The 72,089-nt window shown below is 46.1% G+C and overlaps 2 protein-coding genes across 7 annotated transcripts in view; one reads left to right on the forward strand and one right to left on the reverse strand.

The window, feature by feature from the left end:
• Positions 1 to 3,461: 3,461 nt before the first annotated feature.
• On the forward strand, positions 3,462 to 39,992 carry LOC139757114 (cuticle protein 19-like). 3 transcript variants are annotated; one of them, XM_071677208.1, is made up of 3 exons: positions 3,462 to 3,562; positions 35,190 to 35,273; positions 37,298 to 39,992. In XM_071677208.1, exons 1-3 carry the CDS (start codon positions 3,539 to 3,541, stop codon positions 37,535 to 37,537), a joined length of 348 nt encoding a protein of 115 aa, XP_071533309.1. In that variant the 5' UTR covers positions 3,462 to 3,538; the 3' UTR covers positions 37,538 to 39,992. The 3 variants fall into 3 exon arrangements, with proteins under 3 accessions (XP_071533309.1, XP_071533310.1, XP_071533308.1); XM_071677209.1 differs by having other exon boundaries at positions 3,462 to 3,553; XM_071677207.1 differs by lacking the exon at positions 3,462 to 3,562 and having other exon boundaries at positions 35,048 to 35,273.
• A 12,457-nt stretch (positions 39,993 to 52,449) lies between these two features.
• LOC139757115 (inactive pancreatic lipase-related protein 1-like) overlaps positions 52,450 to 72,089 on the reverse strand; it is a 43,963-nt gene continuing 24,323 nt past the window's right edge. For 3 of the 4 annotated variants that reach the window (XM_071677213.1, XM_071677211.1, XM_071677214.1), the window contains one exon: positions 70,699 to 72,089. This exon is cut by the window's right edge and continues 505 nt beyond it. Coding sequence is in view for 1 of the 4 variants with exons in the window: in XM_071677212.1 (XP_071533313.1) it covers positions 69,203 to 69,272 (70 nt within the window). In the remaining 3 variants the exon portion in view is untranslated. Of the gene's footprint in view, positions 52,772 to 69,159; positions 69,273 to 70,698 lie in introns of those variants that run through there. The other variant, XM_071677212.1, reaches the window with a different exon arrangement.

Raw genomic sequence — 72,089 nt, forward strand, 5'->3', positions numbered from 1 at the left:
TGTTAAAAGGCGAGACTGCGAAATGATTCAAAGAGAATTTACCTTACCAGCAGAGTGGTCAGACAGATGGCAAATGAAGTCTAATGTCGATAAGTGCAAAGTTGTGCACTTTGGAGACAAGAATATACGTTGCGACTTCAAACTAGTCGGAAACTCTCTAAGTAAAGGAATAAAAGGACTCTGGACTTGTCATTAACATCAATTTGAAATACACTAAACAGTCTCAAGCAGCAAGTAAAAAAGGCAGCCAAATGTTAGGTATCATAACAAGGAACATACATTACAAATGTTAGGTTTCATAACCAGGAACATACATTACAAAATGTTAGGTTTCATAACCAGGAACATACATTACAAATGTTAGGTTTCATAACCAGGAACATACATTACAAATGTTAGGTTTCATAACCAAGAACATACATTACAAGACACCAGAAACAATTCTCACACTTTGTAATTTCCTAGTAAGACCACACCTTGAATATGCGGTCCAGTTTTGGTCGCCAAACTATGAAGACGAGGAAAAATTAGATCAAGTACAAGGACGAGAGACAAAATTGATCCTATCCCTTAGAAATCTGGCATACGAAGAGAGGCTAAAACGATTGGATCTCTTCTCCCTTTAAAAAATGCAGACTTCGCGGCGATTTTATCCGTGTTCAAAATTCTGAATAAGTTCGATAAAGTAAATCACGAACATCTTTTCGAAACACTAGAGAATATGATTAGCAGGATTAATGGAATAAAACTTAAAGCTAAGTGATGTAGTAGAGACGTGGGAAAAGCTTCTTTTCCTATAGGTGTGTTGAGCACAGGAATAAGTTACCGTCAGATGTAGTGAATGCTAAGTAAAAAGTCGTTTAGACAAATATTTCATAAATTCAAGTATACTCTGCGATAAATGCCAGAAATAACTGTATAAATGACAGCGGTAATGGGGACACTAGAAGGCTCATATGCAGAAGCGGGGAGTCCGTGATAGCTTAAAAAAGGTGTTGAGCGGAACTATATTTTTTTGTCAAGTTAAACTCTCTTCTTTTTTTTTTTAACCAGACAAGCCAGTCGAGGGCCAATCAGGCCTCCTGGTGTCTGTTTTTCCATGTAACAGTGACCAGGTGGTCTTGTTGTTTTCAGTGACCAGCTGGAGGTATCTGTGGTTATGTAGTGAATAAGTGGAGTGCGGATGTCATTAATATATATATATATATATATATGATTACAATTTGTGTATCACGGGGAGAGAGTTTTACACACGTATGAACACACACACACACACACACACACACATACACAAACACACACACACACACACACACACACACACACACACACACACACACGCGCGCGCGCGCGTGCAACACCCAAAGCCAAGAACCCATTCAACCACCAGCCCCGGGAGAAGGATGAGCACCTGGGTTTAGTGTGGGCCGACTGCCGGCGCCTAGGATTCAAACGCGCGCTGATCTGACCCCGGGCAGGTCCGTGCATGACCCACGGTCAGTAGTGACCAGCTTGGGTTGGTGTGGCAGTGTAATGACCAGGTGGTCGTGTGTTGTGGCTATGTGGTAAATCATTGGTTATGTAGCGACCAGGTGTTGTAGCTGTGCTTGTGGAGTGACCAGGTGGTGTCGCTGTGGTTAGGTTGTGACCAGCTGTTCTTGTTCTTGCTATGATTATGTTATGATTATGTTGTTATTTGGGTTATGTAGTGATTAGATACAAAAGAATTCAATAAAATTCAAGCAGCAACAGACCGCTGAGTCCTAATGAGGTTATATGCGACAATGGAAGAGAAGAGAATCTCATGAAATACTGTGGTAAGGGTAGAGTATAACAGATCTTTCACAGAGAAACGTCTGTAAGCATTTCATGTAGCTAAGGAGACGCAAGTATGATCACTCGTGGATTTGAAGCCAAGTATTTATCACGCCATTGGTTCAACATCTGGATCATACTACTTTTGACTACCCTAATTGGCTACTCATTCCAAACTGTTTATAGTCCAGTGGAAGATAAAGGACTGCCTCATTCGAGGTAAATCGTTTGCCCACAAATAAGCACCTACGCACTCGTTACTCAGAGTGAAATCGAACGATTCTATTCTTAAAAGTAACTTGTTAGATGAAAATGATCGAAACCAATGATGATTTTCAGTACCTGCAACAGACCACCTCTCAACCTTCTCGAAGTTGAATAACTTCACGTCGCGTACTCGGCTACCACAGCATTTTATCTCTCAGTCCGAAAAATCATCCTGAGAGCTTGCGTCTCTGCCTCTGTACTCTCTCCAATCAGACGTATGTCTCTCCTCACGAAGGAAGACCAAAGCTAAACACAGTATAACTTTCTTCTCCCATCTCTTCCCATATTCGTAGCAAAAATCCTTGTCCATGTATGTACTTACCTAACCCGGTCTTTTGGCTGTATAATGACCAGGTAGTGGTGTTTTGGTGACCACATGGTGTGTTATGTTGTGACCAGGTGGCAGTGATGTAGTTATGTAGTGACCAGGTGGCAGTGATGTGGTTATGTAGTGACCAGGTGGTAGTGATGTGGTTATGTAGTGACCAGGTGCTGGCTTTGTGGCTATACAGTGACCACAACTTGGTGGTCTTGTGGTTGTGGTTAGATAAGGAACTGCTCGTGGTTACATGGTTATGTAGTGACAAGATGGTGGGTTATAGTAATTACTGACTTGCTAATTATATTCGATCGGTCGCCAACGGCGGGCATTATATATGGTCTCTGATCATCGCTAATCACCTCGTTAAATCTTACTAATCATCATCATTGTGTCGCTGTTCAACGCCAACCATCGCTAATGTTGTCCTACTTCTAATCATCATTTGCTGGTGTTGACCTTCCTCGTTTGCCTTCCTTAATGACCAGAAAAGTTGTTAATTAGTCGTTACGTCAGTCATTCATCAATGTACAATTATGTAATGCGATCAATCGCTTGTAATGATCATCAGACGTCATTAATCGTAGTTTGTCATTATTTGATAATCGTTCCCAGTCGTTGACTTTCCTGGTCAATGTTAATCGTCTCGAGTAACTGATAATCAACGCTCAGCGTAGATAATCATGGATGACCATCGGTAATTAGGACTAAAATCACTAATCATCAATGACGAATTACGATGATCAGATCTCGCCATCAATTCCTCAATCACCGATCATCACCGTCAACCAGGAGCACCTCCCCTCCCACACACACACACACACATACCAGCAACCTACCATCACCAACCAACCACTGGACATCGCTGGACACCCACACCCAAACCTCCTGCTTGAAGTCAGTAGTCCTCCAAGCCCCAGGACGACTCTCCACGCCATCCCCGTCACTGGTAACTGAAGGAGACAAGGCAGCGACAATAACTTCCTGGATGGCCGTCGCCAGTGAAAGTGAAGGCATATAAACCTAGCCTCGGGAAGCCTGAAGCTAGTAGCGGCCCCGACAACCCACTGGAGCACCGTGGTCCGCGGTCTCCCTAGTTCACTTTCTCTGCCTCAGATCGCAGACGCGAGGAAAGCCATGGCTCTCAGTAAGGTAAGGCAGGTAAGACATGGGTGGCACACGGGAGGTAAGGAGGAGGAGGAGGAGGTAAGACATGTGGAGGAAGAGGAGGTAAGACGTGTGGAGGAGGAGGAGGAGTTAAGACATCTGGAGGAAGAGGAGGTAAGACATGTAGAGGGTGGGGGGTTAAAATGGCAAGTCTCTCGACTGATGGATGAGGGGAAAAGACATAATACTCTACTAAATGCGACTTGAAGATTCCTATCTTGTGTTTGCAAGTTCTGAGATGGACGCGACCAAACACTTTAACGTTCTCAAATGTAAATCAATATTCTTCAGAGAATATACGCTCTACTTATCGTAAGTGGCTGATTGCAACAACATACTAGCGAATACAGAGTGAAGACTAGTTCACAAGACCAGGCAACAGAGAAACACAGACAATGGAGAAGAGAACCGTGATCCTTAAAGCTACATATGTGGTGTACTGATGTCTGTAGGAGTGCGGTACTGGCTCGCTCTCCCCTGTGGCTTCCACGATCGAATTCATGACTGGACATAATGTGACTGATGGTTGTTCGCCCTGTGCTCATCTTGTCAGCGGTAGCGCAAAAGGTAGCTAAAGATGAGACCATGTGACAAAGAAATCCTAAAGATGAGACCATGTGACATAGAAATCCTAAAGATGAGACCATGTACCACAGACAGTGTAAAGATAAGACCATATGGTGCACAAACATTAAAGAGGAGACCATGTGCTATGGACAGTCTAAAGATAAGACCATGTGATACAGACAGTCTAAAGATAAGACGATGTACGACAGAATTTCTCAAATCACGACTGCACACGACAGACATTTTAAAGGTGAGATAGTGAGCTACAGACAGTTTGATGGCTGACTCCAGCATGGCAATTTACATCATCACTTCTAGTGGCAGCTTTCTGCATGTAATGTCACTTATGTTCTAAGGATGAACTCTTCGTCTTGAAGAAGAAGAAGAAGAAGAAGAAGAAGAAGAAGAAGAAGAAGAAGAAGAAGAAAAGATAGAGAAAAGAAGTTCGTGGTGTGAGAAATTCCCAAAAGACATGCCCTAAACGAACTTCTTGCGCGGCCCGAGAGTCGAACCCAAGCTTTTGTAACAGACGTTCAGGGAAACACTAGCGAGACGCAGCTAAGGTCAAAAACAAAGAATGGTTTGCGTATTCAAGAAACTGACGGTTCGAGAGGGAAGTAGAAAGGCAGATATGGACAGCAACTCTGGTGATGCAAAGATTCCATCCTCTAGTAACATGGTCCAAAACCAGAGTCCAAAACCATTTGTCTTCCCCTGATGTTATAGTCCAAAGCCAGTTTCCTCTTCCTGGGATGATAGCCCAAAACCAGTTTCCTTCCCCTGATGTTATGGTAGTCCAAAACCACTTTCCCCTCTCTTGATGTTATAGTCCTAAGCTAGCATTCTTTCTCTGTTGCTGTGCCGCAAAACCAGGTTTCTCCTTCTGATGTTTTATTCGAACAATATCCAACCCCTGATATTATTGTCCAAAACCATCATCCATCCCATGAAATTACCATCCAAAACCTTCTTCTATCCCCTGCTATTACAGCCCAAAACCAGCATTCTTCCCAAAGTATCTTATTTCCCTTAATACTGGAGAGAGAGAGAGAGAGAGAGAGAGAGAGAGAGAGAGAGAGAGAGAGAGAGAGAGAGAGAGAGAGAGAGAGAGAGAGAGAGAGAGAGAGAGAGAGAGAGAGAGAGCTCATCTTCGAATATCATGATCCAAAACCAACATCTTTCTATAAGTACTATAGTCCAAAACCACCATCCATTCCTAGATATTAGAGGTTCAGAACCATTGTCCATACCTGATGTAACAGTTCAAAACCAGTTCCTTATACCAAGACATATGATGTAGTTTATAACTATCGTCATTCTCCTGTTGCTGCTATTTGACTATATCAGTTTCCTTTTCCTGATATCTGATACATGGAAGACCGTCCATCCCCTGTTATCATACTCTAAACCCATCTTCCTTCGCGTCATATCATAGCCCAAATATCATCATTTTTCTCCAACATAATGATCCTAACGTAGCTTATTTCCCCTAATGTTAATGTAGAAAACCACCATCCTTACCCTTATATTATACTCAAAACCTACCTCTCCTACCATCATTTTGTGGTCTAAAAACAGTTTCATTCCATTCATTCCTAAACCAGCTTTCTTCCCCTCATACTATAAACCAAAAACCAGTGTTCTTCCCCTAATACTACAGCCTTAAACCAGCGTGCTTCCCCGTCATATCATAATCCAAAACCAGCGTCTTTCTCTTCACCCATAGCGTCAGCACCAACTGTTCTGCCCTGTATGCTACAGACCAAAACCAGTTTTCCTCTCCTAATAGCATAATGAAAAATCTGCGCTCCTCCTTCAATATAGCACAACACCATATACTTCCCACCAGTAAAACCCATCTGCCTTCTAATATTACTAACAAAGACCAGTTTCCCTCCCCTGATGTTGTAGTCCAAAACTAGCTTCCTTCCCTGTTATCTTAGTTCAAGAACCACCTTCCCTCTCATATCACTATAGTCCAAAGTCAGTTTCCTTAATATCAAATAAATTTCAAAACCATCTTCCTTCCCCTATTGTTATAGTCCTCAACCGGATTCCATCCCTGAGTATCATAAAACCATCTTTCTTCGCCTTAAAGCTTCACTTCCCTGATATCTTACTTAAAAACCAGAATACTTCCCCTGATATTTTACTTAAAAACCAGAATACTTCCCCTGATATTTTACTTAAAAACCAGAATACTTCCCCTGATATTATAGCACAATGAATATCCTTCTTATCCCTGATATTCTAGTCCAAAATCAGAGTCCTTCCCTGATGTTATAGTCCAAAATCAACGTCCTCCTTTGTTACTGTATTCCAAAACCAGATCCCTTCTCCGTTATGCTACAGGCCAAAACTAGCTTCCTTCTCTGGGACTAAAGTCAAAACCCACAGGGGTCTACCCCAGAGTTAAAGTCCAAAACCCACAGGGGTCTGCCCCCGAGTTAAAGTTCAAAACCCACAGGGGTCTGCCCCAGAGTTAAAGTTCAAAACCCACAGGGGTCTTCCCCAGAGTTAAAGTTCAAAACCCACAGGGGTCTGCCCCAGAGTTAAAGTCCAAAACCCACAGGGGTCTTCCCCAGAGTTAAAGTTCAAAACCCACAGGGGTCTTCCCCAGAGTTAAAGTTCAAAACCCACAGGGGTCTGCCCCAGAGTTAAAGTCCAAAACCCACAGGGGTCTTCCCCAGAGTTAAAGTTCAAAACCCACAGGGGTCTTCCCCAGAGTTAAAGTTCAGAATCATGTTCCTTTCCCTGTTGGGATTTTCCAAAGTCAGCATCCTTCACCATGATATCGTAGCTCCAATCTAACATCTTTCTCCTGATAACGTTAAAAACCAGCGACCTCCTCCTGATATGATAGTCTATATCCAGCTTTATACCCGTAATGTGAGAGCTCTAAACCTTCCCGATATTCATGACCGAAACCACCTTCCTTGCCCTAATGTTAAAGTTCAAAATAAATCCATCAGATATTACAGTGCAGACCGAGATTTCTTTTCCTATTATTATGGTTCACAACCCAACATTCCTGTCATGATGTTATATTCCATAATCATGGCACTTGCCTTCATGATATATGTATATCATTCAGAACCAGCGTTCTTTCCCTAACGTTATGGTCTATAAACCAACTTTCTTTGCCCTGATATGATAGTCTTCAACCATCGTTCTCTTCCCGATGTTACAGCCTAAAAACCAACTTCCATTCCATGATAGTATTGTCCAAAACCAGAACCCCTCCACCCTGATGTCATTATCCAAAACCAGAGTCCTCCCCTTGATGCCATTGTCCAAAACCAGAGTCCTCCCCCCTGATGTCATTATCCAAAACCAGAGTCCTCCCCTTGATGCCATTGTCCAAAACCAGAGTCCTCCCCCCTGATGTCATTATCCAAAACCAGAGTCCTCCCCTTGATGCCATTGTCCAAAACCAGAGTCCTCCCCCCTGATGTCATTATCCAAAACCAGAGTCCTCCCCTTGATGCCATTGTCCAAAACCAGAGTCCTCCCCCCTGATGTCATTTTCCAAAACCAGAGTCCTCCCCCCTGATGTCACTGTCCAAAACCAGAGTTCTCCTCCGGTGTCACTGTCCAAAATGAACATCCTTCCCTTGGTGTTATAGTCCAAAAACCAGCTCTCGTCTCATGGTATAATAAAAAACGCAGTTACCTTCCCCTGATTTTATTATCCAAAAAACTGGCTTCCTTCGCCTGATATTACAATCCAAAATCTGCTTCCATCCCATAATGTTACTGTCCAAAACGAACCTCCTTCTCTTGATGTCTTAGTACAAAGCCAACGTCCTTCCCTATTATCTTTGTCTAAAACCTGTGTCTTCTCTTTGACGTAATAATTCAAACCCAGCCTCCTTCCTCTGCTGTGGTCCAAACCCAGCCTCCTTCCTCTGCTGTGGTCCAAACCCAGCCTCCTTCCTCTGCTGTGGTCCAAACCCAGCCTCCTTCCTCTGTTGTGGTCCAAACCCAGCCTCCTTCCTCTGTTGTGGTCCAAACCCAGCCTCCTTCCTCTGCTGTGGTACAAACCCAGCCTCCTTCCTCTGTTGTGGTCCAAACCCAGCCTCCTTCCTCTGCTGTGGTACAAACCCAGCCTCCTTCCTCTGTTGTGGTCCAAACCCAGCCTCCTTCCTCTGCTGTGGTCCAAACCCAGCCTCCTTCCTCTGTTGTGGTCCAAACCCAGCCTCCTTCCTCTGCTGTGGTACAAACCCAGCCTCCTTCCTCTGTTGTGGTCCAAACCCAGCCTCCTTCCTCTGCTGTGGTACAAACCCAGCCTCCTTCCTCTGTTGTGGTCCAAACCCAGCCTCCTTCCTCTGTTGTGGTCCAAACCCAGCCTCCTTCCTCTGCTGTGGTCCAAACCCAGCCTCCTTCCTCTGTTGTGGTCCAAACCCAGCCTCCTTCCTCTGCTGTGGTACAAACCCAGCCTCCTTCCTCTGCTGTGGTACAAACCCAGCCTCCTTCCTCTGCTGTGGTCCAAACCCAGCCTCCTACCTCTATTGTGGTCCAAACTTGGCTTCCTTCCATGATGTTGTAGTTTGAATCCAATACCTTTCCCCTGACGTCATAATCACAAACCAGCTTCTTTCCCCTGACGTCGTAGACCAAAACTAGCTTCCTTTCCCTCACGTCAGAGTTCAAAACCTTCGTCTTTCTCCTGATATTAGAGTCCAAAGCCGGTGTCCATCCCCTGATGTTATTTTCCAAAACCAACGTCCTCCTAGAGTTAGAGTTCAAAACCAGCTTTTTTCCTCTGTCATTGCAGTCCAAAACCAGTTTTCATCCCCTTATGTTACAGTCAGAAGCCAGCGACCTTTTTTGATGTACCTGTCGGAAACATGTGACCTTCCCCTGATCCTTCCCCTGCTGCTGTCATAGCGCAAACGAAGGATCCCTCCCCTGGTGTTACATTACCAAGCCGTTTTCTTTCCTTTAGTGTCATAGTCCAACATTTAGGTTCATTTCCGTAAAGCACTATTGTTATGTTTCAAAACCATTATTCTTTTGAAGACGTTATATACCAAAACAGCTCACTTGCCCTGATATTATAGCTCAGGCCAGAATCTTTCTCTTGGGTGTATAATCTAAAACAAACTTCCTTCCCCTGATACTATAGTCCAAAACCATCTTCCTCCCCTGATATTATAGTCCAAAACCAGCTTCCTTCCCTTGATGTTATAGTCCAAGACCAGGTTAATTAATTGCCTTGATGTTATAGTATAAAGCCAGCATAATTCCCCTGGGGTCAAAGTATAAGACCGGTAACCTTTCCCTAATGTTACAGTCCAAAACCAAGTTCCTTCCTCTGATGTTATAGTCCAAAACCAGCTTCCTTCCCTTCATGTTAGTCTAAATCTAGTTCCCTTTCCCCGACATTACAGTGCAAAACAGGTTCCTTTCCTTAAGGTATACTTGCCCAGAACAAGCATCCTCTTCCTAATATTATAACCTAAATCCAACTTATAAACCGACTTATAAACTGTCCCGGGCTAACTTTTCAAACTTGACCTCCTTGTCCTACTCAGCAATGTTGATTCACTTACCCTCTTCTGTAGGTATTACTTTGGTTTCTGCTCCCGAAAGCTGGCTACTTGTGTGCTCACACCGCTAGTTAGACCACGCAATACTCGGCAAGCTGTTGCGTCACATGATTATTGTGTGTCCATCAGCAACACCTACAGTGGGCCGTTTTGATACCTACTTCCTTCCCTACACGTCGAAGCTTTGGAACTCTCTATCTCCTCATGTCTTTGCCAATAACTATGACCTAGCACATTTCAAAAGACAGGGTTTTCACTCACTCTAAAATTCGTAAATACTTTCCCTTATCTTTTCTTTTTCCGTTTCATAAATCTCTCTATATTTCAATTTAAGCTCGGCCTCGACGTGGACCTTTATCAGTGACTGGAGCCTTCAACATAAAAAAAAAAAATCCCTCCCCTGATATCATAGTCCAAAACCAGCTCTCTCCCCCGTATGTTATAATGTAAAATCATCATCCTTCCCTTACTGTTCTAGTTGAAAAAAAAGATCAGCTTTCTCCCCTTCATGTTATAATCTAAAGTCACCTACCTTTCCCCTGGCGTTATAGTCCAAGACCGGCTTTCTCTTCCTGATCCCAACGACTTAAACTGACGTCTATCCCCTGATGTTAACATTAAGACCAACTTCCTTCCTGAAATATTCTATGTTTACATGTCCAGAATCAACTCAGTTCTTCTCCCGTTTACCTAAGAATATCCAAATAAACCATCCCACAGAAGCAAACATTTACCTTCCTACCTACACTTCCTTTCCGGCCCACGTATTCATCCCCTTCCACAGTTTTTTTTTTTTTTTTTTCTATCCACACTCCTCTTCTCAACCACAAGTCTTTTCCTCCCCACATTAACCTCCCCACATACAGTGCCCTCCCCGTTTACACTCTCCCTATCACATACAGTTTCCTCCTCACCCAAACTTCCCTTCCCACACACAGTTCATTTCCACCCACACTCTCTTTCCCACCAGCATCCCTTTCCCACTCACTCTTATTTCTCCATCCATATTATCCTCCTCACCTACATCCCCTCCCACCTACAGTTCCCTCTCCACCCACAATCCCTTCCCCGCCCACAGTTTCTTCCCATCAACATTCCACGTTCTCACCCACGGTTCTTCCCCCACAGAGGACTCTTCTCACCCACACCTCCCTTCCCACCCGAACTCCTCTTTACACTCACATTCTTCTCCCAATCCACACCCTCCATCTACACACAGTTCTCACCCCTACTACACTCCCTTCCTCACCCTCAGGTCATCCTCGCTAACACTTCTCCCCCCATGCAAAGTTTCCTCCCCTTCCATAATTCCCTTCCACCTACACTCACCTCCCATCTAGAGTTCTCTCTCCAACCACACCTTACTCCAAACCCATAGTTCCCTCGCCATCCACACTCTTCTTCTCATTCCACTATTCCTCCCCCATCCACAATCCCATTCCCACCCACAATATCCGTTCCACACACAGTTCCCTCCCCACCATACTTGGCAACCATACTCACCTACCTTCCCACCATTCCCACATCATGCACATTACCCTTCCCAACTACTGTTCACTCGCCACCTACGCTTCCCATACAGCAAAGAGCTCATTCCCCAGTCATACTCCCCATCCCACACACACACACACACACACACACACACACACACACACACACACACACACACACACACACACACACACACACACACACTCCTCTCTCTATAACAACACACTCTTCTCCCCACCCGCACTCCCTTTGCCACCCTCAGTTCCTCTCCCATCAGTAGTTCCCTCCCCAACAACACTCTCCTTCCCACCTCAAGTTCGTTCGCCACTCAAACTACCTGTTCCACCCAGTTTCCTCTCCACCCACAAGTGCCCTCCCTACAGACATAAAACACCCCACCAAGTATTCTCCCATACACAGTTGCATACTCACCGGCACTATCCTCCCCACCCACAGACTCCTCCTCATTTACATTTTCTCTCCCAACGACAACTCCCTAAAAAGAGTTCATTTCCCATCCATTTCTCCTCCCTACTCGTTCCTCTCTTCCCACTCAAACTCCTCTCTCCACCCACACTCTCCTGCCCGTCCACACTCTCCTACCCGTCCACACTCACCTGCCCGTCCACACTCTCCTACCCGTCCACAATCTCCTGCCCGTCCACACTCTCCTACCCGTTCACACTCTCCTGCCCGTCCACACTCTCCTACCCGTCCACACTCACCTGCCCGTCCACACTCCTACCCGTCCACACTCTCCTACCCGTCCACACTCACCTACCCGTCCACACTCTCCTACCCGTCCACACTCTCCTACCCGTCCACAGCTTCCTCGCCGACCATATTCCCTTCCACATCCTCAGGTCTTCCACATCAACGCTTCCTTCTCCATCCACCGACAGTTCTCTCCCCATCCACACTCCCATCAATATTCACACTTTCCTATCCACCCACATGTCCCTCCCATCCACTCCCTTTTCAACACACTACCCTCCCAACCAAAGTTTTCTACCCGCTGCTCTCTCCTCCCCATGCACGATTCCCTCTCCAAACATACCTACTGTCCTCTTTTCCACCCAAATACCTCTCTCCAGCCAGAGTTCCCTCCCCACCAGCAGCACCCTTCTCACCCACATTCCTCCCCGCACCCACAACCCTTTCCTCAACCACAGTTTCATTCCCACTCACCCTTCCCTCCTCATCCACTCTCCCCTCCCCATCAACAGTCTCTTCCAATCACCTCTCCTCCCTCCCTTCCCCCATCCCATCATCAGCGTATTCCCATCAACATTCTCTTCACCCTCCGTCACTCACCGCCGAACCCACATCTCCCTCTCCCTTCACCCATACTTTCCTCCCCACCCAAAATTCGCCTCTTACCTGAGTTTCCTCCCCTTCCACAATTCTCCCCTCACCACACTCCTCTCCCATTTACAGCAACCTCCCTTGCTCGTACCCTCTTCCGCTCAAACTGCTCTCCCCGTCCAAAGTTCCCTCCCCTTCCTTACAGTCTTCCCATACATAGTTTCTTTCCCATCCACACTCCCTCTCGACTCACAGTTCCCTCCTCACATAAACTCCCTTCTCATCCAAGGGTCCCTCCCCACCTGCTCTCTGCTCCCCACCCACATTTGTCTCCCTAACCACAATCCTTCCCATGCACACTTACCTCAACCTCCGACACTTTCCTTCGACCCACAGTTCCCTCCCGTCCCACCTACAGTTCTGTCCTCACTCACACTCCCCTCCTACCCACACTTCTCTCCCAACCCACAATTTCTTACCCACTCACAAACCCCTCGTACCTACAGTTCTCCCCCTCATGACACACCCATTTTTCTCTACCTACCTACATTCCCTCCCCTCTACTCACCCACACTCCCCTCTCCACCCACGGCTCCCCCCCCCCCAACCATCCACACTCCCCAAACCCAATACACAACAAGCTGTTGAAGAACCGTGATGGAAGGAACATAGATAAATACCGTGCAGTGTGAGGGAGGCGTGTGGCTGGGACACACTCAGTGTTGACACTGTGGAGACTCACAATGCAACAATGTTGAGAACGTTGCATGATTGTGAGACAGTGCAATAGATGAGGCTCCACCAGTGTCGAACTCACTCCCTGTGCACTACAAATACGTAATGACACTCAGTCTCCTCCCTAACTAGATTCCTCTCCCTAACTAGATTCCTCTCCCTGACTAGATTCCTCTTCCTGACTAGATTCCTCTCCCTAACTAGATTCCTCTCCCTGACTAGATTCCTCTCCCTAACTAGATTCCTCTCCCTAACTAGATTCCTCTTCCTGACTAGATTCCTCTCCCTAACTAGATTCCTCTCCCTGACTAGATTCCTCTCCCTAACTAGATTCCTCTCCCTAACTAGATTCCTCTTCCTGACTAGATTCCTCTCCCTAACTAGATTCCTCTCCCTAACTAGATTCCTCTCCCTAACTAGATTCCTCTCCCTAACTAGATTCCTCTTCCTGACTAGATTCCTCTCCCTAACTAGATTCCTCTCCCTGACTAGATTCCTCTCCCTAACTAGATTCCTCTCCCTAACTAGATTCCTCTCCCTGGCTAGATTCCTCTCCCTAACTAGATTCCTCTCCCTAACTAGATTCCTCTCCCTGACTAGATTCCTCTTCCTGACTAGATTCCTCTCCCTAACTAGATTCCTCTCCCTGACTAGATCCCTCTCCCTAACTAGATTCCTCTCCCTGGCTAGATTCCTCTCCCTAACTAGATTCCTCTCCCTAACTAGATTCCTCTCCCTGACTAGATTCCTCTCCCTGACTAGATTCCTCTCCCTAACTAGATTCCTCTCCCTGACTAGATTCCTCTCTCTAACTAGATTCCTCTTCCTGACTAGATTCCTCTCCCTAACTAGATTCCTCTCCCTGGCTAGATTCCTCTCCCTGACTAGATTCCTCTCCCTGGCTAGATTCCTCTCCCTAACTAGATTCCTCTCCCTAACTAGATTCCTCTCCCTGGCTAGATTCCTCTCCCTAACTAGATTCCTCTCCCTAACTAGATTCCTCTTCCTGACTAGATTCCTTTCCCTAACTAGATTCCTCTCCCTAACTAGATTCCTCTCCCTGGCTAGATTCCTCTCCCTAACTAGATTCCTCTCCCTAACTAGATTCCTCTCCCTAACTAGATTCCTCTCCCTGGCTAGATTCCTCTCCCTAACTAGATTCCTCTTCCTGACTAGATTCCTCTCCCTAACTAGATTCCTCTCCCTGGCTAGATTCCTCTCCCTGACTAGATTCCTCTCCCTGACTAGATTCCTCTTCCTGACTAGATTCCTCTCCCTAACTAGATTCCTCTCCCTGGCTAGATTCCTCTCCCTGGCTAGATTCCTCTCCCTGACTAGATTCCTCTTCCTGACTAGATCCCTCTCCCTAACTAGATTCCTCTCCCTGGCTAGATTCCTCTCCCTAACTAGATTCCTCTCCCTAACTAGATTCCTCTTCCTGACTAGATTCCTCTCCCTAACTAGATTCCTCTCCCTGGCTAGATTCCTCTCCCTAACTAGATTCCTCTCCCTGGCTAGATTCCTCTCCCTGGCTAGATTCCTCTCCCTAACTAGATTCCTCTTCCTGACTAGATTCCTCTCCCTAACTAGATTCCTCTCCCTGGCTAGATTCCTCTCCCTGACTAGATTCCTCTCCCTGACTAGATTCCTCTTCCTGACTAGATTCCTCTCCCTAACTAGATTCCTCTCCCTGGCTAGATTCCTCTCCCTGGCTAGATTCCTCTCCCTGACTAGATTCCTCTTCCTGACTAGATTCCTCTCCCTAACTAGATTCCTCTCCCTGGCTAGATTCCTCTCCCTAACTAGATTCCTCTCCCTGGCTAGATTCCTCTCCCTAACTAGATTCCTCTCCCTAACTAGATTCCTCTTCCTGACTAGATTCCTCTCCCTAACTAGATTCCTCTCCCTAACTAGATTCCTCTCCCTAACTAGATTCCTCTCCCTGGCTAGATTCCTCTCCCTAACTAGATTCCTCTCCCTGGCTAGATTCCTCTCCCTAACTAGATCCCTCTCCCTAACTAGATTCCTCTCCCTGACTAGATTCCTCTCTCTAACTAGATTCCTCTTCCTGACTAGATTCCTCTCCCTAACTAGATTCCTCTTCCTGACTAGATTCCTCTCCCTAACTAGATTCCTCTCCCTAACTAGATTCCTCTCCCTGGCTAGATTCCTCTCCCTGACTAGATTCCTCTCCCTGGCTAGATTCCTCTCCCTAACTAGATTCCTCTCCCTGACTAGATTCCTCTCCCTAACTAGATTCCACTCCCTAACTAGATTCCTCTCCCTGGCTAGATTCCTCTCCCTAACTAGATTCCTCTCCCTGACTAGATTCCTCTCCCTGGCTAGATTCCTCTCCCTAACTAGATTCCTCTCCCTAACTAGATTCCTCTCCCTAACTAGATTCCTCTCCCTAACTAGATTCCTCTCCCTAACTAGATTCCTCTCCCTGACTAGATTCCTCTCCCTAACTAGATTCCTCTCCCTAACTAGATTCCTCTCCCTGGCTAGATTCCTCTCCCTGACTAGATTCCTCTCCCTTACTAGATTCCTCTCCCTGACTAGATTCCTCTCCCTAACTAGATTCCTCTCCCTAACTAGATTCCTCTCCCTAACTAGATTCCTCTCCCTGGCTAGATTCCTCTCCCTGACTAGATTCCTCTCCCTGGCTAGATTCCTCTCCCTAACTAGATTCCTCTCCCTGACTAGATTCCTCTCCCTAACTAGATTCCTCTCCCTAACTAGATTCCTCTCCTGACTAGATTCCTCTCCCTAACTAGATTCCTCTCCCTGGCTAGATTCCTCTACCTAACTAGATTCCTCTCCCTGGCTAGATTCCTCTCCCTAACTAGATTCCCCTCCCTAACTAGATTCCTCTCCCTAACTAGATTCCTCTCCCTGACTAGATTCCTCTCCCTGACTAGATTCCTCTCCCTGACTAGATTCCTCTCCCTGACTAGATTACTCTCCCTAACTAGATTCCTCTCCCTGACTAGATTCCCCTCCCTAACTAGATTCCTCTCCCTAACTAGATTCCCCTCCCTAACTAGATTCCTCTCCCTAACTAGATTCCTCTCCCTAACTAGATTCCTCTCCCTAACTAGATTCCTCTCCCTAACTAGATTCCTCTTCCTAACTAGATTCCTCTCCCTAACTAGATTCCTCTCCCTAACTAGATTCCTCTCCCTGGCTAGATTCCTCTCCCTGACTAGATTCCTCTCCCTAACTAGATTCCTCTCCCTAACTAGATTCCTCTACCTGGCTAGATTCCTCTCCCTGACTAGATTCCTCTCTCTAACTAGATTCCTCTCCCTAACTAGATTCCTCTCCCTAACTAGATTCCTCTTCCTGACTAGATTCCTCTCCCTAACTAGATTCCTCTCCCTGACTAGATTCCTCTCCCTAACTAGATTCCTCTCCCTAACTAGATTCCTCTCCCTAACTAGATTCCTCTCCCTAACTAGATTCCTCTCCCTGACTAGATTCCTCTCCCTAACTAGATTCCTCTCCCTAACTAGATTACTCTCCCTAACTAGATTCCTCTCCCTAACTAGATTCCTCTCCCTGACTAGATTACTCTCCCTAACTAGATTACTCTCCCTAACTAGATTCCTCTCCCTAACTAGATTCCTCTCCCTAACTAGATTCCTCTCCCTGACTAGATTCCTCTCCCTAACTAGATTCCTCTCCCTAACTAGATTCCTCTCCCTAACTAGATTCCTCTCCCTAACTAGATTCCTCTCCCTGACTAGATTACTCTCCCTAACTAGATTACTCTCCCTAACTAGATTCCTCTCCCTAACTAGATTCCTCTTCCTAACTAGATTCCTCTCCCTGGCTAGATTCCTCTCCCTAACTAGATTCCTCTCCCTGACTAGATTACTCTCCCTAACTAGATTCCTCTCCCTAACTAGATTACTCTCCCTAACTAGATTACTCTCCCTAACTAGATTACTCTCCCTGACTAGATTACTCTCCCTAACTAGATTCCTCTCCCTAACTAGATTACTCTCTCTAACTAGATTCCTCTCCCTGACTAGATTCCTCTCCCTAACTAGATTCCTCTCCCTAACTAGATTCCTCTCCCTAGCCACAGTACTTTCCCCCACCGGTGTTTCCCTCGCTATTCAATCTCCCTTGTCACTTCCTCTCCCACAGCTCTCACCTCACCTAGACTCCCCTCACTCACCCACTCTCCCCTCCCGCCCACAGCTCCCTCCTCCACCAACCTCCCCTCCCAACTCGACATGTACCCCCCACCAACAGTCTCTTCCCCACCTATACTCCCCTCCCACCCCAAATCACTTCCCTCCCATAATTCTATCCCTATCTTTACTCCCCTCCTCTCCTCTCCCACAATTTCTCTTCCGTCAATCTCCCCTTCCTACCCATAGTTTCCTTATCACCCACTTCCCATTCCCATCCACAATATCCTCTCTAACCACACCCATCTCCTACGACGTCATTCCCTCCCCACCTGTAGTTCCTTCGCCACTCCCACTCTCCTCTCCTCGTTCACTCTCCTCTCCTCTCCCCACTCACTCCCCTCTCCTTACCCACTCTCACATCCTCACCTGTTATTCTCTCCCTAACCAGAGACTACTCTTCTCCCCTCGGTTCCCTCCCCACTTTTACTGTAAATTCCAGCCAAAGATCTACCCCCTTCCCTCAGTTTCCTTCCCACCCACATTCCTGTCCTTCCTATCCACTCTTCCTTCCTGACTAGTCTCCTCCCCAACAGCGCTCTCCTCCCCACACATTTGCCTCCCTACCCACGCTTCCCTCCCACCCATACTTCCCTCCCCACCCACACTCCCATTCCAGTCACAGTTCTCTCCCCATCGTACTTTCCTCCCCACCCATAGTTCCTTTCCCGTCCACACTTTCCTCACCTAAACTCATCTTCCACCTCACTACCCTCCCCACTCATAGTTCCTTCACCATCCCAAGTTTGCTCCCCACCCATTGTTTTACTGCTTTCTCCCACGTAATCACACTCCCACTTCCCACCCACATTTCCATCCTACCCATATTTCTCTTCCTACCGATCGTTTCCTCCCCACCCATCGTTTCCTCCCCAACACTCGTCTTCCAACCCACAGTTCCCTCCCCAACCATAATGCATACCCCAATCACACTCCCCTCCCCAGCCACATTTAACATCGATTTCGCTAATATAGAACTCGGTTTACATTTCCCTTTCCATTAATAGTTTCCCTCCCCTCCTACATCCCCACTCCCCATCCACACTCCCACCTTACCCACAGATTCCTACCCAAATGTACTCCCATTTTATGCAAAGTCATTTCCTCTCTCACACTCTCATCCTACCCAAAGTTCCCTCCCTATCCACACTTCCATCCTACCTATAGCCCCCTCTCCAACCACAATCCCATCCAACATATAGTTTCCTCCCCATTTGCAATCCCATTCTAGCAATAGTTCTCTCCCCGTCCACATTTCCATCCTACCTGTAGATTTCTCCCCATGTACGCTTCCATCCTACCAATAGCTTCCCTTCCGCTCATGCTCTCATTCTACCAATAGTTCCCTTCCCATCCACACTCCCATCCAAACCACAGTATTCACCCCATCTGCAGTCTTACACCATCGATACTCCCCTCCCTGCCCATACTCCCCTCCCTGCCCATACTCCCCTCCCTGCCCATACTCCCCTCCCTTCTCATACTCCCCTCCCTGCCCATACTCCCCTCCCTGCCCATACTCCCCTCCTTGCCCATACTCCCCTCCCTGCCCATACTTCCCTCCCTGCCCATACTCCCCTCCCTGCCCATACTCCCCTCCCTGCCCATACTCCCCTCCCTGCCCATACTCCCCTCCCTGCCCATACTCCCCTCCCTGCCCATACTCCCCTCCCTGCCCATACTCCCCTCCCTGCCCATACTCCCCTCCCTGCCCATACTCCCCTCCCTGCCCATACTCCCCTCCCTGCCTATACTCCCCTCCCTGCTCATACTCCCCTCCCTGCCCATACTCCCCTCCCTGCCCATACTCCCCTCCCTGCCCATACTCCCCTCCCTGCCCATACTCCCCTCCCTTCTCATACTTCCCTCCCTGCCCATACTCCCCTCCCTTCTCATACTTCCCTCCCTGCCCATACTCCCCTCCCTGCCCATACTCCCCTCCCTGCCCATACTCCCCTCCCTGCCCATACTCCCCTCCCTGCCCATACTCCCCTCCCTGCCCATACTTCCCTCCCTGCCCATACTCCCCTCCCTGCCCATACTCCCCTCCCTGCCCATACTCCCCTCCCTGCCCATACTCCCCTCCCTTCTCATACTTCCCTCCCTGCCCATACTCCCCTCCCTTCTCATACTTCCCTCCCTGCCCATACTCCCCTCCCTGCCCATACTCCCCTCCCTGCCCATACTCCCCTCCCTGCCCATACTCCCCTCCCTTCTCATACTTCCCTCCCTGCCCATACTCCCCTCCCTTCTCATACTTCCCTCCCTGCCCATACTCCCCTCCCTGCCCATACTCCCCTCCCTGCCCATACTCCCCTCCCTGCCCATACTCCCCTCCCTGCCCATACTCCCCTCCCTGCCCATACTCCCCTCCCTTCTCATACTTCCCTCCCTGCCCATACTCCCCTCCCTTCTCATACTTCCCTCCCTGCCCATACTCCCCTCCCTGCCCATGCTCCCCTCCCTGCCCATACTCCCCTTCCTGCCCATACTCCCCTCCCTGCCCATACTTCCCTCCCTGCCCATACTCCCCTCCCTGCCCATACTCCCCTCCCTGCCCATACTCCCCTCCCTGCCCATACTCCCCTCCCTGCCCATGCTCCCCTCCCTGCCCATACTCCCCTTCCTGCCCATACTCCCCTCCCTGCCCATACTTCCCTCCCTGCCCATACTCCCCTCCCTGCCCATACTCCCCTTCCTGCCCATACTCCCCTCCCTGCCCATACTTCCCTCCCTGCCCATACTCCCCTCCCTGCCCATACTTCCCTCCCTGCCCATACTCACCTCCCTGCCCATACTCCCCTCCCTGCCCATACTCCCCTCCCTGCCCATACTTCCCTCCCTGCCCATACTCCCCTCCCTGCCCATACTCCCCTCCCTGCCCATACTCCCCTCCCTGCCCATACTCCCCTCCCTGCCCATACTCCCCTTCCTGCCCATACTCCCCTCCCTGCCCATGCTCCCCTCCCTGCCCATACTTCCCTCCCTGCCCATACTCCCCTCCCTGCCCATACTCCCCTCCCTGCCCATACTCCCCTTCCTGCCCATACTCCCCTCCCTGCCCATACTCCCCTCCCTGCCCATACTCCCCTCACTGCCCATACTCCCCTCCCTGTCCATACTCCCCTCCCTGCCCATACTCCCCTCCTTGCCCATACTCCCCTCCCTGCCCATACTCCCCTCCCTGCCCATACTCCCCTCCCTGCCCATACTCCCCTCCCTGCCCATACTCCCCTCCCTGCCCATACTCCCCTCCCTGCCCATGATCCCCTCCCTGCCCATACTCCCCTTCCTGCCCATACTCCCCTCCCTGCCCATACTCCCCTCCCTGCCCATACTCCCCTCCCTGCCCATACTCCCCTCCCTGCCCATACTCCCCTCCCTGCCCATACTCCCCTCCCTGCCCATACTCCCCTCCCTGCCCATGCTCCCCTCCCTGCCCATACTCCCCTTCCTGCCCATACTCCCCTCCCTGCCCATACTCCCCTTCCCTGCCCATACTCCCCTCCTTGCCCATACTCCCCTCCCTGCCCATACTCCCCTCCCTGCCCATACTCCCCTCCCTGCCCATACTCCCCTCCCTGCCCATACTCCCCTCCCTGCCCATACTCCCCTCCCTGCCCATACTCCCCTCCCTGCCCATACTCCCTTCCCTGCCCATACTCCCCTTCCTGCCCATACTCCCCTCCCTGCCCATACTCCCTCCCTGCCCATACTCCCCTCCCTGCCCATACTCCCCTCCCTGCCCATACTCCCCTCCCTGCCCATACTCCCTTCCCTGCCCATACTCCCTCCTGCCCATACTCCCCTCCCTGCCCATACTCCCTCCCTGCCCATACTCCCCTCCCTGCCCATACTCCCCTCCCTGCCCATACTCCCCTCCCTGCCCATACTCCCCTCCCTGCCCATACTCCCCTCCCTGCCCATACTCCCCTCCCTGCCCATACTCCCCTCCCTGCCCATACTCCCCTCCCTGCCCATACTCCCTCCCTTCTCATACTTCCCTCCTGCCCATACTCCCCTCCCTGCCCATACTCCCCTCCCTGCCCATACTCCCCTCCCTGCCCATACTCCCTCCCTGCCATACTCCCCTCCCTGCCCATACTCCCCTCCCTGCCCATACTCCCCTCCCTGCCCATACTCCCCTCCCTGCCCATACTCCCGTCCCATCCTACTCATAGTTTTCTCCTCATCCAGACTTCAATTCTTGGCACCTTCCTCATAGTTCCCTATCTAGTCACATTTCCTTCCTCCCTCCTGAACTACACACTCCTCCTCCACGCAAACATCCCTCTCCACATACCCACCCTCGTCCATAACCACACTCTTTCCCATCCATAAATTCCTCCCTATCCACGTACCCCACCCCACTAACACACCCCTCCCCATCCGAACACCCCTCCCAACCCACACACCCGTGGTGGATATCTATAATACGTGAAACCTGCTGCTAAACATGCACCAGGAATGCTTGCATCCACTTCCCCAAGAACGTCTACCTTACGACCCCCACACTGACCATATTGTCAGGGAAGCTTGCTTCCTTGATAATACAGGCAACACGTTAAATACATTTAACTCTCTTAATGAAACAAATTCTATAATTACTGGTTTTATATTCGCTGTTCGTCCTCTGAAACAAACACCAGCTATATATGGGTGAACAGCTTTTTAGAAGTGCATGCACTTGTGTCCTGTGTATAAGCATCATATGTGTGTAATGGTATAAATTATTTCGTTATAGACAATATCTATGTAAAGCAAAACTCATTTATCTAAATGACCTCAGGACCGGCAAGGCCTACGTGGATGAAGTTCCTGATTATCATTTATTCTTATCATCCTTGTTGTCATCTGAGATTAACGAGATAATCTTTAGATATCAGAGGAACCCGAGATGGACAGGGGCTCCCCTGAACACGATCAGTCGCGGGGCCTTTACAGATGTGTTTTCCCCCAGAGATCCCAGGCCTCAGGGACATGGTGTCCCAAGGCTCTGGCCCTCAGGGACATGGTGTTCCAAGGCTCTGGCCCTCAGGGACATGGTGTCCCAAGGCTCTGGCCCTCACGGACATGGTGTTCCAAGGTTTTCAGCCCTCAAGAAAGTGTTGTGCCTATGGTTCCAGGCCTCAGGGATGTGTTGTGCTCAGAGGTCCAGCCCTCAGGGAAGTGTTGTACCTAGGGATTTGGCCTTGAGGGACGCATTGTCCCTACGTCTCCCGCCCTCAGGGACGTGTTGTACCCACGTATCTGACCCTCAAGGTACATGTAGTCCCCAGGAGTCGTCTCATTAACAGAGCTCGCTCACCATCACGCTCACCACGTATAAACGAACTCTAACAAAATATACACGTTACTGCCTTCTACTTCGACCGTAACTCCTCAAAGATCAGGACGACGAACATGGAACGAGTTTCCGTCTCCTGGATACAGATGAAGCCCCTAGTACAGCTTCGTTGTGTCCTCAGAGAAACTGACACTTATACAAGGCTCCTTGTACTGCCTGAAGTTTTCTTAGGGAGAGGCTGGGGTACGGGTGCTCCTACGAAAGACAGAGTCACAGGTGATGACGTCTTCGCCAGGAGATAAATGTACCACACATGATTGAAGCGGCTGACTGGGTGCGAATGAGTTACGGTTGAAGCTTCTGGTATTATCTGGTGCCCCGTGGAGGCTGATGATGCCCAAGTGATGCTCCTAATACCGCCTTATGTCACATAAGGAAGACTTAGGTAACAGGTACCAGGAATCTCCAGGTAGCGACTGAATCACAACTGAAGCGAACGGTAATGACTGATGTCTCCTAGAATCAGATGAACCGCCCTTTGTTATGACATAAGATTTCCTGGAAGAAACTGAGGCAGAGGAGACGTTCCCTGTACGGCATGAACTCCGCTGGGAGCGACTGGGGCAACCGGTGGCGCTCCCGGTATATCGAGGAGATAGCGAGACAGATGGCTCTCTTAAATGTAGCTGATACACACATGACGCTCCTATTGTTGTCTGATGTCCTGGAGAAGCAACTGAGACACACAGCTTGATGTCCTGTAGAAGTGACCTGGACACAGAGGACGCTCCTGGTATTATGTGTTAAGCCCAAGAGATAACTTATGTAGATACGAGTGATCTTCATTCCGCTTCATGTATCCTGGAAGCGAGCCACTGAAACACAGGAGACGCTGCTGGTGCTGCCTTATGTTTCCTGAAAGCAAGTGAAACACAGGGGATTCTCCCGGTACTCATCAGAAAGACTGAGACACAAATGAAGTCACAGGCACTGCTTGATGAGTCCTGGGGACACAGGCACTGCTTGATGAGTCCTGGGGACACAGGCACTGCTTGATGAGTCCTGGGGACACAGGCACTGCTTGATGAGTCCTGGAGACACAGGCACTGTTTGATGAGTCCTGGGGACACACGCACTGCTTGATGAGTCTTGGAGACACAGGCACTGCTTGATGAGTCCTGGGGACACACGCACTGCTTGATGAGTCCTGGAGACACAGGCACTGCTTGATGAGTCCTGGGGACACACGCACTGCTTGATGAGTCTTGGGGACACACGCACTGCTTGATGAGTCCTGGGGACACTGGCACTGCTTGATGAGTCCTGGGGACACAGGCACTGCTTGACGAGTCCTGGAGACACAGGCACTGCTTGATGAGTCCTGGAGACACAGGCACTGCTTGATGAGTCCTGGAGACACAGGCACTGCTTGATGAGTCCTGGAGACACAGGCACTGCTTGATGAGTCCTGGGGACACAGGCACTGCTTGATGAGTCCTGGAGACACAGGCACTGCTTGATGAGTCCTGGAGACACAGGCACTGCTTGATGAGTCCTGGGGACACAGGCACTGCTTGATGAGTCCTGGAGACACAGGCACTGCTTGATGAGTCCTGGGGACACAGGCACTGCTTGATGAGTCCTGGAGACACAGGCACTGCTTGATGAGTCCTGGGGACACAGGCACTGCTTGACGAGTCCTGGAGACACAGGCACTGCTTGATGAGTCCTGGAGACACAGGCACTGCTTGATGAGTCCTGGAGACACAGGCACTGCTTGATGAGTCCTGGAGACACAGGCACTGCTTGATGATCCTGGAGACACAGGGAAATGCTTGAAAGAGTCCTGGAACAAAAAAGGCACTTTCTTATGGGGTCCGGGGACAAAAAGGGACTTGATGTGGGGGTCCTGGGGACACAGGCACTGCTTGATAGTCCTGGGGACAAGCACTGGATGATTGGGAAAGGGATGCGGGGAGCCTGGAACCAACGCTTGATGAGGAAACCTGGAGACCCAGGCATGCTTGATGAGTCCTGGGGACACAAGGGACTGCCCTTTATGAGTCCTGGGGACACAGGCACTGCTTGATGAAATCCTTGGGGGCACAGGCACTGCTTGGGTGAGTTTCCCGGAGAAAACAAGGGACCCGGGTTGAAGATCCTGGAACACAGGCAAAATGCTTGAAAGAGTCCCTTTGGGGGGGAAGGCACTGCTTTATGAGTCCCGGGGACACAAAGGGCCCCCCCATGACCCGGGGAAAAAAAGGGCCCGCCCCCAAAAGTCCTGGGGGGACACAGGGCCCCTGCCCTTTATGAGGTCCTGGAAAACCAGGGGACTGCTTTTATGAGTTTCCCGGGGACACCAGGCACTGGGTTGCGAGTTTCCGGGGACAACCAAGGGGCCCGCTTTTAAAGAGTCCTGGGACCCCCAGGCATGCTTTTAGAAGGTCCCCCGGAACACAGGCACTGCTTTTTTTGAGTCCCGGGGACACAAAGGGACTGTTTAAGAAATCCTGGGAACACAAAAGGGACTGCTTGATAGGTTTCCTTGGGACACAGGGGAAATGCTTGAAAGAGGTCCTGGGGAAAACAGGCACGCTTGGGTGAGTCCTGGGGACAAGGCACCCGGGTTGATGAGATCCTGGGGACACAGGGACTGCTTGAAAGAGTCCTGGGGGACACCCGGGACGGTTTTATAGATCCTGGGAACAGCAGGAGAAAAGACAAACTGCTTTTGGGAGTCCCCCGGGGACACCCGGCAAAGCTTGATGAATCCGGGGGCAAAAGGAACTGCCCGATAGTCCCCGGGGGGCACAGGCACTGCTGATGAGTTTCCCGGAGACCCAGGCACTGCTTTAAAGAGGGCCCCGGAGCTTACAGCCAAAAGGGCCCGCTTGATGAGTCCTGGAACAAAAGGCACTGCCCTTTAAAGGTCCTGGAGACACAGGCCTGCCCTTTATGAGTCCTGGGGGGGCACAGGCACTGGGTTGAGAGTCCTGGAGACACAGGCCGCTTGGGTGAGGTTTCCCGGGGACACAGGGGACTGCTTTTATAGTCCGGGGGCACAGGCCTGCTTGAAAAGAGTTTCCCCGGAAAACACAGGCACTGCTTGAAGATTCCCCGGGGACACAGGGACTGCTTTAAAGAGTCCCCGGGGACACAGCCCCTGCTTGATGAGTTTTTGGGGACAAAGGCACTGCCCCTTTAAAGAATCCTTGGAACACAGGGACTTTTCTTGAGAAATCCTGGAGTCACGGATGACACTTGTTACTGCCCGATTTTAACACAGGTAACGCTTATGATGCTGCTTGATGAACCCTGGAAGTGACTTAGGCACAGGTAGCAGGAGTCCCATGAAAATGACTAGGTCTTATTTGTCAATTCCTTGTGTTCCCTGAAATGAAGTGAAATAAAGGGGACACCAGGCACTTCTTGGGTTCCTAGGACCGATAACAGATGAGGTTCCTTGTACGATCTGATGTCCAACAGAAAGGTGACGTTCCTGTTACTCCATAACAGATGAGACACAGATAACTCTCGTGTTACTACTAGATTTCATTTAGAAGCAACTCTGACAAAAATAACACTGCTGGTACCCCCGCGATGTTCCCCCAGGAAGCTGACGAGACAAAGTTAACTCTGTAATCTTAGAAGAGACTGAAACACGCGTGTCATTCCTCACATTGCCTGTCATTCCCTAGAAATGAGATGACTAGAAAAGAGATGACGCTCCTAGTGAATCTGGTGTCTCCTGGAAGCGATTAAAATAGGTGGAGCTCTTGGTATTGCCTGAAGTCTCCTGAAAATGGCTGAGACGCACCTAGCACTCCTGGTACTCCCTGGTATCTTCTAGAAATGATAGAGACGCATGTGACACATCTGGTGCTTCCTGGTGAACATTCAAGTCGACTTAGCTCTGGGTGACAATCCCGTTGCTTCCTGATGTTCCCTGGAAGCGACTGAGACAATGTTTCTTGTACGACTTGATGGTCCATGAAAATGGCTGAGGTCCACGTAACGTTCCTGGTACTGCCTCATCTCTTGTGGAGGCGACTAAGAAGCAAGTGACGCTACAGGTACAGCTCGATATCCCCCAACGACAAACGTCTAGATTCCAGGGGTTCAAAGGCAGTGACTATGTTAGTCAATGTTCACGGTAATGCCTGATGTCCTCCAGAGTCAACTAAAATACAATATTGGTGATGTTCCTGTTACTACCTAATTCCCCCAAGAAGCTATTGGGACAAGTGACACTCCCGGTTCTGCTTGAGAATATCTGGAAGCTGTTTAGACACAGTGGCACTTGCGATACACTTACGTCTTGGCTGCTTCTGGAAGAGACTGAGACAAAGGTGACGCTCCTAGTACTGCCTGAAGACCCCCGCACGCGGCATACATAGGTATCAAGAGTCTTCTAGAAGCTACTGAGTCGTAACTGGCGTTCCAGGTTCTATCACATGACCCGGAATCACTTGCAATACAGACTACGGTCTTGTTATTAGCTAGTGTTCTGGAAGCGAGTGATATACATGGCTTTGCTAGCTCTTCCCGAGATTTCATGACGTTTACCGTCTCGCATTTCTTCGTAGCGACCGAAACAGTTTGACGATCTCAGTACGCCTTGGCTTCTTCTGGAAGTAGCTGAGACACAAGTGGGACCCCGATGTTCTCTGGAAGCAACTGGGACTATGGTAACGCTCATGTTATTGGCCGATGTTCCCTGTAAGTGACAATACCGCTAATATTCTTGTAACTGATGTGTCTTATGGAAGCAACTAAGACACAGGTGGGACGCCTGGTGTCTTCTGGAAGCAACTAAGACACAGATGTCACTCCAGATGTCGTCTGGGAGCAACTAAGACACAGGCGGCGCTCCTGGTGTCTTCTGGAAGCAATAAGACACAGATGTCACTCCAGATGTCGTCTGGGAGCAACTAAGACACAGGCGGCGCTCCAGATGTCGTCTGGAAGCAACTAAGACACAGGCGGCGCTCCTGGTGTCTTACGGAAGCAACTAAGACACAGGTGTCCCTCCTGATATCCTTTGAAAGTAACTAAGACAATGGGGCCGCTCCTGATGTCTTTTGGGAGCAACTAAGACAGGTATTGCTTCTGATGTCCTCTGGAAGCATCTAAGACACAGGTGGCATTCCAGATGTCTTCTGGAAGCAATTAAGACACAGGTGGGACCCCTGGTGTCTTCTGGATGCAACTGAGACAAAGGTGGCTTTCCTGCTGTCCGCTGGAAGCATCTAAGACACAGGTGGTGCTCCAGATGTCTTCTGGAAGCAAATAAGACACATGTCGCTCCTGATGTCTTCTGGAAGCAACAAAGACACAGGTATCACTCCAGACATCTTCTGGAAGCTACTAAGACACAGGTGGGGCTCCTGGTGTCTTCTGGAAGCAACAAAGACACAGGTGTCACTCAAGATATCTTCTGGAAGCTACAAAGACATAGGTGGGGCTCCTGGTGTCATCTGGAAGCAAATAAGACACAGATGGCGTTCCAGATGTCGTCTGGAAGCATCTGAAACACAGGTGGCTCTCCAGATGTCTTCTGGAAGCGATTAGGACTTAGTTAACATTCACTGTATTGCATGATCTCCGCTGTGATTGAACACCGTCGACGTACCTCTTATTGCCTGGCGTCTCCTGGAAGCGAGTGGGACAAGTGAACACTTCTGGTCTCTGGAAGAACGCTTAAAGTGACTGAGACGCAGGTGAGACTCCTAGTGCTGCCTGATGTCCTCTGAAATCTACCAGTCGGTTCAGGTGGCTGTCCGGGATATTGGAAGAGTTTCCCTGGGAGGCGTCTGTGACTTCGAACACCTCCGGAACACATCTACACTTAATCAACTTCGACTGACGAGACAGGTAGTAACTAACACGACCTGACTGGACCTGACTGTAAGTATTATACCTCCTCTAACCTGTCAACAGCATATAAGACAAATCTGAATATCATATTTGTTCTCAAGTCTGTGATAATGTTCGTAAAGAAAATGTCAAATCATTAAGAAGAATTCTTAGATGTCCTGTGATATCATCTCTAAGTACTGTAGTCATTAAGATAAAAATGATCATTAGTTTATTGCTCTTTGTATATGTAAATTCACTGTCATCTTCTTCACATTACTGATTCTGTTCACATTTGTTCAAGTAGAGATGTGAGGCGCACTGAGGAAATAATGAATCCTATTGTGTGACCTAAATATATGGGTTTCCTGGGTCTCATATGCTTCTCTGTCTCTTTTATTCACACACACACATACACACACACACACACACACACACACACACACACACACACACACACACACACACACACACACATACACATACACACGACTGGCTTGCTGCAAATACAGACGTATATCCTGTAGCTTCATATTGTGTAGACAAGGCTCACTAATGTTCACGTAGGAATAAATGGAGCTAACTGCTGGTTCGTCAGTGGTCCACCAGCTGTTACCAACCCGGGAAAAAGATAATTTGAGGCTAGTGACATGAGAAGCCTTGTCTCCCCAACCATCTGGTGCTGGGCTCACTTCATTTCCTCCCCAACGGTTCTTGATTAACCTCCCCTCCCCACTCTTTGTCACCCACTCTCCCCTCTTAACCTTCCCCTCCCTCCCTCCCTTCCCACTTTAGCAAGCCTCCCTTCCCCACAACCATACCTCCTTCCCACTTTCTCTCCCTGAAATGAGAGACAGATTTCAACGCTCCAAATTATGCTCCTCCCACGTTGTTATATTTCTATTCAAAGTGAACCATCCATATCTATGCTCCATCCTCACCCTATGCTCCTGTCTCTCATGGCATTTTTCCCCGTTATGCTCCATAATTTCCTGGTGCTCCCCTACAACTTTTTGACATGTTCCAATTATATATATACCACGCTCAGTAATAGTATCATATCTCTACTATGCTCCATTCTTATGTATGCTCCACGTATGTTTTGTCCCAAAGTATGCCGGGTCCAGCAGTATGCTCAACCTGACTACACTCTCCCCCCACCCCCACTATTGGATGTTCGATCCTCAAATATGCTCCTTAGTTTACTTAGTTTAATATGTTCTCTCCTTTTGTATGCTCCATTTTTGGCATACATAATCCTGTAACTTGGCCCGGTTCTCAGTTGTCCTGGTTTTCAAATATGCTCCATGACCCCTTATGCTCCAGTGTGATACACCCCCTGATTTGCTCATTTGATATCATGCTCCACCCTAAATATGTTCCACCTCATGTTTTCCATTTTCTGGTGTGCTTAATCATCAATATGCTCTGTTTCCTGATATGCTCCGCTCACTGGTATGCTCCATCCCAAGTTATGCTCCAACTATGCTCCATTGCCGTTATGCTCAACTTATGTTGTCAAAAAAGAAATGAAATTATTATGTTCCATGTTTAACTTATACTCCATCTCATTAAATTTTCTTACTGTCATACGCCAGGCCCTGTACTGCTCCATCCATCTTGTCGTTCCATCCTTATGCTCCATCTCAGATCGTACTTCAGCCGGGCTATGCTCCTTCCTTTGCAGTCTGTATTTGATAATGCTCCACCCTGAATATGCTCCCACACGTATCATGCCTCATCCTACGTCATAAAATATTCCCTCTTACGCTCCAAAATAATGCCCCAGCCTCATTATGCTCTCCTGCCCGTCATGCTCCATCCACAGTTATCATTTATTCGACTATATGCTCTGCCACCCAGTTACGCTCCACATTTATCAAATCCATTACGTTCGATCTTTAAGAACTCCAATGCTCCATTCCCCATATCTTTAAGAACTCCAATGCTTCATACCCCTAATCTTTAAGAACTTCAGTACTCCATCCCCCTAATCTTTAAGAACTCCAATGCTCCATCCCCCCAATTTTTAAGAACTCCAATGCTCCATCCCCTTAATCTTAAAGAACTCCAATGCTCCATCCCCTAATCTTTAAGAACTCCAATGCCCCATCCCAATACTCTTTGAGAACTCCAATGCCCCATCCCCCTAATCTTAAAGAACTCCAATGCTCCGTCCCCCTAATCTTTAAGAACTCCAATGCTCCATCCCCCTAATCTTTAAGAACTTCAGTACTCCATCCCCCTAATCTTTAAGAACTACAATGCTCCACCCTCCTAATCTTTGAGAACTCCAATGCTCCATCCCGTTAATCTTAAAGAACTCCAATGCTCCATCCATCCCTTTAATCTTAAAGAACTCCAATGCTCCATCCCCCTAATCTTTAGGAACTCCAATGCTCTATCCTCCTAACCTTTAAGAACTCCAATGTTCCATCCCCCTAATCTTTAAGAACTCCAATGCTCCATCCCTCTAATCTTTAAGAACTCCAATGCTCCATTCCCTTAATCTTTAAGAACTCCAATGCTCCATCCCCCTAATCTTTAAGAACTTCAATGCTCCATCCCCTAATCTTTAAGAACTACAATGCTCCACCCTCCTAATCTTTAAGAACTCCAATACTCCATCCCCTTAATCTTAAAGAACTAAAATGCTCCATCCATCCCCCTAATCTTAAAGAACTCCAATGCTCCATCCCCCTAATTTTAAAGAACTCTAATGCTCTATCCTCCTAATCTTTAAGAACTCCAATGCTCCATCCCCCTAATCTTTATGAACTCCAATGCTCCATCCCCCTAATCTTTAAGAACTCCAATGCTCCATTCCCTTAATCTTTAAGAACTCTAATGCTCCATCCCCTAATCTTTAAGAACTCCAATGTTCCATCCCCCTAATCTTTAAGAACTCCAATGTTCCATCCCCTAATCTTTAAAAAATCTAATGCTCCATACCCCTAATCTTTAAGAACTCCAATGCTCCATCCCCCTAATCTTTAAGAACTCCAGTGCTCCATCCCTTAATCTTTAAGAACTCCAATGCTCCATCCCCCTAATCTTTAAGAACTCCAATGTTCCATCCCCCTAATCTTTAAGAACTCCAATGTTCCATCCCCTAATCTTTAAAAAATCCAATGCTCCATCCCCCTAATCTTTAAGAACTCCAATGCTCCATCCCCCTAATCTTTAAGAACTCCAGTGCTCCATCCCTTAATCTTTAAGAACTCCAATGTTCCATCCCCCTAATCTTTAAGAACTCCAATGTTCCATCCCCCTAATCTTTAAGAACTCCAATGCTTCATCCCCCTAATCTTTAAGAACTCCAATGTTCCATCCCCCTAATCTTTAAGAACTCCAATGCTCCACATCCCTAATCTTAAAGAACAGCAATGCTCCATCCCCCTAATCTTTACGAATTCCAATGCTCCACCACCTCCCACCCCCCACACCATTACATCACAGTCTCTGATAACATACTTCTGGTATACGTTCAGTTCCCTCTCTATACCTGATATACCCAGGTTATACTTCAGTCTCCCTTATACTGTGGGGCTATGAATCAAAGTATACCAAGTCTCTCTCTCTCTCTCTCTCTCTCTCTCTCTCTCTCTCTCTCTCTCTCTCTCTCTCTCTCTCTCTCTCTCTCTCTCTCTCTCAATATATCTACTATATCTACTCATCTATCTATCTTGTCTGCTCCTTTGACTATGCACCGCCCCCCCAACCACTATCCACCTCTCACTATCACTTCACTATTCACTGATTCTCCGGCTTGTGTCTCACCTTGATATGCTCCGACCCTTCGTAGTATGCTCCGCCGCAGCGCTAGATATGCTCGGTATGATATACTAACCCTTTTGTTTCGACTCTACCAAAATGCAGCAAAAATTTCTGTCACTTAAGCTTCTTTACGTCCAGAACTCCAGTTATATACCACATACCTCCGATATACCTCCTCCCCAGGTCAGCATATACTTCCCTTCCATCTCGTAATAATTAGTACCCCTCCCCCCACCTCCTCGTTCGCCATTTACTTTTCCTTCCATCTCGATAAAATGCCTCCTCACCTATCACACTGACCCCTCATGCCCCTCCTCCATCACACTGACCACTCATGCCCCTCCTCCATCACACTGACTCCTCATGCCCCTCCTCCATCACAGTGACCCCTCATGCCCCTCCTCCATCTCACTGACTCTTCATGCCCCTCCTCCATCACACTCACCCCTCATGCCCCTCCTCCATCACACTGACCACTCATGCCCCTCCTCCATCACACTGACCCCTCATGACCCTCCTCCATCACACTGACCCCTCATGTCCCTCCTCCATCAAAGTGACCCCTCGTGCTTCTCCCCCATCACCGTGACCCCTCATGCCCCTCCTCCATCACACTGACCCCTCATGCCCCTTCTTCATCATACTGACCTCTCATGCCCTTCCTCCATCACACTGACTCCTCATGACCCTCTTCCATCACACTGACTCCTCATGACCCTCTTCCATCACACTGACTCCTCATGCTCCTCCTCCATCACACTGACCCCTCATGTTCCTTCTTCATCATACTGACCTCTCATGCCCTTCCTCCATCACACTGACTCCTCATGCCCCTCTTCCATCACACTGACCCTTCGTGCCCCTCCTCCATCACACTGACCCTTCATGACCCTCCTCCATCACACTGACCCCTCACGCCCCTCCTCCATCACACTGACCCTCATGCTTCTCTCCCATCACACTAACCCCTCATGCCCCTAATTCATCACACTGACTCCTCATGCCCCTTCTCCATCACACTGACCCTTCATGACCCTCCTCCATCTCACTGACCCCTCATGCTCCTCCTCCATCACACTGACCCTTCATGAATCTTCTCCATCACACTGACCCCTCATGCTTCTCTCCCATGACACTAACCCCTCATGCCCCTTCTTCATCACACTGACCCCTCATGCCCCTCCTCCAACACACTGACCCTTCATGACCCTCCTCCATCACACTGACCCCTCATGCCCTTCCTCCATCACACAAACCCCTCATGACCCTCCTCCATCATACTGACCCATCACGCCCCTCCTCCATCACACTGACGCCTCATGCTCCTCCTCCATCACAATGACCCCTCATGCTCCTCCTCCATCACACTGACCCCTCACGCCTCTCCTCCATCACACTGAGCCCCATGCTTCTCCCCATCACACTGACCCTTCATGACCCTCCTCCATCTCACTGACCCCTCATGCTCCTCCTCCATCACACTGACCCTTCATGAATCTCCTCCATCACACTGACATCTCATGCCCCTTCTCCATCACACTGACCCCTCATACCCTTCCTCCATCACACTGACCCCTCATGCCCTTCTTCCATCACACTAACCCCTCATGGCCCTCCTCCATCACGCTGACCCCTCATGTCCCTTCTCCATCACGCTGACCCCTCATGCCCCTCCTCCATCACACTGACTCCTCATGCTCCTCCTCCATCACACTGACCCCTCATGCCCCTTCTCCATCACAGTGACCCCTCATGCCCCTTCTCCATCGCAGTGTCCCCTCATGCCCCTCCTCCATCACACTGACCCTTCATGCCCCTCCTCCATCACACTGGCTCCCCATGCCCTCTTCCATCACACTGACCCCTTATGCCCCTCCTCCATCACACTGACCCCTCATGCCCCTCCTCCATCACACTGACCCCTTATGACCCTCTTCCATCACGCTGACCCTCATTTCCCTCCTCCATCACACTGTCCCCTTATGCCCCTCCTCCATCACACTGACACCTCATGCCCCTCCTCCATCACACTGACCCTTCATGCCCCTCCTCCATCACAGTGACCCCTCATGCCCCTCCTCCATCACACTGACCCCTCATGTTCCTCCTCCATCACACTCACCCCTCCTGCCCCTCCTCCATCACACTGACCCCTCACGCCCCTCCTCCGTCACACTGACCCTTCATGCCCCTCCTCCATCACACTGGCCCCTCATGCCCTCCTCCATCACACTGACCCCTTATGCCCCTCCTCCATCACACTGACCCCTCATGCCCCTCCTCCATCACACTGACCCCTCATGCTCCTCCTCCATCACACTGGCTCCTCATTTTCCTCCTCCATCACACTGACCCCTCATGCCCTTCCTCCATCACACTGACCCCTCACGCCCCTCCTCCGTCACACTGACCCTTCATGCCCCTCCTCCATCACACTGGCTCCTCATGCCCTCCTCCATCACACTGACCCCTTATGACCCTCCTCCATCACACTGACCCCTCATGCCCCTCCTCCATCACACTGACCCTTCATGCCCCTCCTCCATCACACTGGCTCCTCATTTCCCTCCTCCATCACACTGACCCCTCATGCCCTTCCTCCATCACACTGGCTCCTCATTTCCCTCCTCCATCACACTGACCCCTCATGCCCTTCCTCCATCACACTGACCCCTCATGGCCCTTCTCCATCACACTGACCCCTCATGGCCCTTCCTCCATCACACTGACCCCTCATGCCCCTCCTCCATCACACTGATCCCTCATGCTCCTCCTCCATCACACTGACCCATCATGACCCTCCTCCATCAGTACTCTCCCCCGACCTTCCCTCACCTCCCCATCAGGTGTTGCTGATGCTCGTGATGACCTGGGTGTTGAGTCTGCCAGCCTCTCCCCGCCTGCTGCACGACCCCTACAGTCACCCCCCGGTGAGTGTGTGTAGTGGTGATGGGTATACTAGTCACCCCCGGTGAGTGTGTGTAGTGGTGATGGGTATACTGGTCACCCCTGGTGAGTGTGTGTAGTGGTGATGGGTATACTGGTCTCCCCTGGTGAGTGTGTGTAGTGGTGATAGGTATACTGGTTACCCCCGGTGAGTGTGTGTAGTGGTGATGGGTAGTGGTGATCGGTAGTGGTACGTGGTACTAGGGTAACCTGAGGTCTAGGTAAGGGTTGGAGGGATCGAACCGTTCACCATCGTTTGACTGATATGAATAATACAAACAGTACACGATGTATATGTGTATATAAACAGTACACGATGTATATGTGTATATAAACACTACACGATGTATTATTTTTTTTTTATTATACTTTGTCGCTGTCTCCCGCGTTTGCGAGGTAGCGCAAGGAAACAGACGAAAGAAATGGCCCAACCCCCCCATACACATGTATATACATACGTCCACACACGCAAATATACATACCTACACAGCTTTCCATGGTTTACCCCAGACGCTTCACATGCCTTGATTCAATCCACTGACAGCACGTCAACCCCGGTATACCACATCGCTCCAATTCACTCTATTCCTTGCCCTCCTTTCACCCTCCTGCATGTTCAGGCCCCGATCACACAAAATCTTTTTCACTCCATCTTTCCACCTCCAATTTGGTCTCCCTCTTATCCTCGTTCCCTCCACCTCAGACACATATATCCTCTTGGTCAATCTTTCCTCACTCATTCTCTCCATGTGCCCAAACCACTTCAAAACACCCTCTTCTGCTCTCTCAACCATGCTCTTTTTATTTCCACACATCTCTCTTACCCTTACGTTACTCACTCGATCAAACCACCTCACACCACACATTGTCCTCAAACATCTCATTTCCAGCACATCCATCCTCCTGCGCACAACTCTATCCATAGCCCACGCCTCGCAACCATACAACATTGTTGGAACCACTATTCCTTCAAACATACCCATTTTTGCTTTCCGAGATAATGTTCTCGACTTCCACACATTCTTCAAGGCCCCCAGAATTTTCGCCCCCTCCCCCACCCTATGATCCACTTCCGCTTCCATGGTTCCATCCGCTGCCAGATCCACTCCCAGATATCTAAAACACTTCACTTCCTCCAGTTTTTCTCCATTCAAACTCACCTCCCAATTGACTTGACCCTCAACCCTAGTGTACCTAATAACCTTGCTCTTATTCACATTTACTCTTAACTTTCTTCTTTCCACACTTTACCAAACTCAGTCACCAGCTTCTGCAGTTTCTCACATGAATCAGCCACCAGCGCTGTATCATCAGCGAACAACAACTGACTCACTTCCCAAGCTCTCTCATCCCCAACAGACTTCATACTTGCCCCTCTTTCCAAAACTCTTGCATTTACCTCCCTAACAACCCCATCCATAAACAAATTAAACAACCATGGAGACATCACACACCCCTGCCGCAAACCTACATTCACTGAGAACCAATCACTTTCCTCTCTTCCTACACGTACACATGCCTTACATCCTCGATAAAAACTTTTCACTGCTTCTAACAACTTTCCTCCCACACCATATATTCTTAATACCTTCCACAGAGCATCTCTATCAACTCTATCATATGCCTTCTCCAGATCCATAAATGCTACATACAAATCCATTTGCTTTTCTAAGTATTTCTCACATACATTCTTCAAAGCAAACACCTGATCCACACATCCTCTACCACTTCTGAAACCACACTGCTCTTCCCCAATCTGATGCTCTGTACATGCCTTCACCCTCTCAATCAATACCCTCCCATATAATTTACCAGGAATATAAACTACACGATGTATATAAATAAACACTACACGATGTACATGTGTGTATATAAACACTACACGATGTATATGTGTATATAAACTACACGATGTATATGAATAAACACTACACGACGTACATGTGTGTATATAAACACTACACGATGTATATGTGTGTATATAACCTGCGACATTGGCACCGCACAGATCCCATATGAATTCCGCTACGGTGTCCGAGACCAGTACTACGGCACCGACTTCGGCCACGAGGAAGAGAGCAACGGGGCCTCTGTGAGGGGTCGCTACTACGTCCTGCTGCCTGATGGTCGCCGGCAGGTGGTCACCTACACGGCCGACCACCAGAGGGGCTTCATCGCCACCGTCACCTACGAGAACGTCGGCTTCCGACCCCAGGGCCCGGTGGCGCACGGCAACACTTACGGATAGGCCGCCTCCCGAAGCAGCCTCTCGCTATAACGTTAATGGAGGAAAAAATATTTTAAACTTGTTTGTTATCCAGTTATTTGTTTGTGACCGTGATGTCAAGGGTGTTCAGCGCGCGCGACGTCATAAAATGTTGGTAGATAAGATGTCAGAAATGTTCGTGGCACAGAGTCAGGCATGTTTGTGACTGTGATGTCAAGACTTGTTTGTGTGTTGTGATGTCAGACATACTGGTGGCTCTGGTGTCAGAGCGTGTAAGTGGTTGTGATGTCACAATTGTTTGTGTGTTGTGATGTCAGACATATTGTTGGCTCTGGTTGTCAGCAATATCAATGGTCATGATTTGTCAGATATGAAACTTGACCGATAGTGAATCCATCGCTTTTGTGTACATATATATATTTTCCACCGATTTCCTGTTCCTATATATTGTTGTTATCAGGTAAGAGACAGTCATGACCCGTTGTGATGATCTAGTCTCTATGTAGAGTGTTAACCCAGTCTTGTGTGACTGACCCAAGTAAAAAGACGAGATACAGACTCTCTCTCTCTCTCTCTCATGTAACACATGGACTAGTGTGAGTAATGACATGATGTATGACCAAACACTCTCCAACTACTGACGGAGGACATTCGACCATCGATTACGAACGTCGTGGTTGTCTGTCGACCTAAGGAACTGATTGATCGACTTAACTGACCCCCCCCTCCTCCTCCTTCCCCTCACACTTGGATCCATCGACCACATAAAGCGCCTCTGTCAGTGTGATGAATCCTGACGTGTCGACTTAATCAACTGTCGAAGTATTCAGTTTAACATGTCGATCGAACTCATCGATCAGTCGATTTCATACAGTGCCCTGTCGATATGATGCTCTCCTTATCGACGTAACTCGCCAACCTGACACACACACACTCGACCTTATGTAATCATTTCTCATTGAGGAGCAGCAAGCTGCCTAGCTTTGTCATTCGCCCTCGCTACTTTAGCCTCCTCACGAAAACATTGCAACGTACGTAAAAAAAGATAGCGAAAAAAAAGCCCAAAAGAATATTATAGTTATGGCTGAAGCGAGAGAGTGTTATTACCCAATCAAATGGTCCATTCATTATAGAAAACGGTGAGTTGGTTCATTACACTGAAGCCATGTCTCAGATCTAGACCCACTGGGAGCAAAGAAGAACATTCTGCAACATCTGAACAAACATATTTATCATATACTCTCAGCAATGAATGGAATGCAGTGTAATGCCTGTGCTGTCTCAGATAACATCAAAGAAAAGGGATATGTATTATCCAAGAACTATGGACACAGCTTGAAATGATTGAGCCATTTCGTTTCTGTAAGTCATTTGCTATAGGCAAATCTTCAGGATGACTGGATACTTGCTACTACCTAACCAGAAGCAAAGCTAACAAGCCCCAGCCCAGAAATTATCGCTGAATTAGCTTGACGTCCGTAGTGGGTAAGATTATGAAAACCATCTTTAGGAATACGACTGAAGATCATAGTGAGGACAGTCACATGGTCAGTGGTGCGTTGCTTGGCCATCAAGCCAAAATGTTGACGTTTGATTCATATGCCTGATTTGTTGATGATGTAATCAGTGTGTACAGTGAAGTAATCTGGTTGATGGCTTTACCCACTGACCTGTCGACTTTACCCACTGCCCTTTCAACCTTACCTCCTGACCTGTCGACTTTACCCTCTAACCTGTCGATCTTACAGCCTGACCTTACCCACTGACTTGCCTACTTTACCCACTGACTTCTCTACCTTACCCAACGACCTGGCGACCTTACCTACTGACCTGTCGACCTTATCCACTGACCTCTCTACCTTACCCACTGGCATCCAACCTCACCTATTGATCTGTCGACCTTATCCTCTAACCTATCGACATACCTGATGGACCTTTTGGCCATCAAGGCTGACCTGTATTGACCTGACACAATAACCTCACAAACTTGGATTCTACCGTGGGGAAGGATAGTAAAGTACACAGAAACATGTCGACCTCAGAGGCAAGACTCTCTACACTCGACGCACTATAAATGGTGATTCGACTTCATACGCTAGACTTCGTGCTCGACATTCATCTATCGACTTCAGCTGCTGACCTGACGACGTGAAAATCACTATCGATCAATATACTTTCATTTTTCTCCATCATAATGTCTCACCTGTCGACCCCTCGACATGTCGATTGTGTCTTGTGGACATGCGACTCTCAACTTTCGCCTCCATATTACACCTGCACCACTGACATATCGACCAATGGCATGGCAGACATATTCTCTGTCTTACCTCCAATTCGCCAATGGCATCTGACCTGACCTGACCTCTGGGTCGCACAGAGACCAGGTCATTATCGTAACCCCCCCACCCCCCTCCCTCCCCCCCTCCATTGTGCGGGCCTCAGCCAAAAACACAATACGTAATAAATACTGAGTTTCAAATCGTGATTTTCTTATAGCGTATGTATGCCTTACGCCCTCACCTCTGGCACAACACCTGAAGTGCGCATTCCCATCACTAACATATTAATTATGACCCTTGAGCACGACGCTTACGACCCGTGGCTATGATAGGCCGAGGCTTCCCTCACACTCAAAAGTCGTATCAATGCGTTCAAGAATTGTTTTCTCTTTATTTTACATGGCTGTAATGTTGCTTTGATACATGGTTTAATAGAACATAGATTCATACCTTGTGTGTGTGTGTGTGTGTGTGTGTGTGTGTGTGTCGACCCCCGCCTCTGCCGAATTCCGTACAGACAAAATTGCCCAAAACTCATCTCAGTCTGCTACCGTCCACCAGACTGGGCCAGGAATTACGTATAAATGAGACTGCTTCATCCCAAACTACTCTCAAGTAGTTAATGGTACTCCTGGCTTATACATATGCTTAACCTATCATGTACAGAAGTACATGCATGACAAATGGTGTTCAGTTTACAAAATAACTGCTCTGGATCTGTGTCGAGGCTTCGCCAACTACTGAGTCAACCCTGATATAACCAATAACTAGTAAACTCTTACAGACTTCTTAACACAGGTCAAGAAACACTGCCAAATACCTGGAGTAGAGTTTACAATACCAGTCTGGTCACAAGATCAATGGAGAAATACAATCACCCTATTGTGAAGCCTCATCCAGAGTCTTCCTTCCTCTAGACCTGCCGGCTGACTGAGGAGTTAGTAAGGTCGCCAAGCTGGCAAGCCACTTTAGCCGATTGTTCACATAATATGACGCGCGCGGCAGACTAAAGATTACATCATGTACCGGTAGTCTGTCGAAGTAATTCGTGGAGACCCACAGGTGTAGGGTGTGGGTACTGGTCTGGTAACGGTGGAAAAACTTCACTGCCAAACGTACGATAAACCGTAATGTTGCCTAACTTACAAGGAGGCCCCTATCTATACTAGGCTCACACACACACTCACACACACACACCTAATGTGATATGAGATGGAAAAGAAATTCAGAGGTGTTTTTTTCCCCTTCTGTCAATGTGTTACATATGTTTCAGCTGACAAGTAAAATGCAGTAGACTACATATAGTATCCGATTCCTTGATTATGCATCACTGGAGAAGTCCCTGATATATAGGAGCACTTTGATGTGTGTGTGTGTGTGACGAGGGAAGTGACTGAAATCGGTGGTATTTTCTGTGGGTTTAGTAGTGTTGGAGGCAGGTCAAACGGTTCCATCGACTGAAATGGTGACAGAGTAGACGATCCATGAGGTTTGTGTTAACAAGACACGCTAGTCCATCCTCCTCCCAGTAAACCCAGAAGGACATCACATCTTGGCCCTGCAGGCCAGGGTCTACGTTGATAGCTCATACTATACAGTCATAATTGACGGACATATTTATATTTCAGCAAATGTGCGTGCGTATGACCGGCCGGATTCGATAGAACTGATTCATACATGTTCAAGTATGTGGGCACTACATTACGAACTGTTATGTTCTTAGTTCTCCATCACTGTTACCAACCATATCTGTTATCATTAGCCGTCACTTTATGTATCACGGAGTGTGAAAAGCTCCCTACTATATTCTACATGAACACAAATGGTCTTCATCCTCTCCAACAAGCCTTTATTGTAAGTTTGATATTAAAAAGCTATTATTGACAAAAGTCAGATGTGACTTATACAAAGAAAATACAGTGGGCCTCAGTTTACAACCAAGCTCCAAAGAACAAGCCAGAAATTTGCTACAGTTCTCTGAACCACACCTTTCTGCCTCTGCTGAAGCTGCATAAACTTTAAGGTTATAGCCTCTGTGGCTTAATACCACCTTTTCAGTGGTACTTACTCCCCCTCTTAATGTGTATTTAGGTTTTATTTGTATCAGCATTCTTAATCACTAATAGTGCTTCTACAACGTACATTATGCCCTAAATAACCTCAAGGTCAGCAGATGTCTGCAAAGACGAACATGGCTGCTGCTTACCGACCCTAGGCTATAACCACCTAGTGGCTACCTGCCTAACTCACACACTTCCCACACATCAAAGCCACACACACACCGATCCGTGGTAATGTGACAGTTTATATTCCATTTATATAAGATATTAGAACCGTATGCCTTATTTGTTATGTTCTCTGGCATGAACAAAGATCTGCTTCGTGAATGCAGGTTACAGTCATAAGAACCTTAGGAAACGGAAATTTTGAGAACTGGTCATTTCAAATACCAATATAGTTCAATGCAGGTTTCATACTCTCGATAGTAATGATATGTTTGATGTTTCCTCAACATTAATAACTGACATTAAACTTTAGGATAATAGTAACTCCAGTAAGGTTAATAATCGCAGTAGGAATGTCCTATGTAAAGTAAAACAATTTCTGTGAAGAAACAGTGACTGTAGTTGAGAGTGTATTCAGATCCCATGAAATATGGAATGGACAACAACATTATTGATGGATGGTTGCAATTATTGATTACCCCACACCGCATTTGTTAGCCATAGATGGCGGGAGAGTAGCGGTGTATGTGGGGACATGTTATGTGCAATGGTTGAGGACTGTGGTGGAATATATCGTAGATTTACGGGAATGATAGTGATGTCTGAACATACATGACGGAGGATAACGCTGACGAGGGAGGGCTGGGATGAGCAAGAAGAGGCATATGAGATCGTTTGGTTATTCAGGGACGTAGTGTTATTCCAGCTGCGATGTTTCACTTAGCTGCATAAACACTATCGTTCATGGGTACGGTAGAGCCATGGTCACTTCCCCAGATGTTGCAGGTGACGTGACCGCCTCTGGCGACTTCGTAGATATTCTCCGGAACGTATCTTGTGTGCCAGCAATGTTGCCTCTCATGTGTGCAGGATAAATAGGTTTTCTCATCACAGAATATAATTCGTACCAACACTGCATTACTCTGATGCACACCAGCTTTGTGAAGTCGGTTTCGCACTGTACTTCAAACTGAAACAGAGTTGCAGGTCGCCCTGGAGAGCTACAGCAATGGGCTTGGAATCCTCTGTTAATGCTGGAAGGATACGTTGATCTTCCTCAGTTGGGGTTTTCTTGGGTTCACTTGGCCCGGACGATGTCGTAAATTCCCCTCCTCGAGCCATTTCCTTCACCATTTGTAACCTGTACTCTGCGAAACACCAAGTTCCAATGCTATGTCAGGGGCGGACCGACCACCTTCCTTCATGCCAATAATTCTACCTCTGCGAGTTAGTTTATCGTGAAGGCGGTCCATTCCCAATGATGACAAACTTGCTACTGCTGTCAAGACTCGAAACTGGTGCCGAACCATTGAGGTAAACCTCCTTCATACCTTGCTTTCCAAGTTCGTATGAACAACACTGTTTCAACCATTATTCGAAGCCGAAACGTTGAACGTTGATATGGGACGGAGAGTTGGCGTGAGTGGGTCAGGACGTAACAGTGAGTTTGTGTATCACGATGAGTGTGTGCAGGGAAGGGAATAATGAGTGACAAGTTCGCTGCTATGGCCTAAAATACGTCGAGGTAAATGAGTAACGTAGATAAGGTTATCATTGATATTGGCTAGTAAGGTGATAATTGACTGGTGTTATTAAGCACTTTACTATTTTATAATAACTTCTGCTTTGTTCCCATTGTTAATTTTTCCCTCACAACCATCATACACCCCCGACCTCTGTTTGTTTCTCTCCCTCCCCCTCCTTTGGTCTCCTCTACCCCTCCTTGCTTGCAAGCATCATCGAACGTAGTCTGGAATTATTTATATTTACCCTTTATAATCAAGCACTCAACAATGTCATACATCTGAATCATGACACTGAACTGGTCAGTGTTAAATGGAGTCTATGTTTTTTCATAGGTTTCTAAACTTACTTTTCACCACCCATTACTGTACGACAACTGCGACGGGCTAGCCTATGTGTGATTTTACTACACACACAACTTTGGGACGTTTTATATTTAAATTCTGATCCATGTGTTTTATTTCATTTTCCTCATATCTTACTACTATATGTAAGACAAACGATCTTCATCATAGCTGTGAGCATCTCATACGATGTAGTGTTACCACATCTCCACCTTACCTTACACCCGTCAACACTCTCCGACTCTGCTAACTTATACGGCAGCCTGCACCATGTCTTTAGTCCTATGTGTGTAAGCGCGCGCGAGCACACACACACACACACACACACACACAAAAGCCATGGCCTGTACCAAACAGCCATTTTATCGACTAGACGTGGGAAGATGAACAGCTGGGTGGATTGTGGACCGAGTGCCGCAGTTATGATTCGAACCTATGCGAGTTTGATCTCAGGCGGCTCGTGCATGCCTACCTGGTCAGCAACGCTAACCGTTACACCACGGAGGTCCTTAACATATGTCTGGAGATGCCGGGGATCGAACCCTGGACCTTTCTTGTAGCAACCCACTTTGTAATTACCTGTTTGTGTTGCACGTAAAGGGAGTCCTACATTCTTGGGGCCACGTTTCTTGAACAATCTCTGCTATCATTCAACGTTTTGAACTTCTGTACGCTGTCAACTCTTCTTACTCATGATTAAGCTTGATCCCTTTCATCCACCACGCTAACACTATAAAAGTACTCCTTTTCGTCCTATTCCAACAAGCATATTCTCTAATTTCATGTTATGTTCACTGGTTGTTCTGTCCCTGCATCTCTCGAAGAACTATTTACCCCTCACGTCATCGAGCTGGTTTAGAAAACTTAAAGGCTGTGATCAAGTTAGCCCCGACTCTCCTCTCTTCCAAAGGCAGCCTGTTCTTGTTTACTCAGTTCTCCTTGCCTTCTTCTGTACCTTCGCTAATTATTTCAGTGTCCCTCTGTAAGTATAGCGACCAAACCCGAGAAAAACTGTTTAATATAGGTTTAATGTAGAGAAGTGGACAGCTTGCTGAATACTTCCTCATTCATATACTTGAATGTCAAGTTAGCAGTTGCCATAAAGACGTTTGTCTCCTTAATCATTCTCTTAAATTGGCTTTATGGCTATAGGTTTAGGACGATGTCAACTCAGTGTGTGTGTGTGTGTGTGTGTGAGTGCGATTCTCAGTAACCCACCATACAGCAAACTTCCCAAGTACAATTACCCAGCGGTAAGATCTTGCGGAGTCAAACCCACTCTCAAATTTAAAGGACTCTAGTGAAATCTTTCCCTTCCTCTTCCATTTATCATTTTCTACAGACCTTTTGAAACCAAATATTTCACGGTGTGGTCTGGGGCTTTATATCATGAACTTTTCGTACACCTATACAACAAATATGATGACCTGCAGGTCGCCAGATGAGAAGCAATCCTCCGGGCTACCCCCCCTCCCCCACTATACACAAAACCCGTAGTGTCCGACACCAGTTGACTACAGTAAACTGTAGAGAAAAATGGATCATTTCTAAGGCGAGCCTGGCACTTGGGCACTCAGCGGGTCAGGTAATTCATTACCCACACGTCAACAGATGGAGAGGCGTCTTGAGCAAAGCAATCAGCAAGTTCAGACAATGTCTTGTGTAGCGCTTTTTTGTGGTTCTTAAACAATATGATCTCCTGGGAATGTGTTGGTCAGAAAAAAATTCGTCTTCTGAGCTACGCTTGGCGCTTCCAGGCCTGAGAACGTAACATGATTGTCAGAATATAGCGTTCAACAATGATGATTATCAACTGTAACATAGATAGTTATCTTATGTTTCAAGTGTGTGAAGTGGGTATCACCTTCGTCAAATCAATGCTGTAAGATTCGTTATGTTAAAACTACGCTGATAGTAAAGCAGTTTAGTCGTGGAAGTCGAACATTTCTAGAGATAAGAAAAGCGGACGAAAGTAACTGGAAGAAAAAATTTTGTAAAACTCGGCCAAAATTTCTCATGTTGCAGGACGCTGGTCAATATACATAGACTTATTTCTTTTTATTTCTTCAGTAAAATATTTTTAAAGGGTTCAATAATAAATCCGAGGCATTGGGTTTAAATTCCAACAGGAAGACATAAGAATCGTTGATCCGTTCCCTGCAGCTGTGCAGGTAGCCACTACCCCAACACCTTACACCACTTCCCTCGCCTTGCCACACGCTCCAGCCTCTCGATAGCAATTGCCTTACGACGGCAACGCAATCATCGACTCAGACATTGCCACGATGACAGTCATTACGGCGCCCATCGTGGAATTAATGATAAAAGAGGTAAAGGACAAACGCAACATTTGGTAACTCACCTGTCCTTTCAACCACCGACAGAAAACGGATTTTAACAGAGACTATCATGTTAAATTTGCATCATGGAACGTACACTAGTTATCCATTTTTGCATGAATTAACAATAGAGAGAAATGCCTCAATTCATTTTGTCCATAAATGCGTGTAAATGGTTTTTTTTTTTCTTAAATACACGTAATTATGATTGTTCATTTATATACATACACTGATGTGCCCTATGTGTGTGTGTGCATGATCAATTAATACGGAGGCAAAGTGTGTGCATGTGTGCATGTTTGAAAATGTGTATGTATATACATACACACGAGTTTGAGTGTATGTGCGTGTACATCAGTGCCATTGTGAAATCACTATACGCATACCGCTGAACAGGTGCATGACGTCAGCACCTTGGCAGGTAACCCACTATGATCACACACACACACACACACACACACACACACACACACACACACACACCATATTAAAGTGGTTTACGCTGTAACAGCTTAACGAGTCTGGGATTGAGTCCCGGATATACACGCACAAGGTTAAGGGACAGGACAGCACAAGTGTAAAGCTCTCTCCCCTTAACACACACACACACACACACATACACACACACACACACTGAAATCCCCATGATGGTTTGTTTTGGGTGACCCAGTACAACCCAAGTGATACAACTTTTCCTATCTATTATCCTTCACTCTCGTACGTCTGAATGTTAACATTGAATCAAATAACCTCACAGCAGATAATCACATGCGATTTAAGAACTCTATATACTCATACGACGTTCAGTGAAACTGCAGACTGAAGTGAATAGTAATATTTAGGACATGAGAGTTGCAGGCGCCTCCCTTCCCCCTCAACCCCCAACCCACCACCACTACCACCTGCCACCATTCCCCTCCCCATCTCCGCCCCCCCTCCCAACCCTGAACCCCCCCCACGGCTCTTCATGAACGGGGCGCTGTGCGAATCTTAACACACACACGAACACACCAGCATAGCTCGCGCCAGACACCACCATTGATTTCTGTTGCATGAAACGTTTTCTGTTCGTATGATATGTGTCAAAGTCATATACAGAATTCATCGGCCTCTAAACCCTAAGGCAACTGTAATATTGACATTATCGTGACACTGGCTCAAGAAGTTGACTCTAAAAGAGACCATACACAGCAGGAATATTGTTATACACCGTGACCTTCGTCTATGTATACCATCATGGCCGATGACCCTCCATCAAAAGCTCGTCGGTCCGCCTCCCTCCCTCCACCCTACCTGGCTGCTGCACACCACGCTAAGTACTGGACATTGCCAACATCGGTCTCCTACCAACAGCAACGGATAACCTGGGTTACAACCTCAGTCCTGCCCAGGAGCTGCAGTTTTTGTATCCTGTTCCGTCTCTCTCTCTCTCTCTCTCCCTCCCCCACGCACCCACCCCATGACGTCAGCGGGCCACGCCTCCACCAACATGCGAATTTCTAATAAAACTCGACACTGCTGACGGTACCTGACGACGAGACGCTCGGCTCTCCTGAAGAATTCCGACGATGTTTCAACCCATCTTTTTTTTTCTTGTTTTCCTTACGTTACCAAGGCATTAATTACATTCACATCTCACGTATGAATCAAGTCCTCCAATGCTGATTCGAAATCAAAATACACCTTAAGATTCCTATAGAGGATGCGAGACGGTGATTTACCAAAGCAGAAACTTGAAAATTCTTTTGTTATAATCTGGAACCCGTACAAGTCCTCACCCCTGACCTTTCCCTTGTCTGTTCGCCGTACCCTACGGACCCAGAGAGTACTCAACGCTTTCCCAACTAGGGTACCTTCCATCCGCATCATGAGCCTCTCGAATGCACCTCGCTTGTGCCGTCTTGGACACAAGAAAACGAGAAAGTAAGATTCGTTTTAAAACATTATGGATTATCCAGTTCATCAAAACGCATTGGATGATGCTCTTGAAGTCTAAAGAGGTTTCAGTGAGGTGAGGGAGGGGAGGTTTAATGAATACTGCGGTTGCTTTTCATTTGCAGTGTGAGATTTGGTCAGTCGAGAAATGAATATCTTCGGCGCGCGTTCGATATTGGGCTGCGACTGGACTGTGAATCGATAGCGGCTGGAGCGATCCCGTGGCCACAGGTGCTGCCAGACAGTACCTGTCAGCCCACGTGAACCTCATCTATTTAAGGATAATTTGCAGCGCCTTTCTGGAAAATGCTGTTGGAAGCTTGGCTGAGGTGTACTAGCGTGTGCAATGAGGATAAGTTATTTGTATTACTGGCGAGTTGGATGGATGACGATATCATCCATGATATTGTGAGTCTTGACGAAAACAAATGGAAAATTAGTCAACACAGTAGGAAGCCTTCCGCCGTCTGACGCTCCAACGTACCCAAAGTGAACTCAGAAATTTTCTTTCTTTCTTTTAAGCCCAGCTCAGTACCAGGTAATATAAAGTTTCACGCAAGTTCACGTTCGTCTTTCTGTTGCAGTGAGGGTAAAACACGGAGCATGATTGGAGTGTCGTGTCCTTCAGGCAGTTTACCACCAGGATGTTTCGTTCGTACCAATATCCCAGCACAACAGCATCGGGGAGTTGCCAGTCGCTACCTCCACTCCGTCTGGGTAGATGTCTGGCCTTCTTTTTATCTTACGTTTGCTCTTTTGTCTTTGCCTTGTGCACCGCTGGTGTCTGTCTAGACAGACTTGGATGATCAATAGACATTTTTCTACTGCCAAAGCTACTAATTCATGGTTTCTGAGATACCAGTGACACGGTATTGCTGTGCTGAATTTCTATACTAAAATGTAAACGTATTTATTACCACATGCAACAGCCACTTGTGTTCAACCCGCGGTGGGGCTCAGCCTTCCAGCCAATCCCTTGACAGGTCACAAGGTCTTCGAACCAATAGGGACGAGTCTCTCGTGGCGGGAAGACTGGGTATTGGTCGAGTGTCTGCAGCTTAAAAAAATGTTGCATGGCGCAGGAACGCCCACACCATGCGTCGCCAAGGCGTTTTTGCTTGATCCTCTCTTGTGCCAGTGACCTTCGCAAAATCTGTCAATGCCCAAGTTTTGCAACTGCCACGGGTCAAAATAGCCCCAACAGAGTACCATAGAGAACACTCTGATGTTATACCACACAACTAGAATTCCACGAATAATATCTTAAATGAAATGTTAAAACATTCTGTTGGACTACCTACTTATGATTCTACCTGAGATTGCCTAATTACCAACACAATGAAGAAAACTATTCTTAAATGGTGATAAAAACAAAGCCTGTTTCATTGTTACATGACGATATATACCTAACCAGCACAAGTGGCTCATTCAATACACTTAATTACCGTCAGCTGGGGTCATGCCAGCAGCGCTGTCTTCCATGCCATGCAATGGACCCATTTATCGGGGGATTGCAATATTGCAGAAACGGAGCAATGCATGGGGGGGGGGGGGAATGGGTGGGGGGAGGTGCAACCAGCAGGGGGGGGGGGTGGGTGGCGGGCGAGCGTCCCCCCCTCTGCATTGATCTAAGCACGCCGCACCCGCTAGCAACCTCAGGCACGGCGTGTTTTGCAAAGTGTGCAACAGCGCTCCATAAGGTCGGGTGTTGGGCCCATGTTGCTCCTACTGTTGCCTCCTCCTACCCCCCCCCCCTCCCCCCACTCCCTCTACCCCCCCCACTCCCCCCCAACATTGGCCCCGCCCCCTCCGCTGCTACCAACCCACCCACAACCTCCCCGAACCCCTTTCATTCCACGCCTTCGTCCGGCCGACCTCACACCATTCTCTCTCTCTCTCTCTCTCCGGCATGCAACCCACTGCATTATCCTGGAAGCCTCCACATCCTGTGATGACGGAGGGGGAGAAGGGTAGGTGGGTATGTAAAGCCTATAATAAGACCCTTGCAACATTGATGACCACCCATGATGACTGTGGGCTCCCACCACCACCTTCTGCAGGAGGCAGCAGCAGGAGGCAGGAGGAGGCAGGAGGCAGGAGGAGGCAGGAGGCAGGAGGAGGCAGGAGGAGGCAGCAGCAGGAGGCAGGAGGAGGAGGTGCTCCTGCTGACCCGTCACGGCCAACATTATCTTCAGGGAGAAACAGAGACAGGGAGCAACGCCACACACACACACACACACACACACACACACACACACACACAAACAGACAAACAGTCACACAAACAGACAGACAGCAGACAGACAGACACACAAACACACACACACACACACACACAAACAGACAAACAGACAGACAGACACACAAACACACACACACACACACACACACACACACAAACAGACAAACAGACAGACAGACAGCAGACAGACAGATACACAGAGACACAAACAGACACACAGACAGACAGACAGACACACACATACACACACACACACATACACACACACACACACACACACACACACACACACACACACACACACATGCACACACACACACACACACACACACACATATCCAACACCTCCCGCCCTGGGCCAGTGTGACGCAGGAGGTGCCGTTCCTACGCTGGGCCAGTGTGACGCAACAAGTAGTAACTTCCGCCTCGAGTACAGTGTGACGCACAAACTTTTCCTGCCTTCCTTGGCCAGTGTGACGTAGGGCAAGTACTTGTACTAGCCTAAGTTATGTGACGCAAGACGAGTGCACGCCTCCTGAGCCAGTGTGACGCAGGATTAGTACCCACCGACCTCGACCAGCGTAACGCAAGAGTGGCATCTACTAGTGTGACGCACTGCTGGTATCAACCTTCATGGGTCTGTGTGTCGCAGTGTGACGCAATGTCAGTAGTTCTCGGACTAGACCAGTGTGACGCTGTACCAGCAGTTGCCGTCCTAAGCCGGAGTGACGCACGACCAATAGCTACATCCCTCGACTAGTGTGACGTAGAATCAGTAGTTCTATCTCTGCGCTAGTGTGACGCAGGACAAGTAGTTCCATCGCCATCGTGACGCAGGACCTGTTGCTCCCTCCCTAAGCCAATGTGACGTTGGGCCGGTAGCTCCCTGTCTGGGCCAGTGTGACGCAAGAATAATGCCTCCCTCTCTCTGGACCACTGTGACGCAGGCCTAGTAAACTCCCTTGTCAGACTAGTGTGACGCGGGAACAATGCCTCCCTCGCCCATGGGCCTGTGTGACGCTGGAACAACGCCTCCCCTGGGCCAGTGTGACGCAGGGGAGGAGCAACCTGTTTTCTATGCTGACCAAAGTATCACATATTCTGTCGTGCATATCGCCAGGTGGGCGGGACCTGAGCTCCACACTGGCCCTCACCTGCACACGTAAACACACGCCCCCGGGGAACTATGTCTACTGTATATTGCTACAGCTGCTGCTGTGTGACGTTTGTGACGACACGAGTGTGTCTGCTGGCACGTGTTTGTCTGTGTGCAGTACGTGTGTGTGTCTGTGTGTGTGTGTGTGTGTGTGTGTGTGTGTAATTGCCCATTGTAATCAGCTATTTGTACAATACAAGGAGAGAGGGACGTGTTCTGCGTTCTTGGGGGCCCCGGTCCTTTGAAATTTCTTTGTTTTCATATAATTCTTTAGATTTCTGTATGCCATCTGCTTTCGTAGTTCTATCTCTTAGTGTATTCACCCACTGTTCTCTTAACTACAAAACTGCTCATTTAAATCGTTTGAAACAAGTGTCTTGCTATGGCCTCCTGTTTCTGTCATAGGAACACTGCTCCCTGTCAGCATTTGAGACAGAAATTGGAAGGTTGTGGCGAAATCTCGTATTTCTTTCTTCTCTTCCGTGGTGGACAAAGTCATGGATCCCATCGTTTTCCCGTAACTTAGTTTCCCTATTTCCCTAGTACCATCTTTCTTATCGTTTGGACCTCCTCTATTAGATCCTCTTTCGCTGAGCGAAGTGACTAAACCTGAAATACGTATGGTAATCTATGTCTATTAAATACAGTCCTTATGATGATGGCCAGTAGATGATATGCCTCCTGAGCGCCTCCCCAGACACAGTGTTGCTTGACGATCAGTTACGTACTATGTCGCCCTTCAAGCTCCTCAATACCTAAAGATTAACGTACCTTATTTCCACTCATTGTTATGGAGGCCTCTCATTGTGTTCCATTTCGATTACTCTGTCGTTGCTTGGGCATAACTCTACCCAACTCTGGAGTTTGTTCCTTTATTTCGTTATCGTAATCCTGATCATTCCTTACATATGCTAGCATATTCAACCATGAAATCTAATCCTATGTGTAAATCATAAACATAGGTTAAGAATTACAAGAGGCCCCAAGATCAAACCCTGCCTCACGCCACTGGTTACCATATCTCCCTCATAAAAGGTCCTCTGAGGTACTGTTTCTGTTCCCTTCCGATCTACCGAAGGAGACCTCTTCTCTTTTGCCAGCATCATGTGTGCGACGTTGTCATATATCCTTCAGAAGGTCCGAGACGGCACATTGCTCCAAGCTATCTGTTCTGTCTCAAACATGCTGCCTCTCAAGTCAGGTGGTTTCTCCTTTATAAGATATAATCGATTTGTCTCCTGATTGTCTTTTCCATCGTTTTACAAGCCACACCCATTAGAGATACCTGTCTGTAGTTCGCTGCAATTCTTGAACCTCTTTTCTTAAAGATAGACACGACCTTTGCAGTGCTTCCGTATATCTTGATAAAAATCTTTGAACATTTCAAGCAGCGTATCGATTGCTGCTGCACATTATCTGAGCAAAGATGGAGAGATATTTTTCATGCTCATGCGCCTCAGAGGGATCAAACCCTTTCAACATCCTACTCATCCATTTTCTACCTTCGCTATTTCTTATGTTTGAATTAGGATATCTTACCAATCTGAGGATTCAACAGCCAAAAGGCACTTCGAGAACCCACTATTTGATACAATCTGCAGGAAAGCGTTAGAATATAGCTAGGATTTTTAAACAAGAATCATACATGTAAACTTTACCCATAATCTAGTAAGTTTAGACGTGATGTCACTTCACTAATATTCAGCAGATGACTTGTTAGAGATTATGTCTGACGAATTTGGAAAGCTCTCTCTCTCTCTCTCTCTCTCTCTCTCTCTCTCTCTCTCTCTCTCTCTCTCTCTCTCTCTCTTCTCTCTCTCTCTCTATTTATCTATCTATCTATCTATCTATCTATATATATATATATATATATATATATATATATATATATATATATATATATATATATATATTTTTTTTTTTTTTTTTTTTTTTGCTTTGTCGCTGTCTCCCGCGTTTGCGAGGTAGCGCAAGGAAACAGACGAAAGAAATAGCCCAACCCACCCCAATACACATGTATATACATACGTCCACACACGCAAATATACATACCTACACAGTTTTCCATGGTTTACCCCAGACGCTTCACATGCCCTGATTCAATCCACTGACAGCACGTCAACCCCGGTATACCACATCGATCCAATTCACTCTATTCCTTGCCCTCCTTTCACCCTCCTGCATGTTCAGGCCCCGATCACACAAAATCTTTTTCACTCCATCTTTCCACCTCCAATTTGGTCTCCCACTTCTCCTCGTTCCCTCCACCTCCGACACATATATCCTCTTGGGCAATCTTTCCTCACTCATTCTCTCCATGTGCCCAAACCATTTCAAAACACCCTCTTCTGCTCTCTCAACCACGCTCTTTTTATTTCCACACATCTCTCTTACCCTTACGTTACTTACTCGATCAAACCACCTCACACCACACATTGTCCTCAAACATCTCATTTCCAGCACATCCATCCTCCTGCGCACAACTCTATCCATAGCCCACGCCTCGCAACCTATACAACATTGTTGGAACCACTATTCCTTCAAACATACCCATTTTTGCTTTCCGAGATAATGTTCTCGACTTCCACACATTCTTCAAGGCTTCCAGGATTTTCGCCCCCTCCCCCACCCTATGATCCACTTCCGCTTCCATGGTTCCATCCGCTGCCAGATCCACTCCCAGATATCTAAAACACTTTACTTCCTCCAGTTTTTCTCCATTCAAACTTACCTCCCAATTGACTTGACCCTCAACCCTACTGTACCTAATAACCTTGCTCTTATTCACATTTACTCTTAACTTTCTTCTTTCACACACTTTACCAAACTCAGTCACCAGCTTCTTCAGTTCCTCACATGAATCAGCCACCAGCGCTGTATCATCAGCGAACAACAACTGACTCACTTCCCAAGCACTCTCATCCACAACAGACTTCATACTTGCCCCTCTTTCCAAAACTCTTGCATTCACCTCCCTAACAACCCCATCCATAAACAAATTAAACAACCATGGAGACATCACACACCCCTGCCGCAAACCTACATTCACTGAGAACCAATCACTTTCCTCTCTTCCTACACGTACACATGCCTTACATACATACATATGTATGTATGTATATATATATATATATATATATATATATATATATATTATTCCCTGGGGATAGGGGAGAAAGAATACTTCCCACGTATTCCCTGCGTGTCGTAGAAGGCGACTAAAAGGGAAGGGAGCAGGGGGCTGGAAATCCTCCCCTCTCATTTTTTTTTTTTTTTTAATTTTCCAAAAGAAGGAACAGAGAAGGGGGCCAGGTGAGGATATTCCCTCTAAGGCCCAGTCCTCTGTTCTTAACGCTACCTCGCTAATGCGGGAAATGGTGAATAGTAAGAAAAAAAAAAAAAAAAAAAAAATATATATATATATATATATATATATATATATATATATATATATATATATAGGTATGTATTGAATGTGTTTGATGATAGAGTGGCAGATATAAAGAGTTTTGGTCGAGGTGGTGTGCAAAGTGAGAGGGTTAGGGAAAATGATTTGGTAAACAGAGAAGAGGTAGTAAAAGCTTTGCGGAAGATGAAAGCCGGCAAGGCACCGGGTTTGGATGGTATTGGAATTTATTAAAAAAGGGGGTGACTATATTGTTGACTGGTTGGTAAGGTTATTTAATGTATGTATGAATAATGGTGAGGTGCCTGAGGATTGGCGGAATGCTTGCATAGTGCCATTGTACAAAGGCAAAGGGGATAAGAGTGAGTGCTCAAATTACAGAGGTATAAGTTTATTGAGGATTCCTGGGAAATCATATAGTAGGGTATTGATTGAGAGGGTGAATGCATGTACAGAGCATCAGATTGGGGAAGAGCAGTGTGGTTTCAGAAGTGGTAGAGGATGTGTGGATCAGGTGTTCGCTTAGAAGAGTGTATGTGAGAAATACTTAGAAAAGCAAATGGATTTGTATGTAGCATTTATGGACCTGGAGACGGTATATGATAAGAGTTCATAGAGATGCTCTGTGGAAGGTATTAAGAATATATGGTGTGGGAGGCAAGTTGTTAGAAGCAGTGAAAAGTTTCTATCGAGGATGTAAGGCATGTGTATGTGTAGGAAGAGAGGAAAGTGATTGGGTCTCAGTGAATGTAGGTTTGCGGCAGGGGTGTGTAATGTCTCCATGGTTGTTTAATTTGCTTATGGATGGGGTTGTTAGGGAGGTGAATGCAAGAGTTTTGGAGAGAGGGGCAAGTATGCAGTCTGTTGTGGATGACAGAGCTTGGGAAGTGAGTCAGTTGTTGTTCGTTGATGATAGAGCGTTGGTGGCTGATTCATGTGAGAAACTGCAGAAGCTGGTGACTGAGTTTGGGAAAGTGTATGAAAGAAGAAAGCTGAGAGTAAATGTGAATAAGAGCAAGGTTATTAGGTACAGTAGGGTTGAGGAACAAGTCAATTGGGAGGTATGTTTGAATGGAGAAAAACTGGAGGAAGTAAAGTGTTTTAGATATCTGGGAGTGAATTTGGCAGCGGATGGAACCATGGAAGCGGAAGTGAATCATAAGGTGGGGGAGGGGGCGAAAATTCTGGGAGCATTGAAGATTGTGTAGAAATCGAGAACATCACCTCGAAAAGCAAAAATGGGTATGTTTGAAGGAATAGTGGTTCCAACAATGTTATATGGTTGCGAGGCGTGGGAGTTGTGCGGAGGAGGGTGGATATGCTGGAAATGAGATGTTTGAGGGCAATATGTGGTGTGAGGTGGTTTGATCGAGTAAGTAATAATAGGGTCAGAGAGATGTGTGGTGATAAAAAGAGTGTGGTTGAGAGAGCGGAGGAGAGCGTTTTGAAATGGTTTGGTCACATAGAGAGAATGAGTGAGGAAAGATTGACCAAGAGGATATATGTGTCGGAGTTGGAGGGAACGAGGAGAAGTGGGAGACCAAATTGGAGGTGGAAAGATGGAGTGAAAAAGGTTTTGAGTGATCGGGGCCTGAACATGCAGGAGGATGAAAGGCGTGCAAGGAATAGAGTGAATTGGAACGATGTGGTGTACCGTGGTCGACGTGCTGTCAATGGATTGAACCAGGGAATGTGAAGCGTCTGGGGTAAACCATGGAAAGTTGTGTGGGGCCTGGATGTAGAAAGGGAGCTGTGGTTTCGGTGCATTATTACATGACAGCTAGAGACTGAGTGTGAACGATAGTGGCCTTTGTTGTCTTTTCCTAGCGCTACCTCGCGCACATGAGGGGGGAGGGGGTTGTTATTTCATGTGTGGCGGGGTGGCGATGGGAAAAAATAAAGGCAGACAGTATGAATTATGTACATGTGTATATATGTATTTGTCTGTGTGTGTGTACATATATGTATACGTTGAGATGTATAGGTATGTATACTTGCATGTGTGGACGTGTATGTATATATATGTGTATGTGGGTGGGTTGGGCCATTCTTTCGTTTGTTTCCTTGCGCTACCTTGCCAACGCGGGAGACAGCGACAAAGCAAAATAAGTAAATAAATAATATATATATATATATATATATATATATATATATATATATATATATATATATATATATATATATATATATATATATATTCAGAAAAGAAGAGAGAATGTTGGGGTGAAGAGAGTGGTGAGAGTAAGTGAGCGTGGGAAGGAGACTTATGTGAGGAAGTACCAGGAGAGACTGAGTACAGAATGGAAAAAGGTGAGAACAAAGGAGGTAAGGGGAGTGGGGGAGTAATGGGATGTATTTAGGGAAGCAGTGATGGCTTGCGCAAAACATGCTTGTGGCATGAGAAGCGTGGGAGGTGGGTTGATTAGAAATGGTAGTGAGTGGTGGGATGCAGAGGTAAGATTATTAGTGAAAGAGAAGAGAGAGGCATTTGAACGATTTTTGCAGGGAAAAAATGCAAATGAGTGGGAGAGGTATAAAAGAAAGAGGCAGGAGGTCAAGAGAAAGGTGCAAGAGGTGAAAAAGAGGGCAAATGAGAGTTGGGGTGAGAGAGTATCATTAAATTTCAGGGAGAATTAAAAGATGTTTTGGAAGGAGGTAAATAAAGTGCGTAAGACAAGGGAGCAAATGGGAACTTCAGTGAAGGGGGCTAATGGGGAGTTGATAACAAGTAGTGGTGATGTGAGAAGGAGATGGATTGAGTATTTTGAAGGTTTGTTGAATGTGTTTGATGATAGAGTGGCAGATATAGGGTGTTTTGGTCGAGGTGGTGTGCAAAGTGAGATGGTTAGGGAAAATGATTTGGTAAATAGAGGAGAGGTAGTAAAAGCTTTACGGAAGATTAAAGCCGGCAAAGCAGCAGGTTTGGATGGTATTGCAGTGGAATTCATTAAAAAAGGGAGGGACTGTATTGTTGACTGGTTGGTAAGGTTATTTAATGTATGTATGATTCATGGTGAGGTGCCTGAGGATTGGCGGAATGCTTGCATAGTGCCATTGTACAAAAGCAAAGGGGATAAGAGTGAGTGCTCAAATTACAGAGGTATAAGTTTGTTGAGTATTCCTGGTAAATTATATGGGAAGGTATTGATTGAGAGAGTGAAGGCGTGTACAGAGCATCAGATTGGGGAAGAGCAGTGTGGTTTCAGAAGTGGTAGAGGATGTGTGGATCAGGTGTTTGCTTTGAAGAATGTATGTGAGAAATGCTTAGAAAAACAAATGGATTTGTATGTAGCATTTATGGATCTGGAGAAGGCATATGATAGAGCTGATAGAGATGCTCTGTGGAAGGTTTTAAGAATATATGGTATGGGAGGCAAGTTGTTAGAAGCAGTGAAAAGTTTTTATCGAGGATATAAGGCATGTGTACGTGTAGGAAGAGAGGAAAGTGATTGGTTCTCAGTGAATGTAGGTTTGCGGCAGGGGTGTGTGATGTCTCCATGATTGTTTAATTTGTTTATGGATGGGGTTGTTAGGGAGGTGAATGCATGAGTTTTGGAAAGAGGGGCAAGTATGCAGTCTGTTGTGGATGACAGAGCTTGGGAAGTGAGTCAGTTGTTGTTCGATGATGATACAGCGCTGATGGCTCATTCATGTAAGAAACTGCAGAAGCTGGTGACTGAGTTTGGTAAAGTGTGTGAAAGAAGAAAGTTGAGAGTAAATGTGAATAAGAGCAAGGTTATTAGGTACAGTAGGGTTGAGGGTCAAGTCAACTGGGCGGTAAGTTTGAATGGAGAAAAACTGGAGGAAGTAAAGTGTTTTAGATATCTGGGAGTGGATCTGGCAGCGGATGGAACCATGGAAGCGGAAGTGAATCATAGGGTGGGGGAGGGGGCGAAAATTCTGGGAGCCTTGAAGAATGTGTGGAAGTCGAGAACATTATCTCGGAAAGCAAAAATGGGTATGTTTGAAGGAATAGTGGTTCCAACAATGTTATATGGTTGCGAGGCGTGGGCTATGGATAGAGTTGTGCGCAGGAGGGTGGATGTGCTGGAAATGAGATGTTTGAGGACAATATGTGGTGTGAGGTGGTTTGATCGAGTAAGTAATGTAAGGGTGAGAGAGATGTGTGGAAATAAAAAGAGTGTGGTTGAGAGAGCAGAAGAGGGTGTTTTGAAATGGTTTGGTCACATGGAGAGAATGAGTGGGGAAAGATTGACCAAGAGGATATATGTGTCAGAGGTGGAGGGAACGACGAGAAGTGGGAGACCAAATTGGAGGTGGAAAGATGGAGTGAAAAGATTTTGAGTGATCGGGGCCTGAACATGCAGGAGGGTGAAAGGCGTGCAAGCAATAGAGTGAATTGGAACGATGTGGTATACCGGGGCCGACGTGCTGTCAATGGATTGAACCAAGGCATGTGAAGCGTCTGGGGTAAACCATGGAAAGTTGTGTGGGGCCTGGATGTGGAAAGGGAGCTGTGGTTTCGGTGCATTATTACATGACAGCTAGAGACTGAGTGTGAACGAATGGGGCCTTTGGTGTCTTTTACTAGCGCTCCCTCGCACACATGAGGGGGGAGGGGGTTGTTATTCCATGTGTGGCGAGGTGGCGATGGGAATGAAAAAAGGCAGACAGTATGAATTATGCACATGTGTATATATGTATATGTCTGTGTGTGTATATATATGTGTACATTGAGATGTATAGGTATGTATATTTGCGTGTGTGGACGTGTATGTATATACATGTGAATGTGGGCGGGTTGGGCCATTCTTTCGTCTGTTTCCTTGCGCTACCTCGCTAACGCGGGAGACAGCGACAAAGGAAAATAAATAAATAAAAATATACAGAGAGAGAGAGAGAGAGAGAGAGAGAGAGAGAGAGAGAGAGAGAGAGAGAGAGAGATGTTATCCCTGGGAATAGGGGAGAAAGAATACTTCCCACGTATTCCCTGCGTGTCGTAAAAGGCGACTAAAGGGGGAGGGAGCGAGTGGCTGGAAATCCTCCCCTCTCTTGTTTTTTTTTAATTTTCCAAAAGAAGGAACAGAGAAGGGGGTCAGGTGAGGATATTCCCTCTAAGGCCCAGTCCTCTGTTCTTAACGCTACCTCGCTAACGCGGGAAATGGCAAAGCGACAAAGTATAAAAAAAAAAAAAAAAAAAAAAAAAAAATATATATATATATATTTTTTTTTTTTTTTTTTGCCGCTGTCTCCCGCGTTTGCGAGGTAGCGCAAGGAAACAGACGAAAGAAATGGCCCAACCCACCCCCATACACATGTATATACATACGTCCACACACGCAAAATATACATACCTACACAGCTTTCCATGGTTTACCCCAGACGCTTCACATGCCCCGATTCAATCCACTGACAGCACGTCAACCCCGGTATACCACATCGATCCAATTCACTCTATTCCTTGCCCTCCTTTCACCCTCCTGCATGTTCAGGCCCCGATCACACAAAATCCTTTTCACTCCATCTTTCCACCTCCAATTTGGTCTCCCTCTTCTCCTCGTTCCCTCCACCTCCGACACATATATCCTCTTGGTCAATCTTTCCTCACTCATTCTCTCCATGTGCCCAAACCATTTCAAAACACCCTCTTCTGCTCTCTCAACCACTCTCTTTTTATTTCCACACATCTCTCTTACCCTTACGTTACTTACTCGATCAAACCACCTCACACCACACATTGTCCTCAAACATCTCATTTCCAGCACATCCATCTTCCTGCGCACAAGTCTATCCATAGCCCACGCCTCGCAACTATACAACATTGTTGGAACCACTATTCCTTCAAACATACTCATTTTTGCTTTCCGAGATAATGTTCTCGACTTCCACACATTCTTCAAGGCTCCCAGAATTTTCGCCCCCTCCCCCACCCGATGATCCACTTCCGCTTCCATGGTTCCATCCGCTGCCAGATCCACTCCCAGATATCTAAAACACTTTACTTCCTCCAGTTTTTCTCCATTCAAACTCACCTCCCAATTGACTTGACCCTCAACCCTACTGTACCTAACAACCTTGCTCTTATTCACATTTACTCTTAACTTTCTTCTTTCACACACTTTACCAAACTCAGTCACCAGCTTCTGCAGTTTCTCACATGAATCAGCCACCAGCGCTGTATCATCAGCGAACAACAACTGACTCACTTCCCAAGCTCTCCCATCCCCAACAGACTTCATATTTGCCCCTCTTTCCAAAACTCTTGCATTCACCTCCCTAACAACCCCATCCATAAACAAATTAAACAACCATGGAGACATCACACACCCCTGCCGCAAACCTACATTCACTGAGAACCAATCACTTTCCTCTCTTCCTACACGTACACATGCCTTACATCCTCGATAAAAACTTTTCACTGCTTCTAACAACTTGCCTCCCACACCATATATTCTTAATACCATCCACAGAGCATCTCTATCAACTCTATCATATGCCTTCTCCAGATCCATAAATGCTACATACAAATCCATTTGCTTTTCTAAGTATTTCTCACATACATTCTTCAAAGCAAACACCTGATCCTCACATCCTCTACCACTTCTGAAACCACACTGCTCTTCCCCAATCTGATGCTCTGTACATGCTTTCACCCTCTCAATCAATACCCTCCCATATAATTTACCAGGAATACTCAACAAACTTATACCTCTGTAATTTGAACACTCACTCTTATCCCCTTTGCCTTTGTACAATGGCACTATGCACGCATTCCGCCAATCCTCAGGCACCTCACCGTGAGTCATACATACACTAAATAACGTTACGAACCAGTCAACAATGCAGTCACCCCCTTTTTTAATAAATTCCACTGCAATACCACCCAATATATATATATATATATATATATATATATATATATATATATATATATATATATATATATATATATTATTATTGTTTTGCTTTGTCGCTGTCTCCCGCGTTTGCGAGGTAGCGCAAGGAAACAGACGAAAGAATGGCCCAACCCGCCCACATTCACATGTATATACATACACGTCCACACACGCAAATATACATACCTATACATCTCAATGTACACATATATATACACACACACAGACAAATACATACATACACATGTACATAATTCATACTGTCTGCCTTTATTCATTCCCATCGCCACCCCGCCACACATGAAATAACACCCTCCCATAATTGAGAACATTTCTTCATGTCAGGTTTTGTGGGCTGAGAAGGCAGCTTATATTCAAATTATTGTTGCAAAACTATGTCAATAAATATCATCCAGATCTTCGTGATGAATGCTAAATATTGCAAATGTAATGAGAGATTTTAACTATGTATAATGTTTCTTGTATGTTAGCATATTACTGGGAAGATGTGCTGAAGATGAAGCAAGATAAAGTTCAGTAATTTCAAGAGAATCAGTCTGTCCTGGTTGTCTTATTTTTTTGAAGCTTAACATTTGGTGAAGTAAGGCATTTACATCATATGTTTTGATTTAATGAAATTATTTTCCTTTTTCTCAGTCATATAAGAATATTTTTATGGTACACATGAATTGATGTATATGACTGTGTGTGTGTGTATATATATATATATATATATATATATATATATATATATATACATGTGTATGTGTATGTGTGTGTATACATATATGTATGTATATATATATATATATATATATATATATATATATATATATATATATATATATATATAGAGGAAAGTGATTTGTTCTCAGTGAATAGGTTTGCGGCAGGGGTGTGTGATGTCTCCATGGTTGTTTAATTTGTTTATGAATGGGGTTGTTAGGGAGGTGAATGCAAGAGTTTTGGAGAAGGGCAAGTATGAAGTCTGTTGGGGATGAGAGAGCTTGGGAAGTGAGTCAGTTGTTGTTCGCTGATGATACAGCGCTGGTGGCTGATTCATGTGAGAAACTGCAGATGCTGGTGACTGAGTTTGGTAAAGTGTGTGAAAGAAGAAAGTTAAGAGTAAATGTGAATAAGAGCAAGGTTATTAGGTACAGTAGGGTTGAGGGTCAAGTCAACTGGGCGGTAAGTTTGAATGGAGAAAAACTGGAGGAAGTAAAGTGTTTTAGATATCTGGGAGTGGATCTGGCAGCGGATGGAACCATGGAAGCGGAAGTGGATCATAGGGTGGGGAAGGGGGCGAAAATCCTTGGAGCCTTGAAGTATGTGTGGAAGTCGAGAACATTATCTCGGAAAGCAAAAATGGGTGTTTGAAGGAATAGTGGTTCCAAAAATGTTTTATGGTTGCGAGGCGTGGGCTATGGATAGAGTTGTGCGCAGGAGGATGGATGTGCTGGAAATGAGATGTTTGAGGACAATGTGTGGTGTGATGTGGTTTGATCGAGTAAGTAACGTAAGGGTAAGAGAGATGTGTGGAAATAAAAAGAGAGTGGTTGAGAGAGCAGAAGAGGGTGTTTTGAAATGGTTTGGGCACATGGAGAGAATGAGTGAGGAAAGATTGACCAAGAGGATGTATGTGTCGGAGGTGGAGGGAACGAGGAGAAGTGGGAGACCAAATTGGAGGTGGAAAGATGGAGTGAAAAAGATTTTGTGTGATCGGGGCCTGAACATGCAGGAGGGTGAAAGGAGGGCAAGGAATAGAGTGAATTGGATCGATGTGGTATACTGGGGTTGACGTGCTGTCAGTGGATTGAATCAGGGCATGTGAAGCGCCTGGGGTAAACCATGGAAAGCTGTGTAGGTATGTATATTTGCGTGTGTGGACGTATGTATATACATGTGTATTGGGGTGGGTTGGGCCATTTCTTTCGTCTGTTTCCTTGCGCTACCTCGCAAACGCGGGAGACAGCGACAAAGCAAAATATATATATATATATATATATATATATATATATATATATATATATATATATATATATATATATATATATTTTATTCGTATTCCTCGCGTGTCGTAGAAAGCGACTAGAGGGGACGGGAGCGGGGGGCCAGAAATCCTCCCCTCCTTGTATTAACTTTCTAAAATGGGAAACAGAAGAAGGAGTCACGCGGGGAGTGCTCATCCTCCTCGAAGGCTCAGAGTGGGGTGCCTAAATGTGTGTGGATGTAACCAAGATGTGAAAAAAGGAGAGATAGGTAGTATGTTTGAGGAAAGGAACCTGGATGTTTTGGCTCTGAGTGAAACGAATCTCAAGGGTAAAGGGGAAGAGTGGTTTGGGAATGTCTGGGGAGTAAAGTCAGGGGTTAGTGAGAGGACAAGAGCAAGGGAAGGAGTAGCAATACTCCTGAAATAGGAGTTGTGGGAGTATGTAGAATGTGGGAGAATGTAAGAAAGTAAATTCTCGATTAATATGGGTAAAACTGAAAGTTGATGGAGAGAGGTGGGTGATTATTGGTGCATATGCACCCGGGCATGAGAAGAAAGATCATGAGAGGCAAGTGTTTTGGGAGCAGCTGAATGAGTGTGTTAGTGGTTTTGATGCACGAGACCGGGTTATAGTGATGGGTGATTTGAATGCAAAGGTGAGTAATGTGGCAGTTGAGGGAATAATTGGTATACATGGGGTGTTCAGTGTTGTAAATGGAAATGGTGAAGAGCTTGTAGATTTATGTGCTGAAAAAGGACTGATGATTGGGAATACCTGGTTTAAAAAGCGAGATATACATAAGTATACTTATGTAAGTAGGAGAGATGGCCAGAGAGCGTTATTGGATTACGTGTTAATTGACAGGCGTGCGAAAGAGAGACTTTTGGACGTTAATGTGCTGAGAGGTGCAACTGGAGGGATGTCTGATCATTATCTTGTGGAGGCTAAGGTGAAGATTTGTATGGGTTTTCAGAAAAGAAGAGTGAATGTTGGGGTGAAGAGGGTGGTGAGAGTAAGTGAGCTTGGGAAGGAGACCTGTGTGAGGAAGTACCAGGAGAGACTGAGTACAGAATGGAAAAAGGTGAGAACAATGGAAGTAAGGGGAGTGGGGGAGGAATGGGATGTATTTAGGGAATCAGTGATGGATTGCGCAAAAGATGCTTGTGGCATGAGAAGAGTGGGAGGTGGGTTGATTAGAAAGGGTAGTGAGTGGTGGGATGAAGAAGTGAGAGTATTAGTGAAAGAGAAGAGAGAGGCATTTGGACGATTTTTGCAGGGAAAAAATGCAATTGAGTGGGAGATGTATAAAAGAAAGAGACAGGAGGTCAAGAGAAAGGTGCAAGAGGTGAAAAAAAGGGCAAATGAGAGTTGGGGTGAGAGAGTATCATTAAATTTTAGGGAGAATAAAAAGATGTTCTGGAAGGAGGTAAATATATATATATATATATGTATATATATATATATATATATATATATATATATATATATATATATATATATATATATATATATATATATATATATATATTCCCTGGGGATAGGGGAGAAAGAATACTTCCCACGTATTCCCCGCGTGTCGTAAAAGGCGACTAAAAGGGAAGGGAGCGGGGGGCTGGATGAGGATGTTTCCTCAGAGGCCCAGTTCTCTGTTCTTAACGCTACCTCGCTGAAGCGGGAAATGGCGAATAGTATGAAAGAAAGATATATATATACATATATATATATATATATATATATATATATATATATATATATATATATATATATATACATATATATATATATATATATATATTATATATACATATATTGGAAAGGATCACAATTTTGCGCGTGATCAAGATATTCCTATGAGTCCACGGGAAAAATGAAACACGAAAATGGCGTCCTAGCTTCGTCTCTTCGATGTATATCAACTGATTGTTATATTCCTCTCTTGAGGTTCCCCTGATGATGTGATTATTACACGAAAGTGCACTTGGGAACTTTTCGTGTTTCATTTTCCCCGTGGACTCATAGGAATATATGGTTTGGATGGTACTGCAGTGGAATTTATTAAAAAAGGGGGTGACTGTATTGTTGACTGGTTGGTAAGGTTATTTAATGTATGTATGACTCATGGTGAGGTGCCTGAGGATTGGCGGAATGCGTGCATAGTACCATTGTACAAAGGCAAAGGGGATAAGAGTGAGTGCTCAAATTACAAAGGTATAAGTTTGTTGAGTATTCCTGGTAAATTATATGGGAGGGTATTGATTGAGAGGGTGAAGGCATGTACAGAGCATCAGATTGGGGAAGAGCAGTGTGGTTTCAGAAGTGGTAGAGGATGTGTGGATCAGGTGTTTGCTTTGAAGAATGTATGTGAGAAATACTTAGAAAAGCAAATGGATTTGTATGTAGCATTTATGGATCTGGAGAAGGCATATGATAGAGTTGATAGAGATGCTCTGTGGAAGGTATTAAGAATATATGGTGTGGGAGGCAAGTTGTTAGAAGCAGTGAAAAGTTTTTATCGAGGATGTAAGGCATGTGTACGTGTAGGAAGAGAGGAAAGTGATTGGTTCTCAGTGAATGTAGGTTTGCGGCAGGGGTGTGTGATGTCTCCATGGTTGTTTAATTTGTTTATGGATGGGGTTGTTAGGGAGGTGAATGCAAGAGTTTTGGAAAGAGGAGCAAGTATGAAGTCTGTTGGGGATGAGAGAGCTTGGGAAGTGAGTCAGTTGTTGTTCGCTGATGATACAGCGCTGGTGGCTGATTCATGTGAGAAACTGCAGAAGCTGGTGACTGAGTTTGGTAAAGTGTGTGAAAGAAGAAAGTTAAGAGTAAATGTGAATAAGAGCAAGGTTATTAGGTACAGTAGGGTTGAGGGTCAAGTCAATTGGGAGGTGAGTTTGAATGGAGAAAAACTGGAGGAAGTGAAGTGTTTTAGATATCTGGGAGTGGATCTGGCAGCGGATGGAACCATGGAAGCGGAAGTGGATCATAGGGTGGGGGAGGGGGCGAAAATTCTGGGAGCCTTGAAGAATGTGTGGAAGTCGAGAACATTATCTCGGAAAGCAAAAATGGGTATGTTTGAAGGAATAGTGGTTCCAACAATGTTGTATGGTTGCGAGGTGTGGGCTATGGATAGAGTTGTGCGCAGGAGGATGGATGTGCTGGAAATGAGACGTTTGAGGACAATGTGTGGTGTGAGGTGGTTTGATCGAGTAAGTAACGTAAGGGTAAGAGAGATGTGTGGAAATAAAAAGAGCGTGGTTGAGAGAGCAGAAGAGGGTGTTTTGAAATGGTTTGGGCACATGGAGAGAATGAGTGAGGAAAGATTGACCAAGAGGATATATGTGTCGGAGGTGGAGGGAACGAGGAGAAGAGGGAGACCAAATTGGAGGTGGAAAGATGGAGTGAAAAAGATTTTGTGTGATCGGGGCCTGAACATGCAGGAGGGTGAAAGGAGGGCAAGGAATAGAGTGAATTGGATCGATGTGGTATACCGGGGTTGATGTGCTGTCAGTGGATTGAATCAAGGCATGTGAAGCGTCTGGGGTAAACCATGGAAAGCTGTGTAGGTATGTATATTTGCGTGTGTGGACGTATGTATATACATGTGTATGGGGGTGGGTTGGGCCATTTCTTTCGTCTGTTTCCTTGCGCTACCTCGCCTAGAGGGAATATCCTCACCTGACCCCCTTCTCTGTTCCTTCTTTTGGAAAATTAAAAAAAAAAACAAGAAAGGGGAGGATTTCCAGCCACCCGCTCCCTCCCCTTTTAGTCGCCTTCTACGACACGCAGGGAATACGTGGGAAGTATTCTTTCTCCCCTATCCCCAGGGATAAATAATAATAAATATAATAATAATATAATTAATAATATAATTAATAATAATAAATATAATAATAAATAATAAAATAATATAAACATATATATATATATTATATTATATATATATATATATATATATATATATAATATATATATATATATATATATACATATTCGCTGTTTCCAGCGTTAGCGAGGTAGCGTTAAGAACAGATGATTGAGCCTAACAAGTAAAAATCTTCATTTGGCCCCTTCTCTGTTCCTTCTTTTGGAAAAGTAAAAAACTGGAGGGGAAGATTTCCAGCCCCCCTCCACCCCATTTTAGTCGCCTTTTACGACACGCAGGGAATATCGTGGGAAGTATTCTTTCTTCCCTATCCCCTGGAGACTGAGTGTGAACGAATGTGGCCTTTGTTGTCTTTTCCTAGCGCTACCTTGCGCGCGCGGGGAAAGGGGTGCCTATTTCATGTGTGGCACGTCTAATCAGGCACCGATCGCTCAAAATCTTTTTCTACTCGATCCTTCATCTCCAATCTGGTCTCTCCTTTCTCTTTGTTCCCTCCACTTCTGATACATGTATCATATCCTCTTTGTTAACACTATATGTATTATCATATTGTTATTATACTTAATCGTCGTCTTCCGCGTTAGCGAGGTATCTCCTCACACCAAAATTTTCTCTTCTTTTCTGAAAACTTCTACAAATCTTCACCTTCGCCTCCACAAGACAATGATCAGACATCCCTCCAGATGCACCTCTCAGCACATTAACATCCAAAAGTCTCTCTTTCGCGCGCCTAACAATTAAAACGTAATCCAATGACGCTCTCTGGCCATCTCTCCTACTTAATATTCGTATACTTATCTACGTATATCTCTCTTTTTAAACCAGGTATTCTCAATCATAAGTCCTTTTTCAGCACACAAATCTACAAGCTTTTCACCATTTCCATTTACAACACTGAATTATACCCTCAAATGCCACATTACTCACCTTTGCATTCAAATCACCCATCATTATAACCCGGTCACGTGCATCAAAACCACTAACACACTCATTCAGCTGCTCCCAAAACACTTGCCTCTCATGATCTTTCTTCTCATGACCAGGTGCGTAGGCACCAATAATCACCCATCTCTCTCCATCTACTTTCAGTTTTACCCATATCAATCTAGAGTTTACTTTCTTACACTCTATCACATACTCCCACAACTGCTTCAGAAGTAGTGCTACTCCCTCCTTTGCTCTTGTCCTGTCACGAACTCCTAACTTTACTCCAACAACATATCTATTGATCAGCCCTAATTGGATGATGTAAAGCTATGTTGGCTGTGACCAGACTGCCCTGTTTAGGAATCAAACCCTGACCTATCTGAATCATATAATTTTACTGCTGACAACCATTCCTGCCGTTATTGTCTATTACGTGTTCCACGAAATCTTAGAAGACGTTGATGAGGGATAGGGGATTAGGGATCATACGTAGAGGATAGATAACAGAAGACCTGATGGTCTAAGACGAGGTTACCTGCAGCAGGAGAGACAGACAGCAGCCGAAGTTCTTCATGTGATTAGATGGAGACAAGAGTGTGCAGCAGATGGCTCCTGCCGACCCACCATTCACTCCGGCGCATCAGCAGCCTGGAAAGTAACACCTTGTGTATAGAGTTTACTGGCATGGAAATTCTATGGGAATAGGTGGAAGGAAAACACATTCATATCTAACTCCAGCTGCATTTTACCTTGAAGAGGAAGGTGTTTAAGCTTCTCATATACTTAAGGAAAATAATTGAAATACTGCTGAGATTTATATTAATTGATAGACTTTGCCTTGACGACATCACCTGACTGAAGAACGCTTCAGTGTTTCATAACTCAACTGAAAAACACTTTTACCCACGTTTGTATCACTCATCCTCTTTACCTTCACACAGTTATCACTGTATGTATGTGAAACACGAAAAACTAACATTAGTTATATCATTGAAAATAAGTATATCAAAAACGTCTGTATAATTCCTCGAAGTCTGCGCTTTTCTTTTAATGGCTTTCCTCGTTAGATCTGTCTGAGCAAAGGACTTTAGTTTTGTTACTCTTCTTTGTATTTGCTCTTGATTTCCTCGGTCTTTGCTAAAGTCTAATGGCGTAAATTGAACAACGTATCTTGAACGTTGAAAAAATCGACAACGTAAGTCATGATGATCTGCTTGATATACAAGAGAACATAGTTACCAAAATTCAATTCAATCCAATTCTTATTGACACAGGCTCACAGGAAGACAGAGTTCTTTGCAAACAGATGCGTTGAACACAGGATTAAGTTACCGTCAAACGTAGAAAATGACAAGATTCCAATTACCTTCAAAGATCAGTTAGACAAAGGTTTGATCAGTTTAGGAATCATCTGAACACAGGGGAATAACATTCCTACATCGTTGTCTCATTCCAGAGTCTAAGAAGTTCCTGAGGAGCAGCAGATACAATGCACTACCAGATTATAGTAGGATTTCCCCTTTTCTTTTATCCTATTGAATTCCATGCAGGTATACGTCGGCAATGCATTCGTTTTCTTTCAGTCTATTTCCCTGATGGTTGATGTAGTTGAAGGGAGTGGAGGATGAGGAAAGGCGACCTTCTCACCATTCTATCGTAACTATATCCACTTACTATAGGGACAAACTGATCTAAACTCAGCTGAGAAAACTACACTTGGTTCTACCTTTTCCTCTGTCGTCTGTCTTTCCCATGTTCTCCCAAGTAAATTCCAACATTCCTAATTGTTACCAAGTAGTTTGATCATTCTTCCATTGTCATGGGCCTTCCAATTAAGTGTTCTTTGCCTCGCCATCTTCCCAACTGTACCTTCATAATCATCGTCAAAAAATATGTTTTGCATCATTACGTCTCACCCCAGGACGGAATACTCTCACACTCATTACACAGTAACTGTGTGTGTGTGTGTGTGTGTGTGTGTTGTGTGTGTGTGTGTGTGTGTGTGTGTGTGTGTGTGTGAACAGCACAGGTAACTCAACAGTTTATAACAAGGCAAAAAATGCATATTTGATACCATTAGTTTATTCTCGTTAACACAACTCTGTCAGTATGAACGTGGCTTTCGCCGAGTCACTGGAAATACAATTTCTTATGGAATATAACAACAGTAATGAATGTCTTTTGATATAACAACACAATGCCTACCACCCAACCACATGACAATATCTGTTACAACGTCAGAACATACACAAGCACTGATACCAGCTATCACATGATAACATCTGTTACTGCGTCACACTATACAGATGTTACTGAGTCAGAAAATACAAACACTGTCACATGGTAACAGATGTTATTTCGTCAGAATATACAGATACTGTTACCAGCTATCACATGGTAACATCTGTTGCTATGTTAGAATATAAAGGCACTGTTGCTAGCTGTCACATTGTAACACCTGTTGATATGTCAGAAAATACAGGCACTGGTACCAGCTGTCACATGGCAACGTATGTTACAGGCACTGGTACGAGCTGTTACATAGTAACGGTTGATCAAGTGACAATTTCTGTTGCTACGTCACAACTCACAAACAATTGTACTAGCTTATCACACAAGCACATAGCACACATATTCATATCAGTTTGTCTCATGGTCACATATGTGGCTCCGTCAAAACACACAGATATTTGCACAGCTTATCCCATAGTCACATATGTGACTACTTAACAAAATACACAAAATTGTACCAGCTGGTCTGTTGGTCACATATGTAACCTCGTCAAAACACACATATTTGTACCAGCTGGTCTGTTGGTCACACATGTAACCTCGTCAAAACACACATATTTGTACCAGCTGGTCTCATGGTCACACATGTAACCTCGTCAAAACACACATATTTGTACCAGCTGGTCTGTTGGTCACACATGTAACCTCGTCAAAACACACATATTTGTACCAGCTGGTCTGTTGGTCACACATGTAACCTCGTCAAAACACACATATTTGTACCAGCTGATCACATAGTCATATGGATAATTACATCAGAACACACGAACACTGGTATCATCTGTTCACATGGCAACATCATCTGTTACCGTCAACATGAAATCATTCACTATTTGTTGGTCAGAAGACACTTCATCCTTGGAGATTATAATCTTGTCATTCTGGTTTGGTGGTTACGTGGTAAACAGACATGTCAATACGTATCTCAAAGGCAAATGACCTCATACTTGCCACTTACATTTCCGAGCAAAACTCCAGCATATGAAACATTCAATAAGTGATGACTCTGGTCACCTGTCATAAAGCGTTGATACACACTTCTGTCCTCTTTTGTATATTCATCTTCCTAAACTTCACCTTTTTATTATGCTTCTCCTCTTTTCTCTTCCATTATTGTCATCTCGTCTTCGTCTGTTTTCTCCATATAATCTTCACCTTTCATTTTCGAAGTAT

The sequence above is a fragment of the Panulirus ornatus genome, chromosome 24 (assembly GCF_036320965.1).
Source record: "Panulirus ornatus isolate Po-2019 chromosome 24, ASM3632096v1, whole genome shotgun sequence".
NCBI classification, from domain to species: domain Eukaryota; kingdom Metazoa; phylum Arthropoda; class Malacostraca; order Decapoda; family Palinuridae; genus Panulirus; species Panulirus ornatus.

What these genes read in the sequence shown, in the direction of transcription:
- LOC139757114 (XM_071677207.1), top strand. Translation starts at nt 35,079, where the DNA reads ATGCCCCTCCTCCATCACACTGATCCCTCATGCTCCTCCTCCATCACA. An exon ending in ACCCCTACAGTCACCCCCCG is followed by an intron (nt 35,274 to 37,297) that starts GTGAGTGTGTGT and finishes GGCACCGCACAG; the next exon opens with ATCCCATATGAATTCCGCTA.